The sequence below is a fragment of the Staurois parvus genome, unplaced genomic scaffold, assembly GCF_062004578.1.
Source record: "Staurois parvus isolate SC_StPar_1 unplaced genomic scaffold, SC_StPar_1.0 ptg000034l, whole genome shotgun sequence".
NCBI classification, from domain to species: Eukaryota; Metazoa; Chordata; class Amphibia; order Anura; family Ranidae; genus Staurois; species Staurois parvus.
This window is the reverse complement of record NW_028317830.1, coordinates 488,220-560,308: the sequence shown is the minus strand read 5'-3', so window position 1 is coordinate 560,308 and position 72,089 is coordinate 488,220. Positions and strand designations below refer to the sequence as shown.

At 45.8% G+C, this 72,089-nt stretch overlaps 4 protein-coding genes across 4 annotated transcripts; all 4 read right to left on the bottom strand.

Annotated features, from left to right (window-relative positions):
- Positions 1-18,882: 18,882 nt before the first annotated feature.
- LOC149470643 (taste receptor type 2 member 40-like) lies at positions 18,883-19,827 on the bottom strand. Its single transcript, XM_089661139.1, has one exon. The coding sequence runs from the start codon at positions 19,825-19,827 to the stop codon at positions 18,883-18,885; it is 945 nt and encodes a 314-aa protein (XP_089517265.1).
- Positions 19,828-25,671: 5,844 nt separating this feature from the next.
- Positions 25,672-26,583, bottom strand: LOC149470642 (taste receptor type 2 member 4-like). The gene has a single exon (XM_089661126.1). It carries the CDS (start codon positions 26,581-26,583, stop codon positions 25,672-25,674), a length of 912 nt encoding a protein of 303 aa, XP_089517252.1.
- A 24,746-nt stretch (positions 26,584-51,329) lies between these two features.
- LOC149470641 (taste receptor type 2 member 38-like) lies at positions 51,330-52,265 on the bottom strand. Its single transcript, XM_089661113.1, has one exon. The coding sequence runs from the start codon at positions 52,263-52,265 to the stop codon at positions 51,330-51,332; it is 936 nt and encodes a 311-aa protein (XP_089517239.1).
- Positions 52,266-59,184: 6,919 nt separating this feature from the next.
- Positions 59,185-60,120, bottom strand: LOC149470640 (taste receptor type 2 member 38-like). Its single transcript, XM_089661106.1, has one exon. The coding sequence runs from the start codon at positions 60,118-60,120 to the stop codon at positions 59,185-59,187; it is 936 nt and encodes a 311-aa protein (XP_089517232.1).
- Between the last annotated feature and the right edge of the window lie 11,969 nt (positions 60,121-72,089).

The window sequence follows — 72,089 nt, the reverse complement described above, 5'->3', positions numbered from 1 at the left end:
CCATGTATGCGGCTCACCTTGGCAAACAGCTGAGAAAACACCAAATTTTGGCCTGAATGATCAGCTTAAATAACAGGAATCCACCGAAAATTCAATTTCCAAGAGATCTTCAAAAACACAGCCCAACATTGGGTGTACCATGTTCCACATCAGAGTTGCTGAACATTGGGAGATCTCAAGGTGCAGAGTAAGGAGGTAAATGATGATAACAATAGATAAACAAAAGTCCCACATTTATGAAGGTTAGGTTCACATCTCTGCATGTGTGTTCCCAACCCAAAATCATGCCCGACCCACAGGGAAACATAATTCAGTGTAGCAGATGTACAGGGGTGCCTTTAATTCTCTATGTCCTCCTTACACATTGCCAACCACAGCATTCACCAAACTACACGGTGCCGTAACTCCATGCAGGTCAGTGCAGCACAAATAAAAAAAACAAGAGACTTCTTCCCCGTGCTTCTCACAAGTGTCAAGGTCCTACCTTTCCTCAAGGTTTGTGCTGCTCCATGTGCTGGCATCCATCTTGGCTGTCTGCTAAGCATTGTGGGATCCTTTATGCTCTCAGTCCTCTGCAGCTCCTCCCAGGAGGGTGCGGCTTATCACATTTAAGTCTGTCGGTTGCAGCCGTTCTTCGCATTCGTGTCCTGTATGTTGCATTGCAGCAAGCTCTTGTTCAGCTCTCGTTGCTCTCCTGGAAACCGACTCGGCTTTGAAAAAGACTCCTCTTGCTCTGACCCTTGGCCCATTCTGACCATTCTCTGCTTTAATCCATTACCTGACCTCCCGTTGCTGAACCCGACCCGTGACCTGAGTATTCTTGCCTACCGTCTTGTACTGTCTGTTCCGCTGAATTCGGCCAGGCCTGTCTGACCACACTATATGTCTTTCCATCTGGCCCCTACCCACTATATGCCATTGGCGGCAGCCGTACCACAGCTGGAGTTACTCGGGGGTCGCTACCTGGTCTCAGGCTGCGTCAAGTCCATCCCCACCATCAGAGGCCCTGGTGAACGGCAGCCTGGGGCTTAGACTACGTGCCCTGAGGGACTCCGGTCTGTGAGTCACCAGAGGCTGTCACCAGTCGGTGCGTGACCTTACCATAAGGCCTGCCTGACCATTCCACCACTCCAGCCCTGACAATACAGAGGCACCCCATTGAAATAAATGGGCTGCCCAACAAGTGATGTGAATTCATAAACTCAAACACATAGGTACAAACCAAACATAAAATCATCGAAAACTCAACGCAATTCAGAGCACGCATGGCTCCTCTACAAGAGTTGAGACATAATAAAACAACACACGTTTTGAGATTTGGTCCTGGATTTTGTGATGTTTTTGAAAATGTCATGGTAATTTGCTGGTATGTCAGTAGCAGGAATCCACAGTAAATGTTCAAGAGATCTTCATAAACAAGTCCCAAGACCTCACCCTCAACATCAGTCCTTCTGGGTATCGGAATTCCACAGCAGATAAACAAAAGTCCCACATTTATAAAAATAAAAAAACTCAACGCATTTCGGAACATGGCTTGCTGCCTCCTCAAGAATTGATGCATAATGAAACAAAACATGTCAGAGTGGTGAGATTTAGTTGTGGTTGCAGGCCTTTCCATCATCTCCAACCAGTCTGCCCATTCCATCATCTCCAACCAGCCTGCCCATTCCATCATCACCAACCAGCCTGCCCATTCTATCATCTCCAACCAGCATGCCCATTCCATCCTTTCCAACCAGTCTTCCCATTCCATCATCTCCAACCAGCCTGCCCATTCTTTCATCTGGAACCAGTCTGCCCATTCCATCATCTCCAACCAGTCTGCCCATTCCATCATCTCCAACCAGTCTGCCTATTCTATCATCTCCAACCAGTCTGCCCATTCTATCATCTCCAACCAGTCTGCCCATTCCATCATCTCCAACCAGTCTGTCCATTCTATCATCTCCAACCAGTCTGTCCATTCTATCATCTCCAACCAGTCTGCCTATTCTATCATCTCCAACCAGTCTGCCCATTCCATCATCTCCAACCAGCCTGCCCATTCTATCATCTCCAATCAGTCTGCCCATTCTATCATCTGGAACCAGTCTGCTCATTCCATCATCTCCAACCAGTCTGCCCATTCTATCATCTCCAACCAGCCTGCCCATTCTATCATCTAGAACCAGTCTGCCCATTCCATCATCTCCAACCAGTCTGCCCATTCTATCATCTCCAGCCAGTCTGCCCATTCTGTCATCTGGAACCAATCTTCCCATTCCATCATCTCCAACCAGTCTGCTCATTCCATCATCTCCAACCAGTCTGCCCATTCTATCATCTCCAACCAGTCTGCCCATTCCATCATCTCCAACCAGCCTGCCCATTCCATCATCTCCAACCAGTCTGCCCATTCTATCATCTCCAACCAGCCTGCCCATTCCATCATCTCCAACCAGCCTGTCCATTCTTTCATCTGGAACCAGTCTGCCCATTCCATCATCTCCAACCAGCCTGCCCATTCTTTCATCTGGAACCAGTCTGCCCATTCCATCATCTCCAACAAGTCTGCCCATTCTATCATCTCCAACCAGTCTGCTCATTCCATCATCTCCAACCAGTCTGCCCATTCTATCATCTCCAACCAGTCTGCCCATTCTATCATCTGGAACCAGTCTGCCCATTCTATCATCTGGAACCAGTCTGCCCATTCTATCACCTCCAACCAGTCTGCCCATTCTATCATCTGGAACCAGTCTGCCCATTCCATCATCTCCAACCAGTCTGCCCATTCCATCATCTCCAACCAGTCTGCCCATTCTATCATCTGGAACCAGTCTGCCCATTCTATCACCTCCAACCAGTCTGCCCATTCTATCATCTGGAACCAGTCTGCCCATTCCATCATCTCCAACCAGTCTGCCCATTCCATCATCTCCAACCAGTCTGCCCATTCCATCATCTCCAACCAGTCTACCCATTCTATCATCTCCAATCAGTCTGCCCATTCCATCATCTCCAATCAGTCTGCCCATTCAATCATCTCCAGCCAGCCTGCCCATTCTATCATCTCCAACCAGTCTGTCTATTCTATCATCTCCAACCAGTCTGCCCATTCCATCATCTCCAACCAGTCTGCCCATTCCATCATCTCCAACCAGTCTGCCCATTCTATCATCTCCAACCAGTCTGCCCATTCTATCATCTCCAACCAGCCTGCCCATTCTATCATCTCCAACCAGTCTGCCCATTCTATCATCTCCAACCAGCCTGCCCATTCTATCATCTCCAACCAGTCTGCCCATTTTATTATCTCCAACCAGCCTGCCCATTCCATCATCTCCAACCAGTCTGCCCATTCCATCATCTTCAACCAGTCTGCCCATTCCATCATCTCCGACCAGTCTGCCCATTCCATCATCTCCAACCAGTCTGCCCATTCTATCATCTCCAACCAGTCTGCCCATTCTATCATCTCCAACCAGCCTGCCCATTCCATCATCTCCAACCAGCCTGCCCATTCCATCATCTCCAACCAGTCTGCCCATTACATCATCTCCAACCAGTCTGCCCATTCCATCATCTCCAACCAGCCTGCCCATTCCATCATCTCCAACCAGTCTACCCATTCTCCTCTGACCTCTGACCTCAACAAGGCATTTTCCTCCACACAACTGCCGCTAACTGGATATTTTCTCTTTTTTGGACCATTCTCTGTAAACCCTAGAGATGGTTGTGCGTGAAAATCCCAGTAGATCAGCAGTTTTTGAAATACTCAGACCAGCCTCTCTGGCACCAACAACCATGCCACGTTCAAATGCACTTCAATCCCCTTTCCTCCCCATTCTGATGCTCAGTTTGAGCTTCAGCAAGTCATCTTCACCACATCTAGATGCCTAAATGTATTGAGTTGCTGCCATGTGATTGGCTGATTAGCCATTTGTGTTACCAAGCTACTGAACAGATGGACCTAATAAAGAGGCCGGTGAGTGTATATAATGGCTATAAAGTCCCAAATATAATAAAATGATTCCAAAATATCGCCATCTAATACAGAGCAGCCATTCCACGATAAGATACCTACACCCCCCGCGCTCCGCCACCGCAAGCTCTACAAACACGCTTACCGGTGGGGATTGACACAGCTATGGGCCATATTAAACCAAAAACACAGCCCCCCCAGTGTCCTGAAGGGGGTATTGTAATAATAATAATATAAAATAATAATAATAAAATGTATGTTTCCCCTTATTCATCCCCAAAAGAGGAGGGATATGTAAATTAGTCCGGCATTACACAAATCCAACAAACAGTTAAAACCAAAGATTTACATTTCTCGTTTTTCAGTTACTAGATGGAATCATTTGCATTAACCGTGCCTTGGATTATTTATTTATTTATTTATTACAGGTTCTTATACATGACGTCAATGTACGCAGCTTTACATATATATTGTCCATTCGCATCAGTCCCCGCCCCCAAGGAGCGCACAATCCACGGTCCATAACTCCCATACATACACATACTGGGGACAATTTAGACAGGATCCAATTAACTTGCCAGCATGTCTTTGGAGTGTGGGAGGAAACCAGAGGACCTGGAGGAAACCCACGCAGGCACGGGTTTTTTTTTTTTACTGATATATTTTATAACAAAAAGTCAAAATATATATATATTTTTTTTAAAATTGCCAGTCTTTTTTATAGCGCAAAAAAATAAAAACCGTGGAGGTGAACAAATACCACAGAAAGAAGGCTCTGTTTGTGGGGAAGAAAAGGATGGAATTTTAATTTGGGTGCTGCGTTGCATTACCGCGCAATTGTCAGTTAAACCAAAAACAACCTAAAAAATGGGTTGGTATGTTGTGTTTTTGTGCATTAAAATTCAAAAAAGTGAATTTAGAAAAACACACATAAAAAAATCAGGCTTCATTTAGAACCCGTTGCATTCTAAACCAGTTCCACGCCGCCCTAGATCAGAAATACTGCTACAGGGCGGCACGGGTGAGCAAAATCACATATATGTGATTGTGCAGTTCTGGGTAGAGGCCTACTTGTGCCGCCATTCCGGTCTCGACTGTCAATCACCGGGTCCCAGTATATATACAGTTGCAAGAAAAAGTATGTGAACCCCTTGGGATTACGTGGAGTTTTGCATGAATTGGGCATAAAATGTGCTCTGAACGTCATCTAAGTCACAACAATAGAAGAACACAGTCTGCTGAACATAATACTACACAAACATTAGATGTTGCCATGGTTTAATTGCACATAACATGTAAACATTCACAGTGCAGGGAGGAAAAAGTATGTGAACCTTTGGACTTAATAACTGGTTGACCCTCCTTTGGCAGCAATAACCTCAACCAAACGTTTCCTGTAGTTGCAGATCAGACCTGCACAACGATCTGGAGTCATTTTGGACCACTCCTCTTCACAAAACTGTTTCAGTGTAGCAATATTCTTGGGATGTCTGGTGTGAATCGCTCTCTTAAGGTCATGCCACATCATTTCAATGGGGTTGAGGTCAGAACTCTGACTGGGCCACTCCAGAAGGCGTATTCTGTGCTGTTACAGCCATTGTTTTGTTGAATGACTTGTATGCTTTGGGTCATTGTCCTGTTGCCTCATCCATCCTCTGCGGAGCTTCAGTTGGCGGACAGATGGTCATACGTTTTCCTGCAAAATGTCTTGATAAACTCTGGAATTCATTTTCCCATCAATGACAACAATCCGTCCAGGCCCTGAGGCAGCAAAGCAGCCCCAAACCATGATGCTCCCTCCGCCATGTTTCACAGTGGGGATGAGGTTTTGATGTTGGTGTGCTGTGCCTTTTTTTCTCCACACATAGTATTGTGTGTTCTTCCCAAACAACTCAATCTTGGTTTCATCTGTCCACAGTATATTCTGCCAGTAGTGCTGTGGAACATCCAGGTGCTCTTTTGCAAACTTCAAACGTGCTGCAATCTTCTTTTTGGACAGCAATGGCTTCCTCCGTGGTGTCCTCCCATGTACTCCATTCTTGTTTCATGTTTTCCTTATTGTAGATGTGTCAACAAAAATCTAAGCATGTGCCAGAGATTTCTGTAGGTCTTTAGCTGACACTCTGGGATTCTTCTTCACCTCATGCAGCATTCTGCGCTGTGCTCTTGCAGTCGTTTTTACAGGACGACCACGCCTAGGGAGAGTAGCAACAGTGCTAAACTTTCTCCATTTGTAGACAGTCTGTCTTACCGTGGACACAGGAACATCAAGGCTTTTGGAGATACTATTGTAAACCTTTCCAGCTTCATGCAAGTCAACAATTCTTGATCGTACGTCTTCTGAGAGCTCTTTTCTGCGAGGCATGGTTCACATCAGACAGTGCTTCTTGAAACCAGTAAACCCAAAACAAGTGTCAGCAACACATCCAATATCATCACACTGATTGGAGTCAGGGTTGGCTCACTCCTGGCTCCAATTAGCTCTAGGAGAAGTCATTAAGCTAGAGCCTCACATACTTTTTCCTCCCTGCACTGTGAATGTTTACATGTTATGTGTAATTAAACCATGGCAACATCTAATGTTTGTGTAGTATTATGTTCAGCAGACTGTGTTCTTCTATTGTTGTGACTTAGATGACGTTCAGAGCACATTTTATGCCCAATTCATGCAAAACTCCACGTAATCCCAAGGGGTTCACATACTTTTTCTTGCAACTGTATATACCAAGCAGGAGAACTTAAGCAGCAGGAAGACACAACAACAGCAAGAAACTCTACTGCACGCTGGACAGACTGCAAGCAATCACCCCGGGAAACATCTCTTACATGCCTGAGTCCCACTCCGTGTACCTTTATATAATACGCCCCTCTTCTCCTCTTCATATTACTATCCTCTGTTCCCAAATCTCATTTCTTTACCCCTCTGCTCCACCCCAAAACTTGTACATCTCCCCTATGACTATGACTGCCTACAACAACGCTCTGTCAACAGCCCTTGACTCACTAGCGCCTTTAACCACACGCAACATCAGACTATGGCGCAAAACAAAATCCCAACAAGCCTTCACCCGCTACAAATCTGCCTTCCACACCTACACCTCCTCCCTCCACGCAGCCAAACAAGCCTACTTCCTGACCCTCATCAAGACCCTCTCCTCCAATCCTCGCCGACTCTTCTCCACCTTCAACTCTCTACTCTCTCCACCCCCACCTCCACCCAGCACCTCACTCACTGCCCTTGAGATTGCCAATCACTTCAAAAACAAGATTGACACAATTCGCAAGGACATCGCAGCAACTCACACGCCCTCTCAACCCTTCCCCTCTCACACAGCTACCCCCTCACCCCCCCTCCCCCTCGACATAACCCGCAGGGACTTCGTCGCTGCTCAAACTCCCTCCAACCCCGTTCCCCCTCACTCAGCTACCCCCTCAACACCCCTCTCCCACGGCCCCACCACTGCTCTGACCTCCACTTCCACCCCACCCTACATTCCTCATACTGAAGCTCCCCAAACACTCCGCACCTTTGACCTTACTACCATCGAGGAAGTCTCCAAGATCCTCTCTGATGCCCACCTCACCACCTGCCCCCTCAACCCTATCCCCTCACAACTCCTATGACCCCCCTCCCCCTCCATCCTACGCTCCCTCACCCACATCTTTAATCTCTCCCTCTCCTCCGGCACTTTCCCCTCCCCTCTGAAACATGCACACATCACCCCCATACCTAAAAAGCCCTCCCTGGACCCCAATGACCCGAACAACCTCAGACCCATCTCCCTGCTCCCATTTAAATCTAAACTCCTCGAGCGCCTCGTCTACACCCGCCTATGCTCTCACCTCAACGACAACAACCTCCTCGATCCCCTACAGTCCGGCTTCCGTCCCCTACACTCCACCGAAACTGCCTTACTCAAACTCTCCAACGACCTGCTAACCGCCAAAGCTAATGGCCACTATTCAGTGCTCCTACTCCTTGACCTCTCTGTAGCCTTCGACACAGTCGACCACCCCCTCCTCCTCAAAAAACTACACTCCCTCAGCCTCAGAGATTCTGCTCTCTCCTGGCTCTCATCCTACCTGTCACAACGCTCCTTCAGCATTACCTATAACGCTATCACCTCCCCCTCACTCCCCCTCTCTGTTGGGGTCCCTCAAGGCTCTGTCCTCGGGCCCCTTCTCTTCTCCATCTACACCTCCTCCCTTGGCCAACTCATACACTCTCACGGCTTCAACTACCACCTCTATGGCGACGACACACAAATCTATCTCTCAACCCCCCACCTCACCCCCTCGGTCTCCACCCCCCACCTCACCCTCTCGGTCTCCACCCCCCACCTCACCCCATCGGTCTCCGCCCCAATCACACACCTACTGAGCGACATATCAGACTGGATGTCGCTCCACTTCCTTAAACTGAACCTCTCCAAGACATGTCTTCCCCCCAGCCCGGACACCACCCCCCATTGACTTCTCTATCACATCCAACAACGCCACCATTAAACCTGCCCCACAGGCCAGAGTACTTGGTGTCATTTTGGACTCCAACCTATCCTTCCAGCCCCAAGTCCAATCTTTAACAAACTCGTGCAGACTCCACCTCCTCAACATCGCCAAAATCCGCACGTTCCTAACCCCAGAAACCACTAAACAGCTCATCCACTCCCTCATCATATCACGACTCGACTACTGCAACTCCCTCCTCACTGGCCTGCCTCGCCGCTGGTTATCCCCGCTTCAGTCCATCCTGAATACGGCTGCCAGACTCATTCACCTTTCCAACCGCTCCGTTTCCGCCACCCCCCTCTGCCAATCCCTCCACTGGCCTCCACTCAGTGTCCTCCACCCCCCCTCTGCCAATCCCTCCACTGGCTTCCGATTGCGCAATGGATCAAATTCAAAATCCTAACACTGACGTACAAAGCCGTCCACCATACTGCCCCGAACTACATCACCGACCTAATATCCAAGTACCGCCCAACACGCACACTCCGCTCCTCACAAGACCTCCTTCTCTCTATTTCCCTGGTCTCCTCCTCCCATGCCCGCCTCCAGGACTTCTCCAGGGTGTCACCCATCCTCTGGAACTCCCTGCCCCAACCCATCAGATTATCACCTACTCTCCTCTCCTTTAGGCGCACCCTGAAAACCCATCTCTTCAGGGAAGCCTACCCCACCCCCTGCTAACTTGCTGACCTCCTCCACTCTTCCTACCACTCCATCCCCCACAGCTATCTCCTCCTGTGCCACCATCCCCTCCCTCCTAGATTGTAAGCTCCAAGGAGCAGGGCCCTCGATCCCCTCATGTTTTGCATTGTATTGGTATTGTTCTGTCACATGTTCTGTCCCCCTCTGTAATGTACAGCGCTGAGCGAACTATTGGTGCTTTATAAATACTGTATAATAATAATAAGTTGTAAACGCTATAACTTTCACATAAACCAATTAATTTACACATATTGGGATTTTTTAGCAAAGACACGGAGCAGAATTTATAATGAAATGTGATTTTTAAACATTTTTTTGCTGGACATGTTTAAAAGTCAAAAATATTGTTTTTGTCTCAAAATTGTCGGTCTTTTTTTTTATAGCGCAAAAAAAAGAAACACACAGGCAATCAAATACCATTTAGCTCTATTTGTGGGGAAAAAGGACGTAAATTTCATTTGGATGTAGCATTGCATGACCGCGCAATTGTCAGTTAAAGTGACTCAGTGCCGTATTGCAAAAAATGGTCGGGTCAGGAAGGGGGGGGGGAATCCTCTGGAGGACGAGGGGTAAAGAGTGACTTTTTCAGTATCTATTTACTCGGCGTGACATCATCTTTTCAATTTGACAAAAAAATTGGTTATTATGTTGTGTTTTTGTGCATTACAGTTCAAAAAAGTGTATTTTTTTAAAAAAAAGTGCTTTTGAAAAACCGTTGCGGAATTACCGTGTGACATAAAAAAAAAAATTGCAACACCCACCATTTTATTTTCTAGGGTCTCTGCTTTTTTTAAAAAAAAAATCTATATATAGAAAGATTGGGGGTTATAAGTCATTTTTTAGCAAAAAAAATATATTTTTACACAAAAAGTGTCAGAAAAGTCTGAATGTTGATATGCTGTTAGCGCTGCATTTTTTTTTTCATGTGATGTATCAATCTGTATCAGTTGATGTGTTAGCGACTTTTATCTCACCTTGAAGAACGATTTTCTTTACAATCTGACCTGTCTGTATACCTCCTGCTGGTTGGTGGGAACCTCTGTACGGCTCTAGCTGCTGGTCTGCGAGCCTCACCCCTGACCCCTGATCCCTGACCTCGGACCTCTGACCCCTGACCCCTGACCCCGGACCGGGCCAGAATTTTATATTGTAGTATTTTCTTCCCAAGGGGAGTACAGATAAAGAGATAAGTAACTCTGGTATTTAAAATGGTTGTAACCCCCCTCCCCCCCAACCCCCACCCTCCAAAAACAAACATTAAAACCTAATACATTTGTATAATTCCTCTGTGCCCATTTATTTTATTTATTTGTTTTATTTATGTATTCATTTATTTCAAAATAAATGTTTAATTAACTGCATTTAATTAAATTAAAATAAATTACAAATACATTTTAGTTAAAAAAAAAATAAAACTTTTGCCAGTCATTTTAACTTCCTCGGTGATAACAGGTGCATAGAAGGCAGAAAAAGACACGTTTCTTAGAAAAATAAATGCCAAATCTCCCTGAGAAAGTGGGGTTTGTCCTGCGAAACGCGTCGGAGATGCCTGTATAAGGTCTTCTCCAAGACCATTGTGGGAAGTGATTGTCAATTTCTGGCACAACATATGACTGTTTTTTTTTTGTTTTAAGAATATTTTAATGTTTGTCATTATGATTTTATAATGTTTTGTATATTAAAATGTAAACTTGTTTATATATGGTGTGGCACCTTTAAAATCCTATTTGTTTTCACATGGTAAGGAATTAGATATTCTGTTAAATTCATGTTGATTTTATCTCTTTCTCATTATTGGAAGTTACAGAATTAAACTCATTTTGTTTTGTTTTCTATTTCTTATTATTGGTAGTTATAGAATTAAGTTCACATTGATTTGATTTTTTTCTAATTATTGGAAGTTACAGAATTAAACTCATTTTGATTTTATTTATTTCTAATTATTAGTATTAACATAATTAAATTATTATTATTATTATTATTATTATTAATAATAATAATAATAATAATAATATACAGGATTTATATAGCTCCAACGGTTTACGCAGCGCCTTACCATATAGGGGGGACAGTAGAATTACAATACAGTTCGAATTAGAGAAATTAGAGGACCCGGCTCATTCATGCTGATTGTGTTTCTTTCCTATTATTGGACATTACAGAATAAATTCATGTTGATTTTATCTCTTTCTTATTATTGGACGTTACAGAATTAAACTCATTTTGTTTTGTTTTCTATTTCCTATTATTGGTAGTTATAGAATTAAGTTCACATTGATTTTATTTATTTTTAATTATTGGAAGTTACAGAATTAAACTCATTTTGTTTTGTTTTCTATTTCTTATTATTGGTAATTATAGAATTAATTTCACATTAATTTTATTTATTTCTTATTATTGGTAGTTATAGAATTAAATTCACTCTGATTTTATTTATTTCTAATTATTGGATGTTACAGAATTAAACTCATATTGATTTTATTTATTTCTAATTATTAAAATTAACAGAATTAAATTATTATTATTAATAATAATATACAGGATTTATATAGCGCCAACAGTTTATGCAGTGCCTTACCATGTAGGGGGGACAGTAGAATTACAATACAGTTCGAATTAGAGGAATTAGAGGACCCGGCTCATTCATGCTGATTGTGTTTCTTTCCTATTATTGGACATTACAGAATAAATTCATGTTGATTTTATCTCTTTCTTATTATTGGAAGTTACAGAATTAAACTCATTTTGTTTTGTTTTCTATTTCTTATTATTGGTAATTATAGAATTAATTCCACATTGATTTTATTTATTTCTAATTATTGGATGTTACAGAATTAAACTCATATTGATTTTATTTATTTATAATTATTAGAATTAACATAATTAAATTATTATTATTATTATTAATAATAATATACAGGATTTATATAGCGCCAACAGTTTATGCAGTGCCTTACCATATAGGGGGGACAGTAGAATTACAATAAAGTTCGAATTAGAAGAATTAGAGGACCCGGCTCATTCATGCTGATTGTGTTTCTTTCCTATTATTGGACATTTCAGAATTAAATTCATGTTGATTTTATCTCTTTCTTATTATTGGAAGTTACAGAATTAAACTCATTTTGTTTTGTTTTCTATTTCTTATTATTGGTAATTATAGAATTAATTCCACATTGATTTTTTTTTTATTATTATTGGTAGTTATAGAATTAAATTCACATTGGTTTTATTTATTTCTAATTATTGGATGTTACAGAATTAAACTCATATTGATTTTATTTATTTCTAATAATTAGAATTAACAGAATTAAATTATTATTATTAATAATAATATACAGGATTTATATAGCGCCACCGGTTTACGCAGTGCCTTACCATATAGGGGGGACAGTAGAATTACAATAAAGTTCGAATTAGAGGAATTAGAGGACTCATTCATGCTGATTGTGTTTCTTTCCTATTATTGGACATTACAGAATTAAATTCATGTTGATTTTATCTCTTTCTTATTATTGGAAGTTACAGAATTAAACTCATTTTGTTTTGTTTTCTATTTCCTATTATTGGTAGTTATAGAATTAAGTTCACATTGATTTTATTTATTTTTAATTATTGGAAGTTACAGAATTAAACTCATTTTGTTTTGTTTTCTATTTCTTATTATTGGTAATTATAGAATTAATTTCACATTAATTTTATTTATTTCTTATTATTGGTAGTTATAGAATTAAATTCACTCTGATTTTATTTATTTCTAATTATTGGATGTTACAGAATTAAACTCATATTGATTTTATTTATTTCTAATAATTAGAATTAACAGAATTAAATTATTATTATTAATAATAATATACAGGATTTATATAGCGCCACCGGTTTACGCAGTGCCTTACCATATAGGGGGGACAGTAGAATTACAATAAAGTTCGAATTAGAGGAATTAGAGGACTCATTCATGCTGATTGTGTTTCTTTCCTATTATTGGACATTACAGAATTAAATTCATGTTGATTTTATCTCTTTCTTATTATTGGAAGTTACAGAATTAAACTCATTTTGTTTTGTTTTCTATTTCTTATTATTGGTAGTTAAAGAATTAAGTTCACTTTGATTTTATTTTTTTTTTAATTATTGGAAGTTACAGAATTAAACTCATACTGGTGTTATTTATTTCTAATTATTAGAATTAACATAATTAAATTATTATTATTATTATTAATAATAATATACAGGATTTATATAGCGCCAACAGTTTATGCAGTGCCTTACCATATAGGGGGGACAGTAGAATTACAATAAAGTTCGAATTAGAAGAATTAGAGGACCCGGCTCATTCATGCTGATTGTGTTTCTTTCCTATTATTGGACATTTCAGAATTAAATTCATGTTGATTTTATCTCTTTCTTATTATTGGAAGTTACAGAATTAAACTCATTTTGTTTTGTTTTCTATTTCTTATTATTGGTAATTATAGAATTAATTCCACATTGATTTTTTTTTTATTATTATTGGTAGTTATAGAATTAAATTCACATTGGTTTTATTTATTTCTAATTATTGGATGTTACAGAATTAAACTCATATTGATTTTATTTATTTCTAATAATTAGAATTAACAGAATTAAATTATTATTATTAATAATAATATACAGGATTTATATAGCGCCACCGGTTTACGCAGTGCCTTACCATATAGGGGGGACAGTAGAATTACAATAAAGTTCGAATTAGAGGAATTAGAGGACTCATTCATGCTGATTGTGTTTCTTTCCTATTATTGGACATTACAGAATTAAATTCATGTTGATTTTATCTCTTTCTTATTATTGGAAGTTACAGAATTAAACTCATTTTGTTTTGTTTTCTATTTCTTATTATTGGTAGTTATAGAATTAAATTCACATTGATTTTATTTATTTTTAATTATTGGAAGTTACAGAATTAAACTCATTTTGTTTTGTTTTCTATTTCTTATTATTAGTAATTATAGAATTAATTCCACATTGATTTTATTTATTTATTATTATTGGTAGTTACAGAATTAAACTCACATTGATTTTATTTATTTCTAATTATTAAAATTAACAGAATTAAATTATTATTATTAATAATAATAATATACAGGATTTATATAGCGCCAACAGTTTACACAGCGCCTTACCATATAGGGGGGACAGTAGAATTACAATACAGTTCGATACAGAAGGAATTAGAGGACCCGGCTCATTCATGCTGATTGTGTTCCTTTCCTATTATTGGACATTACAGAATTAAATTCATGTTGATTTTATCTCTTTCTTATTATTGGAAGTTACAGAATTAAACTCATTTTGTTTTGTTTTCTATTTCTTATTATTGGTAGTTATACAATTAAGTTCACTTTGATTTTATTTTTTTTTTAATTATTGGAAGTTACAGAATTAAACTCATACTGGTGTTATTTATTTCTAATTATTAGAATTAACATAATGAAATTATTATTATTATTATTATTATTAATAATAATAATAATAATAATAATAATATACAGGATTTATATAGCTCCAACGGTTTACTCAGTGCCTTACCATATAGGGGGGACAGTAGAATTACAATAAAGTTCGAATTAGAGGAATTAGAGGACCCGGCTCATTCATGCTGATTGTGTTTCTTTCCTATTATCGGACATCACAGAAATAAATTCATGTTGATTTTATCTCTTTCTTATTATTGGACGTTACAGAATTAAACTCATTTTGTTTTGTTTTCTATTTCTTATTATTGGTAATTATAGAATAAATTCACATTGATTTTATTTATTTTTAATTATTGGAAGTTACAGAATTAAACTCATTTTGTTTTGTTTTCTATTTCTTGTTATTAATAGTTATAGAATTAATTATACATTTATTTTATTTATTTGTTAATATTGGATAAGTCTGATCGAGTCACAAAGAGAATTTCCCTGTTCCCAAAAACTAAAGTTCAATAAAATGGGAATATGTCATTATCACTATATTCTACCTCTCTAGAAGTCTAAAATCTGGTTTGGAAATGTAAATAATGGGCCACATTTCCTAATTAAGAAGTATTTATTCAATTCCATCCTTGTGATAATAAATGACTCTGAAGATGAATTTCCTGCGGACGATGTGTTTGCGGATGTTGTCCTGTTGCCTGGTTTGTGAAATTGTATCTATACAAATGTTCTGAGCTGAGGATGGAAATATCCGCCGCGCTTTGTGTTACATTGTGTGACAACCCAATCTCAGCTGATTTTACTGACAAATGTCTCGTGTCCACATTACTCACCTGCTCAGCCATCTTTGTTCTGCTCTAGGATTTTTTTTTTTTTTTTTTTTTTTTAGAAAATAAACTTCTTTGTTTAAAAAAAACCAGAATACAATATATTTTCTTGTAGCTTTAATTATTCTTTGCACGGACTGTACTGGGTATTTAGTAGTATATAGGAATGATTGAAATTGTCAGTCTTCACTTCCACATATTTTTCCCAAATTTTTAACATTTCATTTAAAATTTTGTGAAAGGTTAATTTGGGTGATTTAAGATTTTTTTTTCAAAAGGTTTTTCAAAGTTTTTTTTATGTACACTTTTTTGAATTTTAATGCACAAAAACACAACATAATAACCAATTTTTTTGTCACATTGAAATGATGATGTCACACCGAGTAAATAGATACCAAATAAGTCACTCTTAAACCCCTCGACCTCCAGAAGATTTATCCCCCTTCCTGATTAGGCCATTTTTTGCAATACAGCACTGCGTTACTTTAACTGACAATTGTGCAGTCATGCAACGCTGCACCCAAATGAAATTTATGTCCTTTTTAAATATATAGATATAAATAGAGCGTCCTTTAAGTGGTATTTGATCGCCTCTGTGTTTTTTATTTTTTTGCGCTCTAAAAAAAAAAGCCGATAATTTTGAGAAAAACAATATTTTTGACTTTTTGCTATTAAACATGTACAGTAAAAAAATTTAAATAATCAAACTTCGTCATAAATTTAGGCCAAAATGTATTCTGCTCCAGGTCTTTGTTAAAAAAAATCCCAATATGTGTAAATTAATTGGTTTTTGTGAAAGTTATACTGTCTACAAATGGTGGTATATATACTGGGGCGGGTGATTGACAGCCGGGAACACGAATGGTGGCACAGGTAGGCCTCCACCCAGAACTGCACAATCATGTATATGTACGGGATTTTGCGCACCCGTGCCGCCCTGTAGCAGTAATTCTGATTCTAATTCAGTTCCGCGGAACTGGTTAAGGATGCGACAGGTTCTAAATGACGCCTGATTTTTTTTGAGTGTGTTTTTCTGTATTAGGACATTATTTGACTTTTTCACAGCAGCAAAAAAAATGTTTATTTTTTTTATTTTTTTTTAACATAATAATAAAATAGACTTGGCCACACGGGGTTGGATAATTGAATTTAAAATTCTTCTCATGGCTGACCTTACACTGCTCAGACTACACCATATTTACCCCACAGCAGCACCTAATTGTTGGCGGTGCGGAGACACGCCTGCAGACGTTTTTCGCGTTTTTTTGGTCCTGTTTCCGCATATATTTTGGATCGATATCCTGCAGTTTATTGGCTCAGTAACCACGATTTCCATCCCTCAAACGGTGGTCGATTGTCTACTGGGCTTGGTCAACCATCTAGCCTTTTCTACGGCCTCTGGAACGCTTCTGGGTCTTCTATTGACTGACAAATCAATTGTCTCCCATTTGTAGTGTAGTCATGCCTCCAGGCTGACCCCCCAAAAATCTCCATCTAGTCGTGTCAGCTGGCCTAGCAATCATTTGTCTTTTTTTGCTCTTTTGTGTTCCTCATTCCCCAGCTGCTTCTCTTGGGTACAAATGGGTCATCTAACGTAACTCTAGGACTTCTATGGAGGGACTAACGTTCGTCTTCGGCAGAGCTGCTTTTATGAGGCTTAAGGTGGGGCAGCTGGGTAGTCTCAGATTGTGTGATTAAACTTTGACATACTAGACAGCAAGACAGAGGAGATAAACATATATCAACACATGAATGTTCTCGGAGCCAGGCTGTGAGCCAAAAACCATCATACATTGGACTTGACATACCATGGAGAAACCCTTATGGCGCCTCTCCAAGCTGAAAGTAAATGAGAGTTACCCCGCCGGTTTGTAGACAGAAGGTAGCAGTGGCCCAGAACGATTCCAGAGATTCCAGAGCAATGAAGGGACGGACGCCGCCCAAACCGACCCAAAGAATCAGATGTGTAGGATGGCTTCAGATGCCGCTCCAGCCACACCGGCTGATGTGTTGCAACCGACCACCGGGGCTTGGTCTCGGTGGCCATGGCAAAACATATCAGAAGAGGATGGTCGATTGTCTACTGGGCTTGGTCAACCATCTAGCCTTTTTTAGGGCCTCTGGAATGCTTCTGGGTCTTCTACATTAGAAAAGCCCGGCGTGGAAATCGGAACCCCAACTGTAGAAAGCTGGAAGAAAACTGTCAATTTAGGGGTCCCATTGTGTAAGTTGACATATCACTCCTGAGGTGGCCCCCAGGAGGGATAGTTGAATGGAATCTCCCTCTACTACCAATGCTAGAGATGATACTGTGCTTGGCCAAAGGGAATGGTGAGTGAATTCTCTGTTCCTTGAGGGGGAGAGACTACATGGAGATTGTCCTGGTGACCCCCCCCCCCCGTGTACCCACTCTTCACCTTTTAGCATCTCCCTGGGACAATACATTGCTCACACTTTATAATTTGTTGTGTTATACTCCTAAATTTCTTCTTATATTTCTGAAATTTGAGATGTTCTATGATAGCGCCTACCTTCTACCCAGGGGTGTATTTACCAAAAGGCATTTGCCTAAGGCGCATTTTTCAGGGGCCCCTTGGAAGAAGGGATGGAAGAAAGGACACAAGCGGCATGGGGACCTGGTGGGTTCCGAGAGAGGCTGCAGGTTCCATGACGGTGTATGCACAGCCCGACTCTCGTTCCCGGCGATATCCAGAGCCGTGAAGGTGAGTGTCTTTCTCTTTCTCGCTATGGGGGATGGTGGCCGGTGTATGGGGGGCAGTAGTAGTGGAAGGTTCGGATGGGGGGCAGTAGTAGTGGAAGGCTCGGGTGGGGGGCAGTAGTAGTGGAAGGCTCGGGTGGGGGGCACGGGTGTTCTTGGTCAATGCCAGGCTGTCTCTGTGGGGGGCCCCAATTTTTAGTGTTGCCTAGGGCAGCACAAAACCTAAATACACAGCTGCTTCTACCTCCTGATTGCCTACCTTGGTCATGTGACGGCTGATACCCGGAGGTGTGACTACGCTCGGGATTGTTTTGTTTTTTTTTATGTTATGCCCAAAGGCTGTTTTGCAGAATATTTTTCGAAAACCAATATAACAATTTTGAAAAAAAAACCCATAATAATAAAATACACGGAATTGAGGAAAAGGACACAACTAAATATTTTACTTTGTTATTTTTTTTATCTGTTTTTTTATACTGTGAAATAAAATTCCCTTTTTTCAGCCGAGAATATTGACTACATCATGATATCTTGGAAAATCAAACAATAAAATCATTAAAATTAGCAGGCATTTTTTTTTTACAAGTTGTGAGTGAAGGCAGCATCAACTCATTTTTCTAATGAAATCAAGTTCACCAAAATCCCCATTCGTCCCAGCAGTGAATGAATAGTGACCGACCACCGACCCAACCATTAACTCTAATGGTTGTCCTCAGTCCGCTTGTTGCTTTCGTTGTCACAGCAGAACTTCCCCCAGATCTTTTTCCTCAGCTTAGGAACGGCCTGGATAATGATGGCGGCCTCAAACGTTGGGAAGGACATGATTATAAAGGAACTCAGGGTGGATGTGACCTCTACAGAAGTGTCGGTGATCATGGCGGAGAACAGGAGCTCAAAAACGTAAAATAATATGGAAAGTAGAAGAAACAGGACCATTGTTCTTGTGGCGTGAGTGAGAGTCTGGAGGCTGGAGCGAGTATATCCCGAGATATTGTGCTTCATTTTATTCATGTGCCTGATCAGAGAGGATATGGTGATGGCAGTAGAGGTCAGTGCCAGGACAAAAGGTAGACAGCAGCCCAGGAAGATGCTCATCACTCTGTAGGCTACATTAAGGTGGAACGTTGCACCACTAATACAGGGGCTTCCTGTGCGGTTTGATGATGGCTTCACCTCAAGTAGAGTATCGACCGTCCAGATAGAGAGAACACTCAATAGAAATGGACCAAGGATTGATAGCAGTAGAACATGAGGAAGGAAAGACGAGAGAAGTCTTTTGAATCTAGCAATCAGCTGATGGCCAAGGTGGACTATGCTCACACAATAGTGAGCACACAACCAACCGGTCAGCCAGAAGCTACAGTAAGCCATACATTGGGCCAGCATGGATACACCTAAATTGAATTTCTTAAGGAAGAACAAACAGGGCCAAAGGAGATAAATGGTATTCTGGGCTGTGAGGACACACTGCAGGAAGACGTTGACCAGCCCCATGGTGAAGAAGATCATATTGGTTGGATGAAAACTGGATCCATTTTTCCGGCTCTTGAAGCTGAAGGACGCAATACAAGAGTTGAAAGCTATCCCTGTTCCAGTTTGCAGGGCAATGGTCATGGTCAGTAAGGTGGTCCCGGCAGAAGTCATGGCGGTGATCCTTTCTCAAAGGATGATTTTATGATCTGTGAAGGCTGACAGGTGAACCTCTGAGTTTGATGCAAATGGTTTGTGAGGCTCAGCTACGAATTTGCATGGATGCATCCTCGGTGGCCTTGGTTTCCAGGAGACTAATGGATGTTAGAATGACATACAAAAAGCAAGCAGAAGTCTACCATCCGATGTCTCCTTTCTATTTTTTTTTTTTTAAGAAGGGGTAATACAATTATAATTTCTGTCTTGATTTATGTGTTGTAGACGTGTATTGTACATCTCTGCAACATTGTTCACACTATGGACAGCAATCAGTTAGAGGCATCTCATTTTAACATTTCTTGAATTTGTACTGAACCCAATCACCACTACAACGGGACAGTTGACAGCTGAGCTCATTTTGGGTAGTACTGGCCCTTTGACAACATTAGCATTGACTGACAAAATCAATTGTCTCCCATTTCTAGTGTAGTCATGCCTCCAGGCTGATCCCCAAATATCTCCATCCAGTCATGTCAGCTGGCCTAGCAATCATTTGTCTTTTTTTGCTGTTTTGTGTTCCTCATTCCCTAGCTGCTTCTCCTGGGTACAAATGGGTCATCTAACCTTACTCTAGGGCTTCTATGGAGGGACTAACGTTTGTCTTCGGCAGCTCTGCTATTATGAGGCTTAAGGTGGGGCAGCTGAGTAGTCTCCGGATTGTGTGATTAAACTTTGACATACTAGACAGCAAGACAGAGGAGAGGAACATATATCAACACATGTATGTTCTCGGATCCAGGCTGTGAGCCAAAAACCATCATACATTGGACTTGACATAGCATGGAGAAACCCTTATGGCGCCTCTCCAAGCGGAAAGTAAATGAGAGTTACCCCGCCGGCTTGTAGAGAAAAGGTAGCAGCAGCCCAGAATGATTCCAGAGATTCCAGAGCAATGAAGGGATGGATGCTGTCCAAACCGACCCAAAGAATCAAATGTGTAGGATGGCTTCAGGTGCCACTCCAGCCACACCGTCTGACACGTTTCACCCCGACCACCAGGGCTTGGTCCCGGTGGCCGTGGCAAAAATTATCAGAAGACGTGGCTGGAGTGGCGGCTGAGGCCATCCTACACATCTGACTCTTTGGGTCGGTTTGAGCTGCGTCCATAGAAGGTAGTAGCAGCCCAGAATGATTCCAGTGATTCCAGAGCAATGAAGGGATGGACACCGCCCAAACCGACCCAAAGAGTCATATATGTAGGATGGCTTCAGGTGCCGCTCCAGCCACACCGTCTGACGCGTTTCACCCCGACCACCAGGGCTTGGTCCCGGTGGCCGTGGCAAAACTTATCAGAAGACGTGGCTGGAGTGGTGGCTGAGGCCATCCTACACATCTAACTCTTTGGGTCCATACATTGGACTTGGAAAAAGTTTAACAAATCCAAAATATGCTTTACTCATTACAAAAAAGGTAAATTATTATATAACTTGAGCAAAAACAAAGCTAGTCCAAACACATTCAGCATCTCCATCCATCAGCAGATTTTTTTCAGTTTCAGATTGATTTACTAAAGGGAAATAGACTGTGCACTTTGTGAGTGCAGTTACACCCTGAATGGGTATTTGCTCCAGAACTTAACATATGAGGGGAAGCTCCACCCCGCAATCGTGTGCAAGCAAAAATGCTGTTTTAATTTTCTTTGATTGGGTGTTCTCAAAGTGAAGCTTCATCTCGTTTACTAAGCTCCGGAGCAACTGCACTTACAAAGTGCACAGTCTATCTGCCTTTAGTAAATCAATCCCACTATGACCCGTCAGTGGGTGTCCAATGCTGACCTAGGAGACACAATAAAGTTAGCTCCCAGAAAACCAAATCAAGAATGCCGGAGATCAGGCCTACCATCTCAGCAGGAGACATTCACCCAGCCCATTCTGTAGGCATCTTATGACTTTGTGTTTATCAATGGGCAATCTACAAACATATTATATTTCGAGAAATTCAAAGAAATTTCATTCTTGGTTACCAGTTTTTTTTTTATATAATACTGCATGTGTTAGAACATTCCATAGCTTCATGCCTCTTTCCATAAAGAATCCCTTCCTATACCAATGGTGGCATTTCCTTTTCCCCATATACAACACATATTGACTCACATTATCTGTAGGTCTGTATACATGACGGGAAGTGTTCTGTGTGGCACCACAATCCCTATATCAACCCAAAGGGAGGAGAGCACTGACCTGGGGGGATCTGTCTACCTCCCGCCTCCTTAGGAAAGGGTGTTTCCACTTTTGCAGGCAAATGTGAAAAGAAAAATATACTGTATATATATATGTTTGTCATGTGTTCCCGTTCTAACTGCACGCACATTATCTGTAGGTCTGTATACATGACGGGAAGTGTTCTGTGTGGCACCACAATCCCTATATCAACCCAAAGGGAGGAGAGCACTGACCTGGGGGGATCTGTCTACCTCCCGCCTCCTTAGGAAAGGGTGTTTCCACTTTTGCAGGCAAATGTGAAAAGAAAAATATACTGTATATATATATGTTTGTCATGTGTTCCCGTTCTAACTGCACGCCTAAACAAAAAATTACAAATATATTATTATTGTTATTATTATTCTTCAGGATTTATATGGCGCCAACAGTTTGCACAGCACTCTACTATCTGTTACAAAATATACATTGAGCTATGTTAATAGGGCCATATAACAATTATAATGTAGGTGTTATCCTGATGTGGCTGAAAAAGTGGAAACACGTTAGAATAAAATGTAATTTAATCACATGAGTCCGAAGACGGGAAGCAAAAATGGCGAGGGGTCTGAGAGATAATACGTATCAGGAGAGACTTCAGGAACTTCGTATGTCCAGTCTGGAGGAAAGAAGGGAAAGGGAAGACAAGACTGAAACCTTTACATACATCAAAGGGGTGAATAAGGTTCAAGAGGGCTCAAAATAACGGGAGGAAAGTTCAAAGCTATTATTAAAAAGTATTATTTTACTGAAAGAGTAGTTGATGCTTGGAATATACTTCCAGCAGAGGTGGTGAGCCGGTCCACATGTTTGGGACAAACATAGATCTATACTCAGACAAAAAGGTAACAGAAAAAAAAAAGAAAACCAAGAAATTAAAAAAAAAAAATACAAAAAATGTATAAATAAAAACAATGTCAGACTCGATGGACCACTTGGTCTTTTTCTGCCTCCACTTTTCTATGTTTCTATAATAATTATGACCTGTGTATGATGTGTATCTAAATCATCCATGGACTAAAAAGAAAAAAATAAATATTTGGCATTTTTTTCACAAGGTTTGAAAAAATAATTATGCGGACACTTTTCATCTGCCATCATTTTATTTATACAGATTGTATTTTTTCTACTCTCTGTTTATTACCTCTGTCATATTTATTGGTCCACAAGCTCCCATTCAGAGGCGTCCCTAGGGCTGGTGTCACCCGTGCGGTAACACGTGGTGTCACCCATCTAGAGAGGAAGGAGCGGTGCCGGTGTAGCGGTAAAATGAGTATCCCTTGAAGATATGTATCCCCTGAATCAACTGCGTATGTGCCGGTTTCAGGCCGAAGAAGCTGATTTCTGACTTTAGCACATAGCCTACGATCTGCTTCTTCGGCCTGAAACTGGCACAAGTGCAGTTTCTTCAGGCGATACTCATTTTATCGCTACACCGGGGCGGGTCAGCTGTCACTGTGCCGGCATCCTGCATCCCCTGTGATGGTGTCTCCCGGTATGGCCCGCACCCCCCGCACCCCCCTAGGGACTCCATTGCTCCCATGCAAAGATTAAAAAAAATAACTATTTATGCAAGATACAAACCCTTTGACCAACAACAAGGATATCTTCATCAAAATGCAAGTCAGCTTGACCGAAAGCACTAATCAATATAGAAATTAGAAGGAAAAAGATAAGTGATAAGTTGCACAATTTATTATAATTCTCATTACTAGCAAGTACAAAACAAACAGCCTTTGAATGGAAAGAGAGAGAGAAATTAGACATTTTAACTAATGAAATAGCAATTAAAAAATATATGGAACCATCAAAAATTGAAGAATAGATGGGTCACCTTGATTTCGTTATGGTATGATACAATCCTCATTGTTCTGACTATAAAATGACTAATTGGAGCTAGAGACCTCGCTGGACTGATTTATGCAGTGACTGATAGTCATTAGGTGGTTTCATGGGGAAGTGATGGTGCTGGTCACCCTTTAGAGGTTTGGGCTGCTTCCTTACTGGTACAATGACACCATCGCTTCAGTAGAGATGATACTTGAGTAAGAAGGAAGGAGCGCCTGGTGTCTGGAATAATGCAACTTCTTTTGCCTCTGTATCACACTAGCCAGTGATGAGTGGTGGTGCTGATCGCCCTTTAAAAGTTTGGGCTGCTACCTTACTGGTATGATGGTGCCAATGCTTCAGTAGAGATGCTACTTGAGTAAGAAGGAAGGAGCTCCTGGTGCCTGGAATAAAGCACATTCTTTTGTCTCTGTATCATACTAACCAGTGATCAGTAGTGGTGCTGGTCACCCCTTGGAGGTTTGGGCTGCTTCCTTACTGGTACAATGATGCCATCGCTTCAGTAGAGATGCCACTTGAGTAAGATGGAAGGAACGCCTGGTGTCTGGAATAATATAACTTCTTTTGCCTCTGTATCACACTAGCCGGTGATGAGTGGTGGTGCTGATCAGCCTTTGGAAGTTCGGGCTGCTACCTCACCGGTATGATGGCTCCATCTCTTCAGTAGAGATGATAATTGAGTAAGAAGGAAAGGCTGCCCGGTGTCTGGATAATGCAACTTCTTTTTGTCTCTGCATCACGCTAGTTGGTGATGAGTGGTTGTGCTGATCACCCTTTGGAGGTTCGGGCTTCTACCTTACCAGTATGATGGAGCTGTTGCTTCAGTAGAGATGATACTTGAGTAAGACGGAAAGGCTGCCCGGTGTCTGGATATTGAAACTTCTTTTTGCCTCTGTATCACACTAGCCGGTGATGAGTGGTGGTACTGATCACATTTTGGAGGTTCAGGCTGCTACCTCACCGGTATGATGGAGCTGTTGCTTCAGTAAAGAAGAAGGAAGGATCACCCAGTGTCCTGATAATGCAACTTCTTTTGCCTCTGTATCACACTAGCCGGTGATGAGTGGTGCTGCTGATCAGCCTTTGGAGGTTTGGGCTGCTACCTCACCGGTATGATGGAGCTGTTGCTTCAGTAGAGATGATACTTGAGCAAGAAGGAAGGAGCTCCTGGTTTTCAGATAATGCAACTTCTTTTGCCTCTGCATCACACTAGTCGGTGATGAGTGGTGGTGCTGATCACCCTTTGTTGGTTTGGGCTGCTACCTTACTGGGACAATGGAGCTGTTGCTTTAGTAGAGAAGAAGGAAGGATCGCCCAGTGTCCAGATAATGCAACTCCATTTGCTTCTGCATCATGCAAGCCAGCATTTGCCATCACAAAAGTTTCTGGTACGACCATGGAGTCCACTCCAGTAGCACATACCAACAGCCCTGGGGGAAGCAAATGCATTTGCTCTATCTGTATGTTTTTACACTTTCAATAAACAATTGTATTCTTCCACCAAGAGTTGCATTGCTCTGGACACCAGCACTCCTTCATTCTTACTCAACTATATAATGTAACACCCAATAATTAATTAATATACACAACAAATGTTGAATTTTTTTAACTAGATATTACCATGGAATGCTTATGATCCCTATTTGCCTCTCACGTGTGTTGTTTTAAGTTAAATTTTACATGGGCCGTGGCCATGAGGTGCCAAAAGAATCGCTGATAGCTCTTATTAATAATATCCAACATAACCCAAGCTCTAAGTATCATTTTCCCCAGATCTCACTCTGCAGAATCTTTCCAAAATGATTTTCCGGAGCTGAGGGTTGGCCTGGATAATGATGGCGGCCTCGGCCGTCGGAAAAATTGTGACTATCAACAACTTAATGTAAATCATGGGATCGCCAACTGAATGTTCTACGTAGAGAAGGGTCTCCGAGACATAAAACACAACAGACAGTATAAGGAAGAGAAGCATGGTCCTTATAGCATTGGTGTGAGCATGGAGTTTAGGACCAGCAAATCCAGGCTGGTTGTATTTTATTCTCTGGACATGTCTTACGAGTGAGAAAACCGTGGTGATCATTGAGAGAAAAATAAAGAAAAAAGGCAGAAAGCAGCCAAACATACTTGTTATCACTAGCCAATAGACATCGTAGGACACCACATGTACTACAGAGGTGCTGTTTCCTGAATATAGCTTTTGAGGCTTGACTTGAAATTGGAAGACCAATGGAAAAGTTAGAAAAAGTGACCCCAATCCTAAAATGAGGAGCATAGTAGGCAGGTGGAATGAGAGGGTCCTCTTTATCCATAGGAAGAGGCGGTGGTTGGAGTTGGTGATGGTGGTGCAGTAATAGGCACAGAGGCAGGCGGTGAGCCAAAAGCTGAAGCACATGTGGAACTGCTGTAGGAAGGCGAGCGTTGAGCAAAGTCCTTCAATGGAAGAACAGGAGGAGGGCCAATATACACTGAATATGATCTGAGATGCTGTACAACAACGCATAGTGATGTTCACCATTCCCATGACCAGCTGGGTGAGCTCAGACAGGTTCCACCTCAACCCACTCTTCACTCTTTTACTATTGATTGCGACAATAATCGCGTTTAGAATAATTGCCAGTGCCCCTTCTGTGAAGGTGAGGATCAGCATAACTTCCAGTGATGACATTTCCCCGGCTGTATCTTCCTGTCTCTCTACGGCGAATATTCCTCTACAAGATGTTTTATGCATGGACTGACTAATGCAAATACTGTCTCCTGGCTACCTGTATACACAGGATTTACATAGTCAATCAAAGAGAAGAAAGATACATTGCCATGGAGTTCAGCCTAAATAAATAGAAAACCATCAGCTAATCTAGAGAGAACAACAAAAAATCCTTCCTATTGGATACCCCTGGGAGGGATCAACACTCTGTAGTGGCATTTCAAAGTAAATATCCACAGGCAATACGAGTGAGGTCCAGATTTGCTACTACCAGGGGTTTGCAACAAACCCTTCAGATTTGAAATTTGCAGCCCTGACAAAGAGAAGTTTCCTTCTAGTTTCCTTTTGTCATTAGATGGCTGGTTTGTATGATGTGGAATATCCTTGTTTGAAACTATTAAGTTGTAACTTGTTATATACACTCACCGGCCATGTTATGAGGTCCACCTGGTCAATGGTTCAGTAACACAAATTGCTAACCAGCCAATCACATAGCACCAACTCAATGCATTTAGGCATCTAGACGTGGTGAAGACGACTTGCTAAAGTTCAAACCGAGCATCAGCATAAGGAAGAAAGGGGATTTAAGTGACTTTGAATGTGGCATGGTGGTTGGTGCCAGACGGGCTGGTCTGAGCATTTCAAAAACTGCTGATCTACTGGAATTTTCACACTCAACCATCTCTAGTTTACAGAGAATGGTACGAAAAGGAGAAAATATCCAGTGAGCATCAGTTGTGTGGAGGAAAATGCCTTGTTGGTGTAGAGTTCAAAGGAGAATGGGCAGACTGGTTCCAGATGATAGAAAGGCAACACTAACTTCAATAGCCACTTGTTACAACCAAGGTATACAGAATACCATCTCTGAACGCACAACACGTCCAACCTCTACAGCAGCAGAAGACCACACCGGGTGCCACTCCTGTCAGCTAAGAGCAGGAAACGGCGGCTACAATTTGCACAGGTCACCAAAATTGGACAACAGAAGATTGGAAAACCGTTGCCTAGTCTGATGAGTCTGGATTTCAGCTGAGACATTCAGATGGTAGGGACAGAATTTGATGTAAACAACATGAAAGCATGGATCCATCCTGCCTTGTATCAATGGTTCAGGCTGGTGGAGGTGTCATGGTGTGGTGGATCCATCCTGCCTTGTATCAATGGTTCAGGCTGGTGGTGGTGGTGATGTCATGGTGTGGGGGATCCATCCTGCCTTGTATCAATGGTTCAGGCTGGTGGAGGTGTCATGGTGTGGTGGATCCATCCTGCCTTGTATCAATGGTTCAAGCTGCTGGTGGTGGTGTCATGGTGTGGGGGATCCATCCTGCCTTCTATCAATGGTTCAGGCTGCTGGTGGTGGTGTCATGATGTGGGGATCCATCCTGCCTTGTATCAACGGTTCAGGCTGGTGGTGGTGGTGGTGTCATGGTGTGGTGGATCCATCCTGCCTTGTATCAATGGTTCAGGCTGGTGGTGGTGGTGTCATGGTGTGGGGGATCCATCCTGCCTTTTATCGATGGTTCAGGCTGGTGGTGGTGTCATGGTGTGGGGGATCCATCCTGTCTTGTATCAATGGTTCAGGCTGGTGGTGGTGGTGTCATGGTGTGGGGGATCCATCCTGCCTTTTATCGATGGTTCAGGCTGGTGGTGGTGTCATGGTGTGGGGGATCCATCCTGTCTTGTATCAATGGTTCAGGCTGGTGGTGTTGTCATGGTATGGCGGATCCATCCTGCTTTGTATCAATGGTTCAGGCTGGTGGTGGTGGTGTCATGATGAGGTGGATCCATCCTGCCTTGTATCAATGGTTCAGACTGGTGGTGGTGGTTTCATGATGAGGTGGATCCATCCTGCCTTGTATCAATGTTTCAGGCTGGTGGTGGTGGTGTCATGGTGTGGGGGATCCATCCTGCCTTGTATCAATGGTTCAGGCTGGTGGTGGTGGTGTCATGGTGTGGGGGATCCATCTTGCCTTGTATCAATGTTCAGGCTGGTGGTGGTGGTGTCATGGTGTGGTGGATCCATCCTGCCTTGTATCAATGGTTCAGGCTGGTGGTGGTGGTGTCATGATGAGGTGGATCCATCCTGCCTTGTATCAATGTTTCAGGCTGGTGGTGGTGGTGTCATGGTGTGGGGGATCCCATCCTGCCTTGTATCAATGGTTCAGGCTGGTGGTGGTGGTGTCATGGTGTATTGGATCCATCCTGCCTTGTATCAATGGTTCAGGCTGGTGATAGTGGTGTCATGATGAGGTGGATCCATCCTGCCTTGTATCAATGTTTCAGGCTGGTGGTGGTGGTGTCATGGTGTGGGGGATCCATCCTGCCTTGTATCAATGGTTCAGGCTGGTGATAGTGGTGTCATGATGAGGTGGATCCATCCTGCCTTGTATCAATGTTTCAGGCTGGTGATGGTGTCATGGTGTTGGGGGTGTTTTCTTGGCACTAGCAAGGTGGACCTAATAAAGTGGCCAGTGAGTGTATATCCACTTCCCCTGGATTATTGTGATTAGAGATGAGCGAATCGAAGTAGGCGAAGTGGAATTCGTTTCGAATATTGGGAAATATTCGATTCGCGCCGAATCCGAAAATTAGCCAGCTTCGGATGCACGAATCAAATTTTCCCAAAAATGGCGGCGACATGTGTGGCGACGGAGCGGGGATCTCTGGGAAGGCGCGCAGACAAGGCGCGCTGACCCATAATGCATTCATTCATGACATGTGATCGCATTAGCCAATCAGCAGCCTGCCAGACAGCACTGTGTAATGGTGGAGCTATAAATTGCGGCCATCTTACAATTCTCCATTAGCCTCCGGTCATTCAAGAGAGACAGACCTGTCTGTATTAAGGACAGAGAGACTTTAGGGTCACAGAATCGTTACTTAGGGACACAGAATCGTTACTCAGGGACACAGAATTGTTAATCAGGGACACAGAATTGTTACTCAGGGACACAGAATTGTTACTGAGGGACACAGAATTGTTACTGAGGGACACAGAATTGTTACTGAGGGACACAGAATTGTTACTCAGGGACACAGAATTGTTACTCAGGGACACAGAATTGTTACTGAGGGACACAGAATTGTTACTGAGGGACACAGAATTGTTACTGAGGGACACAGAATTGTTACTCAGGGACACAGAATTGTTACTCAGGGATACAGAATTGTTACTCATTTACAGACACAGAATTGTTACTGAGGGACACAGAATTGTTACTGAGGGACACAGAATTGTTACTGAGGGACACAGAATTGTTACTCAGGGACACAGAATTGTTACTCAGGGACAGACACAGAATTGTTACTGAGGGACACAGAATCGTTACTGAGGGACACAGAATTGTTACTGAGGGACACAGAATTGTTACTCAGGGACACAGAATTGTTACTCAGGGACACAGAATTGTTACTCAGGGACAGACACAGAATTGTTACTGAGGGACAGACACAGAATTGTTACTCACGGACACAGAATTGTTACTGAGGGACACAGAATTGTTACTGAGGGACACAGAATCGTTACTGAGGGACACAGAATTGTTACTGAGGGACACAGAATTGTTACTCAGAGACACAGAATTGTTACTCAGGGACACATAATTGTTACTCAGGGACAGACACAGAATTGTTACTGAGGGACACAGAATTGTTACTGAGGGACACAGAATTGTTACTCAGGGACACAGAATTGTTACTCAGGGACACAGAATTGTTACTCAGGGACAGACACAGAATTGTTACTGAGGGACACAGAATTGTTACTCAGGGACACAGAATTGTTGCTCAGGGACAGACACAGAATTGTTACTGAGGGACACAGAATTGTTACTGAGGGACACAGAATTGTTACTGAGGGACACAGAATTGTTACTCAGGAACACAGAATTGTTACTCAGGGACACGGAATTGTTACTCAGGGACACAGAATTGTTACTCAGGGACACAGAATTGTTACTGAGGGACACAGAATTGTTACTGAGGGACAGAGAATTGTTACTCAGGGATACAGAATTGTTACTGAGGGACACAGAATTGTTACTCAGGGACACAGAATTGTTACTCAGGGACAGACACAGAATTGTTACTCAGGGACACAGAATTGTTACTCAGGGACACAGAATTGTTACTGAGGGACACAGAATCGTTACTGAGGGACACAGAATTGTTACTCAGGGACACAGAATTGTTACTGAGGAACACAGAATCGTTACTGAGGGACACAGAATTGTTACTCAGGGACACAGAATTGTTACTCAGGGACACAGAATCGTTGAAATAAAGAGTATGTCAGACAACACGCAGAGGAGTGGCAGAGGAGGCAATGTTTCAGGAGTGAGCAGACGTGGCAGCAGAGGAAGGGGTCGAGGCAGCACTAGTCGCAGCCAGAGGCCAGTGCTCCCGGTGTCATCCAGCGGTCGTGTCTCCACCGACAACCCTGCCGTCATCGATTGGTTGGCTCGGTCATCTTCCTCTTCCCAGGTCACCTCTGACACCTACAGCCAACGATCGGTGGGTACGTCAGACACAACCGTTAGTTGGCATGGCACGGGAGCAAGCCCACTGAAATCACGTGTCCTCTACCTGCCCCTGTCCTTTGGTGTTCCCTCACCAAGCGAAGTATCGCATGCTGTGGGCTCAGCCCCACTGTACAGTGAGGAAGAGCTAACAGAGGGCGGTCAGGAACGGGGGGAGACATCCGCCTCTTCAGCAGCCAGGCGAAGAAGTACTGGCGAGGAGAGTGGCTCGGTAGCCGGTCTAGAGACAGGTCTGTCTCCTGACCCACACGCAGCCGAGGGGGCTAGTAGTGAGGCGGAGACCCTAATTGATGATGATGAGGCTGATCGCACTTGGCAGCCTCGTCGTCATCAGGCTATTGCTTCCGCATCATCAGGAGAAGAGGGTGGCAGCTTGGCAGCGAGCAAAACAGTCGGTGGGTTGCCCAGGAGGCAGCAGGGTCGCCGCAGTGTCAGTGGAGCCAAACAGCCACGGAGTAGAGCACCAGCTCCACTGCAGCCTACCACCACGGCCAGTAGTGGTGCCGGTGTGCACGGAGGAAGTAGCAGTCAGCCAGTGAGGAGTAGCGGGGGCAAAGTTTCCTACTCGGCGGTGTGGCAATTTTTCGTCAAGCCGCCCGAGGAAGTAAACGTAGCCGTATGTCGACTATGTGGCCAGAAAGTCAAGCGTGGCCAGGGGGCCCATGTTGGGACTACAGCGTTGCGTCAGCATATGCAGCGTCGCCATTCGGTGGCCTGGGAAAACCGTGATAAAGATACGGCGGTTCTGCCTGCCCCAGCCCCCGCTCCATCACCCGCTCCGTTACTTGCTCCGTCACCCGACGTCAATCGCCCTCTATCAGCCAGTCAAGGCTCCAACACCTCTGCTGAGGGGAGTTGTCGCTCGTTGGCATCTTCCGCTCGTTCAGATGCTCCTTCTCCTGCTACTCCTCTTCACGGATTCCGTCAGCAGTCTTTCTTGGAATCCGTTTCCAAGAGACAACAGTTTGCGAGCACGCACCCGACGGTGCAAAAGCTGAACGTCCTCCTGTCCAAGTTGCTGGTGCTGCAGTCCCTCCCTTTCCAAGTGGTGGACTCAGCACCTTTCCGAGAAATGATGGCTTGTGCCGAGCCGCGGTGGAGAGTGCCATGCCGGCATTTCTTCGCCAAAAAGGCAGTGCCAGCCCTGAATTCACATGTAGAAGAGATGGTGGGCCAGTCTTTGAGCATGTCGGTCTCTGCCAAAGTGCACGGCAGCGCCGACGTGTGGAGCTGTAACTACGGTCAGGGACAGTACATGTCATTTACGGCCCACTGGGTGAACGTGGTGCCGGCACAGCCGCACCAGCAACTTGGACAGGTCACGACGCTTTTGCCTCCACGTTTGCACGTCCTTGGTCCAGCAAAGATGTCCGCCTCTACCACCTCTTCTTCCGCCGTGTCCTCAGCCGCCACCCCCGTGCCAAGTCCCATTACCCGACCGGCATATCACATGTGCAGGGCGCAACGGTGTCACGCTGTTCTGCACCTGGTATGCCTTGGCGAACGTAGTCACACAGGGGAGGAACTTCTGAGTGTAATGAACAGAGAAATCGACAGATGGCTGTCTCCGCGCAAACTGAAAATCGGAACCATGTTGACCGACAACGGAAAGAACATGGTGTCTGCTCTGCGTCAAGGAAGGTTGTGCCATGCGCCATGCATGGCTCACGTGTTCAATCTGGTTGTCAAGCGGTTCCTAAAATCCACCATCCCACTGCAAGACATCCTTAAAATGTCACGTAAACTGTGCATGCATTTCAGCCATTCCTACACCGCAAAGCACACCCTCCTTGAGCTGCAGCGGCAGAACGGAATTCCACAGCATCGCCTGATCTGCGACGTTGCAACAAGGTGGAATTCAACCCTACACATGTTAGACCGCCTTTACGAGCAGCGAAAGGCCATCACCGATTTCCTGATGTTACAAGCGGATAAAGGTACTCCCCTGTGTAACTTCGATGTCAGCCATTGGCAGCTCATGCGTGACACCTGCCGCTTGCTCAGGCCCTTTGAGGAGGCCACGCTATTCGTGAGTCGGCAGGACTATGGGATGAACGACGTCATTCCTCTGTTGCACGTCCTAGAACAAATGCTGTTAACAATGGCTGGTCAGGGTGCGGTAGACGTGGCGCACAGATCTCAACGCCACATGACCCCTGTGGGGGCAGGACAGGAAGAAGAGGAGGAGGTAGAGGAGGACATTGGTGCTCAGGAATTATTGAGTGAAATGGGTGGTTTTTCCACTCAGCGGACAGGAGTGGAGGAGCAGGAGCATCTGGTAGAGGAGAACGAGGAGGAGACAGAGGACCCAGACGCACCGTGGCAGTATGCTGTGGAGATGGAGGCAGGGAGTCCCTCGCATTCCTTGGCACAAATGGCCCATAGCATGCTCGGTTGCTTGCGTAGCGACAGCCGAATAATAACCATCAGACAGAGGGATGACTTTTGGCTGTCCACCTTGTTGGACCCTCGCTACCGTTCAAAAATGGTGGCCTTTTTCACACCTGCTGAGAGGGAGGCCAAAATAACGTACTATAAAAACCACCTATGTAGTCAGTTGGTCTCTGCCTTTCTGCGCCAACGTCCATCCTCAGACACTGTGGGCCCTGTGCGCTCGCGTTCCGCTACCATGGCAGCAGGGGAGGAGTGGGGTGGTAGGAGCAGTGGCAGCTCCACCAGCAGCGGCTGCCACAGTCTGCAGTCGATGATGAGTAGCTTTCTTCACCAGCGCAGTGAGGAAACTACTAACCAGCCGCAGCAGCAGCAGCATCAGGTGGACCTGGAGCAGGAGCTCAAACAACAGGCTTGGGCCTACTTGGACAGCACCCTGCCAACCGAGGTAGACAATCCCCTTGACTACTGGGCAACGAAACTTGACCTTTGGCCCCAACTAGCTGAATTTGCCCTTGAAAGGCTGTCATGCCCGGCCAGTAGCGTGGCATCGGAGCGCGTGTTTAGTGCGGCAGGAGGTATTGTAACTCCGCGGAGGACACGACTGTCCACCCAAAGTGTGGAGAGACTCACGTTTGTGAAAATGAATCAGGCGTGGATTAGTCTGGATTTCAAACCACCAGTTCCTGACACAACTGACTAAATCCGCCATGAATCATGCCCCAAACATGTTATTATTTTTAACATCGGCCTCTGTATGGCCTTCAATTTAAGCTGCTTACGCTTCGCCACTCTGCCATGGGCCCCTGTACCGCCTCCTCTTGCTGCTGCGAGGTCCAGAGTGTCTCATGGGTCCCTGTACGGCCTCCCATTGCTGCTGTCTCCATCGCCACACTCTGCCATGTGCCACTTTCAGGTCTCCTCACACTGCTGGTGGGTTCCATTTTGTCATAGGGTGCTGGCAGATTACGGGCCTCCCATTGCTGCTGACAGGCCCGTAATCTGCCATGGGCCCCCGTACCGACTCCTCATGCTGCTGCCAGGCCCGTAATCTGTCATGGGCCCCGTACCGCCTCCTCATGCTGCTGCCAGGTCCAGAGTGTGTCATGGGTCCCTGTACGGCCTCCTATTGCTGCTGCCAGGCCCGTAATCTGCCATGGGCCCCCGTACCGACTCCTCATGCTGCTGCCAGGCCTGTAATCTGTCATGGGCCCCTGTACCGCCTCCTCACAGAATCGTTACTGAGGGACACAGAATTGTTACTGAGGGACACAGAATTGTTACTCAGAGACACAGAATTGTTACTCAGGGACACATAATTGTTACTCAGGGACATACACAGAATTGTTACTGAGGGACACAGAATTGTTACTGAGGGACACAGAATTGTTACTCAGGGACACAGAATTGTTACTCAGGGACAGACACAGAATTGTTACTGAGGGACACAGAATTGTTACTCAGGGACACAGAATTGTTGCTCAGGGACAGACACAGAATTGTTACTCAGGGACACAGAATTGTTACTGAGGGACACAGAATTGTTACTGAGGGACACAGAATTGTTACTCAGGAACACAGAATTGTTACTCAGGGACACAGAATTGTTACTCAGGGACACATAATTGTTACTCAGGGACACAGAATTGTTACTGAGGGACACAGAATTGTTACTGAGGGACAGAGAATTGTTTCTCAGGGATACAGAATTGTTACTGAGGGACACAGAATTGTTACTCAGGGACACAGAATTGTTACTCAGGGACAGACACAGAATTGTTACTCAGGGACACAGAATTGTTACTCAGGGACACAGAATTGTTACTGAGGGACACAGAATCGTTACTGAGGGACACAGAATTGTTACTCAGGGACACAGAATTGTTACTCAGGGACACAGAATTGTTACTGAGGAACACAGAATCGTTACTGAGGGACACAGAATTGTTACTCAGGGACACAGAATTGTTACTCAGGGACACAGAATCGTTGAAATAAAGAGTATGTCAGACAACACGCAGAGGAGTGGCAGAGGAGGCAATGTTTCAGGAGTGAGCAGACGTGGCAGCAGAGGAAGGGGTCGAGGCAGCACTAGTCGCAGCCAGAGGCCAGTGCTCCCGGTGTCATCCAGCGGTCGTGTCTCCACCGACAACCCTGCCGTCATCGATTGGTTGGCTCGGTCATCTTCCTCTTCCCAGGTCACCTCTGACACCTACAGCCAACGGTCGGTGGGTACGTCAGACACAACCGTTGGTTGGCATGGCACGGGAGCAAGCCCACTGAAATCACGTGTCCTCTACCTGCCCCTGTCCTTTGGTGTTCCCTCACCAAGCGAAGTATCGCATGCTGTGGGCTCAGCCCCACTGTACAGTGAGGAAGAGCTAACAGAGGGCGGTCAGGAACGGGGGGAGACATCCGCCTCTTCAGCAGCCAGGCGAAGAAGTACTGGCGAGGAGAGTGGCTCGGTAGCCGGTCTAGAGACAGGTCTGTCTCCTGACCCACATGCAGCCGAGGGGGCTAGTAGTGAGGCGGAGACCCTAATTGATGGTGATGAGGCTGATCGCACTTGGCAGCCTCGTCGTCATCAGGCTATTGCTTCCGCATCATCAGGAGAAGAGGGTGGCAGCTTGGCAGCGAGCAAAACAGTCGGTGGGTTGCCCAGGAGGCAGCAGGGTCGCCGCAGTGTCAGTGGAGCCAAACAGCCACGGAGTAGAGCACCAGCTCCACTGCAGCCTACCACCACGGCCATTAGTGGTGCCGGTGTGCACGGAGGAAGTAGCAGTCAGCCAGTGAGGAGTAGCGGGGGCAAAGTTTCCTACTCGGCGGTGTGGCAATTTTTCGTCAAGCCGCCCGAGGAAGTAAACGTAGCCGTATGTCGACTATGTGGCCAGAAAGTCAAGCGTGGCCAGGGGGCCCATGTTGGGACTACAGCGTTGCGTCAGCATATGCAGCGTCGCCATTCGGTGGCCTGGGAAAACCGTGATAAAGATACGGCGGTTCTGCCTGCCCCAGCCCCCGCTCCATCACCCGCTCCGTTACTTGCTCCATCACCCGACGTCAATCGCCCTCTATCAGCCAGTCAAGGCTCCAACACCTCTGCTGAGGGGAGTTGTCGCTCGTTGGCATCTTCCGCTCGTTCAGATGCTCCTTCTCCTGCTACTCCTCTTCACGGATTCCGTCAGCAGTCTTTCTTGGAATCCGTTTCCAAGAGACAACAGTTTGCGATCACGCACCCGACGGTGCAAAAGCTGAACGTCCTCCTGTCCAAGTTGCTGGTGCTGCAGTCCCTCCCTTTCCAAGTGGTGGACTCAGCACCTTTCCGAGAAATGATGGCTTGTGCCGAGCCGCGGTGGAGAGTGCCATGCCGGCATTTCTTCGCCAAAAAGGCAGTGCCAGCCCTGAATTCACATGTAGAAGAGATGGTGGGCCAGTCTTTGAGCATGTCGGTCTCTGCCAAAGTGCACGGCAGCGCCGACGTGTGGAGCTGTAACTACGGTCAGGGACAGCACATGTCATTTACGGCCCACTGGGTGAACGTGGTGCCGGCACAGCCGCACCAGCAACTTGGACAGGTCACGCCGCTTTTGCCTCCACGTTTGCACGTCCTTGGTCCAGCAAAGATGTCCGCCTCTACCACCTCTTCTTCCGCCGTGTCCTCAGCCGCCACCCCCGTGCCAAGTCCCATTACCCGACCGGCATATCACATGTGCAGGGCGCAACGGTGTCACGCTGTTCTGCACCTGGTATGCCTTGGCGAACGTAGTCACACAGGGGAGGAACTTCTGAGTGTAATGAACAGAGAAATCAACAGATGGCTGTCTCCGCGCAAACTGAAAATCGGAACCATGTTGACCGACAACGGAAAGAACATGGTGTCTGCTCTGCGTCAAGGAAGGTTGTGCCATGCGCCATGCATGGCTCACGTGTTCAATCTGGTTGTCAAGCGGTTCCTAAAATCCACCATCCCACTGCAAGACATCCTTAAAATGTCACGTAAACTGTGCATGCATTTCAGCCATTCCTACACCGCAAAGCACACCCTCCTTGAGCTGCAGCGGCAGAACGGAATTCCACAGCATCGCCTGATCTGCGACGTTGCAACAAGGTGGAATTCAACCCTACATATGTTAGACCGCCTTTACGAACAGCGAAAGGCCATCACCGATTTCCTGATGTTACAAGCAGATAAAGGTACTCCCCTGTGTAACTTCGATGTCAGCCATTGGCAGCTCATGCGTGACACCTGCCGCTTGCTCAGGCCCTTTGAGGAGGCCACGCTATTCGTGAGTCGGCAGGGCTATGGGATGAACGACGTCATTCCTCTGTTGCACGTCCTAGAACAAATGCTGTTAACAATGGCTGGTCAGGGTGCGGTAGACGTGGCGCACAGATCTCAACGCCACATGACCCCTGTGGGGGCAGGACAGGAAGAAGAGGAGGAGGTAGAGGAGGACATTGGTGCTCAGGAATTATTGAGTGAAATGGGTGGTTTTTCCACTCAGCGGACAGGAGTGGAGGAGCAGGAGCATCTGGTAGAGGAGGACGAGGAGGAGACAGAGGACCCAGACGCACCGTGGCAGTATGCTGTGGAGATGGAGGCAGGGAGTCCCTCGCATTCCTTGGCACAAATGGCCCATAGCATGCTCGGTTGCTTGCGTAGCGACAGCCGAATAATAACCATCAGACAGAGGGATGACTTTTGGCTGTCCACCTTGTTGGACCCTCGCTACCGTTCAAAAATGGTGGCCTTTTTCACACCTGCTGAGAGGGAGGCCAAAATAACGTACTATAAAAACCACCTATGTAGTCAGTTGGTCTCTGCCTTTCTGCGCCAACGTCCATCCTCAGACACTGTGGGCCCTGTGCGCTCGCGTTCCGCTACCATGGCAGCAGGGGAGGGGTGGGGTGGTAGGAGCAGTGGCAGCTCCACCAGCAGCGGCTGCCACAGTCTGCAGTCGATGATGAGTAGCTTTCTTCACCAGCGCAGTGAGGAAACTACTAACCAGCCGCAGCAGCAGCAGCATCAGGTGGACCTGGAGCAGGACCTCAAACAACAGGCTTGGGCCTACTTGGACAGCACCCTGCCAACCGAGGTAGACAATCCCCTTGACTACTGGGCAACGAAACTTGACCTTTGGCCCCAACTAGCTGAATTTGCCCTTGAAAGGCTGTCATGCCCGGCCAGTAGCGTGGCATCGGAGCGCGTGTTTAGTGCGGCAGGAGGTATTGTAACTCCGCGGAGGACACGACTGTCCACCCAAAGTGTGGAGAGACTGACGTTTGTGAAAATGAATCAGGCGTGGATTAGTCTGGATTTCAAACCACCAGTTCCTGACACAACTGACTAAATCCGCCATGAATCATGCCCCAAACATGTTATTATTTTTAACATCGGCCTCTGTATGGCCTTCAATTTAAGCTGCTTACGCTTCGCCACTCTGCCATGGGCCCCTGTACCGCCTCCTCTTGCTGCTGCGAGGTCCAGAGTGTCTCATGGGTCCCTGTACGGCCTCCCATTGCTGCTGTCTCCATCGCCACACTCTGCCATGTGCCACTTTCAGGTCTCCTCACACTGCTGGTGGGTTCCATTTTGTCATAGGGTGCTGGCAGATTACGGGCCTCCCATTGCTGCTGACAGGCCCGTAATCTGCCATGGGCCCCCGTACCGACTCCTCATGCTGCTGCCAGGCCCGTAATCTGTCATGGGCCCCTGTACCGCCTCCTCATGCTGCTGCCAGGTCCAGAGTGTGTCATGGGTCCCTGTACGGCCTCCTATTGCTGCTGCCAGGCCCGTAATCTGCCATGGGCCCCCGTACCGACTCCTCATGCTGCTGCCAGGCCCGTAATCTGTCATGGGCCCCTGTACCGCCTCCTCATGCTGCTGCCAGGTCCAGAGTCTCTCATGGGTCCCTGTACGGCTTTCCATTGCTGCTGTCTCCATCGCCACACTCTGCCATGTGCCACTTTCAGGTCTCCTCACACTGCTGGTGGGTTCCATTTTGTCATAGGGTGCTGGCAGATTACGGGCCTCCCATTGCTGCTGCCAGGCCCGTAATCTGCCATGGGCCCCCGTACCGACTCCTCATGCTGCTGCCAGGCCTGTAATCTGTCATGGGCCCCTGTACCGCCTCCTCATGCTGCTGCCAGGTCCAGAGTCTCTCATGGGTCCCTGTACGGCCTCCCATTGCTGCTGTCTCCATCGCCACACTCTGCCATGTGCCACTTTCAGGTCTCCTCACACTGCTGGTGGGTTCCATTTTGTCATAGGGTGCTGGCAGATTACGGGCCTCCCATTGCTGCTGCCAGGCCCGAAATCTGCCATGGGCCCCCGTACCGCCTCCTCATGCTGCTGCCAGGTCCAGAGTGTGTCATGGGTCCCTGTACGGCCTCCTATTGCTGCTGCCAGGCCCGTAATCTGCCATGGGCCCCCGTACCGACTCCTCATGCTGCTGCCAGGCGCATAATCTGTCATGGGCCCCTGTACCGCCTCCTCATGCTGCTGCCAGGTCCAGAGTCTCTCATGGGTCCCTGTACGGCCTCCCATTGCTGCTGTCTCCATCGCCACACTCTGCCATGTGCCACTTTCAGGTCTCCTCACACTGCTGGTGGGTTCCATTTTGTCATAGGGTGCTGGCAGATTACGGGCCTCCCATTGCTGCTGCCAGGCCCGTAATCTGCCATGGGCCCCCGTACTGACTCCTCATGCTGCTGCCAGGCCCGTAATCTGTCATGGGCCCCTGTACCGCCTCCTCATGCTGCTGCCAGGTCCAGAGTGTGTCATGGGTCCCTATACGGCCTCCCATTGCTGCTGTCTCCATCGCCACACTCTGCCATGTGCCACTTTCAGGTCTCCTCACACTGCTGGTGGGTTCCATTTTGTCATAGGGTGCTGGCAGATTACGGGCCTCCCATTGCTGCTGCCAGGCCCGTAATCTGCCATGGGCCCCCGTACCGACTCCTCATACTGCTGCCAGGCCCGTAATCTGTCATGGGCCCCTGTACCGCCTCCTCATGCTGCTGCCAAGTCCAGAGTGTCTCATCGGTCCCTGTACGGCCTCCCATTGCTGCTGTCTCCATCGCCACACTCTGCCATGTGCCACTTTCAGGTCTCCTCACACTGCTGGTGTTTTCCATTTTGTCATAGGGTGCTGGCAGATTACGGGCCTCCCATTGCTGCTGCCAGGCCCGTAATCTGCCATAGGCCCCCGTACCGACTCCTCATGCTGCTGCCAGGCCCGTAATCTGTCATGGGCCCCTGTACCGCCTCCTCATGCTGCTGCCAGGTCCAGAGTGTGTCATGGGTCCCTGTACGGCCTCCCATTGCTGCTGCCAGGCCTGTAATCTGCCATGGGCCCCCGTACCGACTCCTCATGCTGCTTCCAGGCCCATAATCTGTCATGGGCCCCTGTACGGCCTCCCATTGCTGCTGTCTCCATCGCCACACTCTGCCATGTGCCACTTTCAGGTCTCCTCACACTGCTGGTGGATTCCATTTTGTCATAGGGTGCTGGCAGATTACGGGCCTCCCATTGCTGCTGCCAGGCCCGTAATCTGCCATGGGCCCCCGTACCGACTCCTCATGCTGCTGCCAGGCCCGTAATCTGTCATGGGCCCCTGTACCGCCTCCTCATGCTGCTGCCAGGTCCAGAGTCTCTCATGGGTCCCTGTACGGCCTCCCATTGCTGCTTTCTCCATCGCCACACTCTGCCATGTGCCACTTTCAGGTCTCCTCACACTGCTGGTGGGTTCCATTTTGTCATAGGGTGCTGGCAGATTACGGGCCTCCCATTGCTGCTGCCAGGCCCGTAATCTGCCATGGGCCCCCGTACCGACTCCTCATGCTGCTGCCAGGCCCGTAATCTGTCATGGGCCCCTGTACCGGCTCCTCATGCTGCTGCCAGGTCCAGAGTCTCTCATGGGTCCCTGTACGGCCTCCCATTGCTGCTTTCTCCATCGCCACACTCTGCCATGTGCCACTTTCAGGTCTCCTCACACTGCTGATGGGTTCCATTTTGTCATAGGGTGCTGGCAGATTACGGGCCTCCCATAGCTGCTGCCAGGCCCGTAATCTGACATGGGCCCCCGTACCGACTCCTCATGCTGCTGACGGGCCCGTAATCTGTCATGGGCCCCTGTACCGCCTCCTCATGCTGCTGCCAGGTCCAGAGTCTCTCATGGGTCCCCGTACGGCCTCCCATTGCTGCTGTCTCCATCGCCACACTCTGCCATGTGCCACTTTCAGGTCTCCTCACCCTGCTGGTGGGTTCCATTTTGTCATAGGGTGCTGGCAGATTACGGGCCTCCCGTTGCTGCTGCCAGGCCCGTAATCTGCCATGGGCCCCCGTACCGCCTCCTCATGCTGCTGCCAGGTCCAGAGTGTCTCATGGGTCCCTGTACGGCCTCCCATTGCTGCTGTCTCCATCGCCACACTCTGCCATGTGCCACTTTCAGGTCTCCTCACACTGCTGGTGGTTTCCATTTTTGTCATAGGGTGCTGTATGGCCTCCCATTGCTGCTGCCTCCACCGCCACACTGTGGCTCCACACTCTGGTTTTGGCCCCGTGACTGCCCAAATGAGTGAAGTGTGCGGTGATTCTAAGATGGACGGCACTCATCTGCATGTCATACTGACTGACAGTATTATTTCTCTTCCCCAGCAGACTCCAAGGGCATTTAAATTAAAGGTACAGTGTTCTGCACTAATATAAAGGCTCTCTGAAGCCTAGAAACACCCTTTTATAAGTTAAATTCGCAGCGAATATATTCGACTCAAATCAAATTTATTCCGCGAATCCGCCGAATCAGCCGAATCAGCCGAATCAAATTTTTGAATACTTCGCTCATCTCTAATTGTGATATGATGTCCTGAGGTTTAAGTGGTTTTTATAGGAAAATGCCTACAGCTACAGGCATCATCCTGGTATCAAACTTTTCAGCCGACGGGGAGCCTGGGACTACACTGACTGGCAGCATCTCCATCACTGAATTGATGGTGTACCTCCTTACCTGTGAGGTCAGAAAAAGGAAGCAACGAGGACTTAGTCACTTCCGCTTCCACCTCTCTGTGTACCTGGCCGTTACCAGCCAGTGAAGCAGTCAATTAGACCAATCTGTGTCTGACCAGCTTCATTGTAGGCCAGAGTAGAGATTTGGGGGTCTAATCGACCCCAGATCTCTCCATAAAGAGGACCTGTCATGGCCCATGCTATCACAAGTAATTTAGTTGCTAAAAAAAATTAAAGGGACAGCAATAATTCTGGCAGCAACTCTAAACTTGTAACCTGTAAAGGCTTTTAAAGAGTCTCCTATGGAGATTTTTATGTACTGTAGTTTGGCGCCGTTTCCCTGGCATACACATTTTTAAACTGTGACGTTAGATATCTATCATCATTAACATATTTTTTTTTATTTTACCAAAAAAGTAGGTATTATATAGTGTTTGTGTTCGTTAAAATTCAATAAAGTTTTTTTTTGCGTTTGAAAAATCGCTGTGCAAATACGGTGTGACATAAAAAATTGCAACACCCACCATTTTTTTCTCTGGGACCTCTGCTTACAAAGGTAATATTGGGGGTTCTAAGTAATTTTCTAGCAAAAAAAAAAAAGGTTTTTACATGTATGCGAAATGGCCGGATAGGCAAGGAGATATTTTGCATATCTATCTGCCTATGTGTAGCTGCAATGTTGATAGGTTTCTGTTTATGTTCAATCTACATTTATTAAGGGTTTAAAAAGAAGACAAAGAAAGATAAAAGCATCCAGTAAAGACAATAAAAAATACAATACAGAGAATAAAATACAAGCTTAGGTCAGGTGAAGAGGGCAAAAAATAATACAAAGGGGGACACAATAAGAGCCGAGATAAACAGTCATAAAGGAAAACAAAAATAATAATTAAAAAAAAGTCCAGTTTAGAGTATAGAGCCCATGATCATATACAAAGTAGCATGCACTGATTGTGTTCAGTCTGCCTCTATGCCTGCTGATGGGGTCCAGTCTGCCTCTATGCCTGCTAATGGGGTCAAGTCTGCCTCTATGCCTGCTAATGGGGTCCAGTCTGCCTCTATGCCTGCTAATGGGGTCCAGTCTGCCTCTATGCCTGCTAATGGGGTCAAATCTGCCTCTATGCCTGCTGATGGGGTTCAGTCTGCCTCTATGCCTGCTGATGGGGTTCAGTCTGCCTCTATGCCTGCTGATGGGGTTCAGTCTGCCTCTATGCCTGCTGATGGGGTTCAGTCTGCCTCTATGCCTGCTAATGGGGTCCAGTCTGCCTCTATGCCTGCTGATGGGGTTCAGTCCTCCTAAATGCCTGCTGATGGGGTCCAGTCTGTCTCTATGCCTGCTGATGGGGTTCAGTCCTCCTAAATGCCTGCTGATGGGGTTCAGTCTGTCTCAGTGCCTGCTGATGGGGTTCAGTCCTCCTAAATGCCTGCTGATGGGGTTTAGTCTGCCTCTATGCCTGCTGATGGGGTTCAGTCTGCCTCCATGCCTGCTAATGGGGTTCAGTCTGCCTCAGTGCTTGCTGATGGGCTCAGTCCTCCTCAATGCCTGCTAATGGGGTCTAGTCTCCCTCCACGCCTGCTGATGGGGTTCAGTCTGCCTCAATGCCTGATGATGGGGTTCAATCTGCCTCAGTGCTTGCTGATGGGGTTAAGTCCGCCTCAACGCCTGCTGATGGGGTCCAGTCTGCCTCTATGCCTGCTGATGGGGTTCAGTCTCCTTCAATAGCTGCTGATGGGGTTCATTCGCCCTCTATGCCTGCTAATGGGATCAAGTCTGCCTCTATGCCTGCTGATGGGGTCCAGTCTGCCTCTATGCCTGCTGATGGGGTCAAGTCTGCCTCAATGCCTGCTGATGGGGTTCAGTCTGCCTCAATGCATGCTGATGGGGTTCAGTCTCCTTCAATGGCTGCTGATGGAGTTCATTTGACCTCAATGCCTGCTGATGGGGTCCAGTCTGCCTCTATGCTGCTGATGGGGTTCAGACCTCCTCAATGCCTGCTGATAGGGTCCAGTCTGCCTCAATGACTGCTAATGGGGTCCAGTCTGCCTCAATGCCTACTGATGGGGTCCAGTCTGCCTCAATGCCTGCTGATGGGGTCCAGTCTGCCTCAATGCCTGCTGATGGGGTGCAGCCTGCCTCAACACTTGCCAATGGCATTCTGTCTGCTGCCAACTATCTGGACAGCTGGGAGGTAAAGGTAACAGCTAATTGAGCAGAGGGTGATAGCAAGTCAACCTTGAGATGGCTGTAGCAGGCTAACCGAGATACAATGGCTGGTCCAGATGCAATGGTAGGAAGCTATTGCTGTGGTAATTGCAGCAGGGTCCATAGCAATACCATTACTGCAGAAATTCTGGACTTTGAAGTGCACCATTTAGGTAGATGCTAAGCAGTCCCACACAGGAGCCAAGATCAAACATCCATAGGAACCATGAGGCGTAGGCTATGTTAAACAAGGCATGAAAAAGACTGCAGAGCTCCCAGAACTCACAACCTCGTGCTGCCATTACAAGACCACACCCTCTATGTATGAAACAGTTTGGGAACATTTTATACTTCATATGCTTTCCACTCCATCTATTAATTATGTTGTCATCACATTTTATGAAGAGGTAGTAGTGGAGGGGAGCTGGGCATGGATTTTCACAGGTCAACAAAATGCTGACAGAGTCATGGTTTGTATTTGCTGTATTCGGTAGCGTATCCAAGTATGATAGGTCAAAAAGATCACCAAATGAAAAAGCCTTAAGAGTCCAAAGTCTTTATTATTCAACAGCATACAAGTTGGGCAAAAGCCATGGGTGAGGGACCTTTGCCACCTCCACTGAACGCCAACACTGACTGTTGTTTAAACCATCCTCTGCCTGCAGATCAGTCTTCCTAGGAGTACTTTTTAGTCCAGTTTACATTCTGCCATTTCATTTAGACCTGATGAAGGGGAATTTTGTGGCTCTCAAAAGACATTGGCTGTGTTTTGCCCTTTTTGTTTTATCCAGTTGAACAATGTAGACTTTGGACTCCTAAGTGTTTTTCATTTGATGCTCTGTTTGACCTATTACACTTTTTTTGAGATCAGCATTTTTTTGTCCAGTTAAAAATATTATATTAGACTTAGATTTGATGCAAAGTTGTCATCATGGTATCCCACCAGCCCCTCCACATTTTAATCTGTTTGCCTAGAGGTGCCCCTAATCTATTAGTATCCTAGACATGCCATGGCTATGGATGAAAGCAAACAATTCTAGACAACAGGGGTCTCCAAACTGTCTAAACAAAGGGCCAATTTATTGTGCTTCAGACTTTAGGGGGGGCCAGACAGTGGCCATTGGGAGTAGAAAATGTCCTGGCATCAGTGGGAATGTGCTATGTCCCATCATTGGTATTTGGGGGATTATTAGTGCCCCATCGTTGGTGTCAGTGGGAGGAACAGTGCCCTATTTTTGATGTCAGTGAGAGGAATAGTGTCTTATCATTGGTGTCAGTGGAAGGAATTGTGCCCCAAGGGCTGGATAAAAGCAAGTGAAGGGCCACATTCGGCCCCCGGGCTGCAGTTTAGAGACCACTGATCTAGACAAACCAGATTGGCAATGCTGCATGATGGTAAACATTGAAACAAAGCCACATCAACAAAAATTCAATAAATCAAACCAAATATAAAAATAGACTCAGTAAGAAAGAAAAAAGACTTTATTAAAAAATCCAAATTGTAGGCGATCATTTTGTGTGGCTTACTGGATATAATGTATTTTGAGGTGAAAACATCAAGAAACACTTATCTTCCATTCTCAAGCATGATTTCTCCTGTTCTTGATTGTAAATAAACAATTTTTCTCTCCGCCAGAAAATTCGACAAATAATATGGACAATGTCCAGTTACATGAGTGGGACAGGCCTCGTGGATTGTGACTCGGTTTCCAATGTTTTAAGTTGACATAATACCTTTGAATTTATTTAGGATATTTAGTTTTGATGATACCCCCTATTGGTATGTGAAATGTACGTATCGGCATTTGGAAGTGTGCTCTTATTTATTGATCGATAAAAAATGTATTAAGCTGTTATGCCTTTTGCTAAAGAAATAAAGGATCAGAATAAAAACATGTCAGTACTATCTAACAATCACTGCAAATCTGCCCCCCCCCCCTTTTCCTCAGCCTTCTCTTCCTCCCACCCTCTCCCCATACCTTCTCTTCCCTTCTCTTCTTTTTCCTTACCTCCCTTCCACCCTCTCGCACTCGGCTCTCCCCATTCGTCATACAGTATATCCCCCCATGTCCAAGCCCTACTCATCACCAGGGGCGGACTGACCATTTAGAAACTCGGCACTGCCCGAGGGCCCGGGGTCAGTAGGGGGCCCCATGAGATGCCCATGGTACCTTTTTCATAGGCTTTTTTGAGTTTGGGCAAGGACACAGGGGCCCCATGATCCCCTGTTGTCCGGGGGCCCCATGAATTGTCAGTCCGCCCCTGCTCATCACCCCACTTCTATGCCAATATATAGAACTATTTACCCCTGAATGTTTTCCCTTCCTTTCCCTTCTTTTTTTTCTCTTTCCTTCCCTTCTATTCCCTTTCCTCCCTTCCACCCTCTCCCACTCAGCTCTCCCCATACCTTATATATCTCCCCATATCCAAGCCCTACTCATCACCCCACATCTACGCCATCACCCCTTCCCTTCCTTTCCCTTCATTCTTTTCCACCCTGTGCCACTCAGCTCTCCGCATATCTTATACAGTATATCCTTCCATATCCAAGCCCTACTCATCACCCCACTTCTACGCCAATATATAGAACTATTTACCCCTGAATTCCTTTCCTTCCTTTCCCTTCCCTTCTCTTCCTTTCCCTTCTATTCCCTTCCCTCCCTTCCATGCTCTCTGACTCAGCTCTCCCCATACCTTCCATATCCCCCGTATACAAGCCCTACTCATCACCCCACTTCTACACCAATATATAGAACTATTTACCCCTGAATTCTTCCCCTTCCTTTCCCTTCCCTTCTCTTCCTTTCCCTTCCATGCTCTCTGACTCAGCTCTCCCCATACCTCATATATCCCCCGTATGCAAGCCCTACTCATCACCCCACTTCTACACCAATATATAGGACTATTTACCCCTTCCCTTCCTTTCCCTGTCTTCTGCCCTCTTCCACTTAGCTATCCTCAAACCTCATATACCTCCCAGGAGCGGACTGACAACTCATGGGGCCCCCGGGCAATAGGGGATCATGGGGCCCCTGTGTCCTTGCCCAAACTCAAAAAAGCAAAGGTACCAGGGGCATCTCATGGGGCCCCCTACTGACCCCGGGCCCAAGATTCCAAATGGTCAGTCCGCCCCTGATAACTCCCCATATCCGAGCGCTACCTCACTTCTGTGCCAACATAAAGAACTATTTACCCCTGAACCCCTTCCTTCCCTTCTCTTCCTACCACCCTCTTCCACTCAACTATCCCCATACCCCTTTTATCCCCCATATTCAAGCCCTATTCATTACTTCCCTTCTGCAACAATATACAGAACTATTTACCTCTGAACCCCTTCCCTTCTATTTTCTTCTCTCTCTCTTCCACCCTCTCCCACTCAGCTCTCCCCATACCCCTTATATCCTCCATATCTAAGCCCTACTCATTACCCCACTTCTACTGCAATATATAAGACTATTTACCCTTGAACCCCTTTCCTTCCCTTCTTTTCCCTTCTTTTCTATTCCATTCCCTTCCTTCCACCTTTTCCCACTCAGCTCTCTCCATACATCATATATCCCCCCCATATCCAAGCCCTACTCATTACCTCACTTGTATGTCAATATAGAGAACTAATTACCCTTTTCCTTCCTTTTCACCCTGTGCTACTCACCTCTCTCTGTACCTCATATATTCCCCACAGATCCAAGCCCTACTCATCACCCCACTTCTGCTCCAATATATAGAACAATTTACCCCTTCCCTTCCTTCTGCCCTCTCCCACTTACTTACCTCTTCCCTTTCCTCCCCTCCATGGCAATGAAACCCAGTGAGACCTGGCAGCATAACGTCACTTACCCAACCTAGTGAAGTGAAAGGTGGGGTGGAGTGGCTGGAGGGGGGCATGGCTTCCTACAGACTACGGAAGATGCTGGCACACAGTGCCTGTATTAACAGATTGATGACACAAGACGGAAACCGACCACACTACCACAGTGCCATGCTAGGTGGTCAGTTTATTCTCAGAAGGTGGGGCAGAGGCAGGATCAACCCAGTATTATACAACACAGGCAGGACTGAAGAAAGCAACATTGCAAAGGATATTACATTGCTTTTAGGAGACAGTAACATCATTTTTTTCAGGTTTCTAAACACTTTAATTCTAAAAACTCTGCCCACCTCATGATATGATTGTTGGGGTTGTCTCTGCCTTCAATGATCTTTGAGTTAAGGAATCACACAAGTGTACAACATATGACTTCAGAATGGACTTGCTTTGTGTTTGTGACCTAGAATGCATTTAGGTCCTTGAATACACATAGCAGCCGGAGAAAGCAGATTTTTCCCAAAGGGATGAGTCTGGAGGGTTAATTTGCTATGATTTGGATCCTACGTTTTATAGTTAGTACATGATTGGCATGCAGGGAGCTCGGCACTCTGCATTCAACTCCAACGTAGAGTATCTGAAACACTACAGATCCCACACCATCGGTCATGCCCCTCCGACATGTTTTACCCACATTGGGCTTTATTGTAGTGCTTTGTGATTGGTTACTTGTGGAAGAATACAGTATCCCCAGCTAGGCAGCTGCTATATATACAGAAATCTCCTAAGGAACACCCCAAATGTACAGAGCCCAAAAAGCAGTTTACTTCTTCATATAGGCCAAGAAAAGGTGAGCCATTTTTTGGGGGGTTCCAAGGGATCCCCTTCATCAGGGCTTAATACACTTGTTTATACATAAAGATGCTGAAACAACTGAAACAACTGCAAAAGCTGTTAAGCAATTGTAACAAACATCATTAGTGCTCGAGTCCATCAAATGAACATGTAAGGAAGTGTTTTAATCCCTGGTGTTTGGGCCCCTTGGAACCCTGAAATATGTTTTTTGACCTACAGGGGTTCGACAAAAATATGGAAACACTCCATGATTTGCAGGTGTGAAAGTGATGCCATGTTTGGTGGTGAAGGCGGAGGTGATGTAACATTGTTTTGCTTCCGCTGTGTGATGAGACACCTAGGTAACAGGCAGGAAGCTTCATCTTCCTCATTCACTGTCATTCAGAGTCATTGGCAGAGAAAGGGACGGGGTAATCAAACTGTGCAAAGCCCAATCCAAGAGCGACCCTGTGTCATCTGTTGTACGGAGGACCTCTCCACCAACAGGAGAGGACACAGCGCAACCCGCACCTCTACCTGGTTTCCTGCTTGCAAGTTCAAACTGTACATGATGAAGGGGGGGGGAAGGTGTAACAATCATTTGTGCTGAGATGAGAGGCTTGTGCAGGAAAGGGGGCTATTTGTGTTGGAAGGGGTAATGGAGATAATTGGGGGGGGGGGGGATTTGTGCTCGGAGAGGGAATGGGGGATAGGTGCTAGGAGTAGGAGGAAGGTTTTGGGGGAGGGAGGTTGTGGAGTTTTGTGCTATGGGGGAGGGGGGGGTTTGAATAAGGTGGGAGGATATGAAGAGTAATTTGGAGGGGTATTAGCTAGAAGAAGGACTTGGGGGAATTTGTCCTAGTTGGGAGTATTGAATGATGAGGATTGGTGCTGGGAGGGGGGATTTGTGTTAGGAGGGGGGGAGTTTGGGGGGGATTTGTACTAGGGAGAGGTTGTGCTAGCAGGGGGGGGGGGGGGGGTTGATGCTAGGGGGAGGTGGACTTGGGTGGGGAGGAAACATTAAGGTGTAAATGGTCAGTTGGAGGGGGTTGTGCTAGGAGGAGGGATTGGGGGAATTTGTGCTATTAGAGTGGGATTGGAGGGTGGGCTCTGTTGGTAGGGGGAATTAGGGGGGGGGGTTGTGCTAGGAGGGGGGATTGGGAGGTGTTGTGATAGGAGGGGGAATTGGCGCTAGGGGGAGGAGGATCTGGGAAGGAAGGAAGGATTTATGCTGGAAAGGGTTATTTGGAGGGGGTTGTAATAGGAGGAGGGATTGGGGAAATTTATTCTAGGAGGGGGGATTTGGGATTTGGGAGAGAAGATTTTTTCTAGGGTGGAAAATATGAGGTGAAAGAGGATGTTTACTAGAAAGGGTGAAGCAGAACTATAGGTGATGGTCATTTTTTTTGGGGGGGGGAGAGGGTGCAAGTAGCTGGTCTTTTCTAGGGAACAAAATATTCTAGCACTGGTCCTGGGTGGTTGGTCATATTGATAAAGGGGCCCTGTCTAGGCGTAGGTGTCCGTTATAGTCCTGCCAGAACCATGAAGCACATTTTTTTTTCTATATGAGAAAACAAATGCCTTTTGGGCTCCATACAGTCGATTTTGTGCTCCTTCTATTCTAAATGTACTTTTAGATAGAGAAGTCAGCAATTGCAGCCCATATGAACAATTATCCAGGAGAAAAAAATAACATTTCAGAAAAATTAATTGCAGAAACACACATATTGGGGGGTATTTACTTAAACTGTATGGTGCAAAATCTGCTGCAGCTCTGAAAAGAAACCAATCAGCTTCCAGGTTATATTGCAAACGCTTAACTGAACAAGCTGAAGTTAGACGCTGATTGGCCCCCCCGCAGAGCTGCACCAGATGAGGAGTGCACCAGTTTTAGTAAATCTCCCCTATTGAAATAAATGTTTTTTTCTCCACTAGGCGCAGTTTTCAGTCTCTTTGCTCCATTGTCTCCCAACGCAGACCTTTTCCACAATCATCTTCCTCAGTTTAGGAATGGCCTGGACGATGATAGCAGCTTCAATGAATGGAAAAATCATGATTGAGAGAAGGCTGATGGCCATCGTGTTGTATGAGGAGGTACTTGAGAGAAAGAGGAGTCCAGTAATATAGGAGATTACACAGAGAGTTAGAAACAGGGTCATTGTCCTTGTTGCTCTGATGAGGACATGAAGGTTGGGACCATTATTTCCAGAGAAATTTTGTTTCATTTTCTTCATATGTCTCACAAGGGATGATGTTGTGACTCCAGTGGAGATCAGAGCAAGAGTGAAGGGCAGGCAGCAGCCCAGAAGCGTGGCCATCAATCTGCATGATTTGGGCATAAGGTAGACGACACAGATGGATGGGGCATACTGGGTGTTGTTTGTTGAAGGAGGCTCCTGAGATAGGCTGTGAAGTTCCCAGACAGACAGGACACTCATGACAAGTGAGACCATCATTGATACTAGAAGAACCCGAGGCAGGGAAGAAGAGAGGAATCTTTTAAACCCAACCAAAAGCTTATGAGTGAAGTTGGAGATGCTGACACAATAATGAGCACACAGCCAGCCAGTGAGCCAATAGCTGAAATAAACCGGGCTCAGCATGAGGAAGGTCATCATTAAATGTAATTCCCTGATAAACAACACATTGGGCCAAAGTACAGAAGTTACTACATCTACTGTCAGGACCAACTGCAAGAAGACGTTCACCAGTCCCTTGACAGAGTAGATCAGATTGGTTGGATTGACACTGAGACCATTCTTCAGGTTCTTAAAGCTAAATAGAAGAAGGCAAGTGTTGAAGGAGATTCCCATCCCGAGTTGTAGGATGCTGACAGTGATCAGGAGGATCAACACTGCAGAAGACATTCTGTTGACTCGTTCACCTAGGCAGCGTTTATGGCTTTATGTTCTGTGAACACCAAGGGATTCATTATTGGAGGATGACCGATGCAAATTGTCTACCAGCTTTGGTTGCCTATTTCCATAATCACTCAGAGATGTCAGATGGATGTTCTGGCTTGTTGCGTGACAGACGTATTCAAAGCAAGGGCACTCTTTCAAACCCTTCTTCAGAGAAAAATTGTTTTGGGATATCTAGTGTTGTCCACAGACCAGGGAATGTTAGCAGCCTCATTGGCCCCTGAGCAAAGTAATGAGCTGGGGCCCCTACCAGCCTGGAACCCACCTACTCTCAAGAATAGGTATAAATAGTTGATAGAATTAAACATGTATTTATTAGGACTTTCGATAAAATGGATTTGAAATAATAAGAAAGCCATAAATCAAAGACCAATCAACAAAAGGGCACATTACGGGGGATGGAGGAGGCAGAAGGGCACATTACGGGGGATAGAGGAGGCAGAAGGGCACATTACGGGGGATGGAGGAGGCAGAAGGGCACATTACGGGGGATGGAGGAGGCAGAAGGGCACAGTACGGGGAGGGGGGGTTCAGGAGGGCACAATATATGGATCAGGAGTACACAGTACAGGTTCCAGGATGCTTCCCGGGACACGGCCATCCCGGGACAGCTTAATAAAAAGCATGACTGTCCCAGAAAACCTGAGATAGTTGGCAAGTATGATGTCATGCAAGATTATCATGGGGCCCCCATGCGTCTGGGGCAGTGACCAGGGGTGCCCATGCATTAAGACAGCCCTGCCCCAGACTCAGGCAACTGTGGCACATGCCAGAGATGGCATTGAGCTCAGGACAGGTTTCTCAGCCCTGTGATATCCCTTGTTTGTGACATAGTATTTATGATGTCACTGATTTACAGAGCACAATTCAGATCCATTATCAAGACCCTTAGGGCTGTTTACACTTACAGTTGGGGAGGCATAAAATGCCAGGGTTGAGCTGCAGTTTTACCATCCCTCAACTGCTCCTCCTTTGGCTGCAGAGGCAGCGGCCACTTGGCTGGCACTACCACCCACTGAGCTTGACCCATTCAAGAGAATGTGGCAGCGCTGCAACAGTCCCGTTGTGCTCTGTTATGGGGTGTTAGTTCAGCATTTAGGGGGATTAAAACAGGGGGTGGGGAGGCGATAGAATTCCTCCTCACTGCTCTCTGAAGAGAGTTCTGAATGTAGATCTCTCTTCAGAGAGTATTGCAAGTCTAAGGCTGGCCATACATTATAGGATTATCTGGAGATTTTTGGTTTAGATTTACCAAAAACCATATAATAGGAGGACAAACCTAAACAACACTTTCAGTTGTATCCAATTAGGCGGGCCCTTGCACTACATAGTTGAAGGTAAATCTAAAGGAAATTGGGCAGAAAATCTGCAGATAATTGTATAATGTATGGCCAGCCTAAGTTTCATATCAAACTTATCAAGCCTTCACACCAAACTGAATTTTCTCCAGTAAGACTTAGACACAGGGTTAGCGGCTGTGTCTGTCCCAAGACTCTCTGAAGCCTCCGAGAGAAAACAGAAAAACTATTACTATTTGGAATTTTCTCCACTCAGAACTGATATTCTGGAGCCCCCAAACCTGCATCCACAAGAACCCTGTGTGGTCTTTCATCCAACTAACACAGTGGCAGGGTACAGCACTGTCACACATCCAAAACCTGGAGTAATCCTTTATCTCAAATAAGAGGAAGAAGAAGTTACTTTCATGTAAAGTGACTTTTTTTTCTTTTTTAATTTCTAATTTACAGAAAAAAAAATGATGAAAGAAAATTTGTTGTATATATATATATATATATACACAGTATATACTGTATTGCCAAAAGTATTGGGTTCAGGTGCCCCAATCCCCTCCATATCATGTGATTCAGATGCCCCAATCCCCTCCATATCATGTGATTCAGGTGTTCCAATCCCCTCCATATCATGTGATTCAGGTGTTCCAATCCCCTCCATATCTTGTGATTCAGGTGCTCCAATCACCTCCATGGACACAGGTGTATACAATCAAGCCCCTAGGCATGCAAACTGCTTCTACAAACATTGGTGAAAGAATGGGTGATAGGTGGCCACCTGGTCAATAAGTCCAAAGACCTCTAAACTTGGTGTGGCCTTCAGATGAGCCCAACAACAGTGCATAGAGAGCTTCATGGAATGGGTTTCCATGGCCAAGCAGCTGCATCCAAGCCTTCCATCACCAAGTGCAATGCAAAGCGTCGGGTACCGTGGTGTAAAGCACACCGCCACTGGACTCTAGAGCAGTGGAGGCATGTTCTCTGGAGTGACCAATCACGCTTCTCTGTCTGGCAAACCGATAGATGTGTCTGGGTTTGGCGGTTGCCAGGAGAACGGTACTTGCCTGACTGCATTGTGCCAGGTGTAAAGTTTGGTGGAGGGGGATTATGGTGCGGGGTTGTTTTTCAGGGGTTTGGGCTTGGCCCCCTAGCTCCAGCAAAGGGAACACTTAAGGCGATATTTTGGACAATTTCATGCTCCCAACTTTGTGGGAAGAGTTTGGGGATGGCCCCTTTCTGTTCCAACATGACTGCACACCAGTGCACAAAGCAAGGTCCATAAAGACATGGAGTAGCCAGTTTGGGGTGGAGGAACTTGACTGTCCTGCACAGAGTCCTGACCTCAACCCCATAGAACACCTTTGGGATGAATTAGAGAGGAGACTGCGAGCCAGGCCTCCTCCCCCGACATCAGTGCCTGACCTGACAAATGTGCTTCTGGAAGAATGGTCCAACCTTCCCATAGACACCCTCCTAAACCTTGTGGACGGCCTTCCCAGAAGAGTTGAAGCTGTTATAGCTGCAAAGGGCGGGGCCAACTCTATATTGAACCCTTCGAACTAAGAATGGGATTACATTAAAGTTCATGTGCGTGGAAAGGCCGGCCGACCAATACTTTTGGCAATATAGTGTATACTGTATATACTATATATATATATATACACACACTATATTGCCCAATGTATTGGGACAACTGCCTTTATCAAAGAATTATTTACAGCATGTGGCTTCCCACCCTTGCTTTACACATATCCTATGGCAAGCACATATACTGTTACATGGTATCTATTTGTATTTTGGGTTCCCAAGAATGAGAATTATGGAATGAAGGGTGCTGAATAAACATATCACAGCTGCACCTCGGAGCTTTAGGAAATAGGATTGATGTGAAGCAACTCTTTAAGAACTGATGTTACAAAAAGTAGAACATAGACAGCCAGAAGATACCCCATTGTCCATACAGCTCTTTGAGGTTTCCCATTGGCATTGCCAGAGGAGCCGAGAGTTTTATGTATATTATAAATGTGCAGCTTGAGGGACATCAAGGTACCACCGGTGATCAGTATTACCATCCCGATTGACCCAATGATACTTAGAAACATAGACTCATATGAGTAAACCTCTTGTAAATGCATTCCTGTTGCATTCGATAAAGTAAGATCTAAAGTGCTTGAAGATTTCTGGGGGAGCAACATTTACCATAATATTAAGGAGGCCATCACCAAGAGACATGAACTCCACCAGTAGGATCCTCCATGGAATCAGGAGATCGATCTTCTCCTTCAGCCACGAAAGGAATCTCCATCTGAACTGGACTATTTTAATGAAATAGAAGAAGCAGAGACAGGAAGTCAGCCAGGCAGCAGAGTTTGCTCCATATGTAAGCAATTCATGGTTGGTCACATTTATCACGTCATTCTGCTAAAATGGGAAAAGGATGGTAAAGACGCTGAGTATTTCAGAAACGCAATAACAGATGTGAGAGAAGCTTAAAGAAAATGTGATTTTGTTGATTGTGTCCATGTTTTCCCCTTCAGAACTTTTTCTAAACTTGGGAACATGCCAACAAAATTGGTGGGTATGCCAAACAATTACTCAAACATTAGAATGAAACCCAGAAGTATCAGAGAAGCATCTGGATCCATGGTTAGATGATGACTGTTCTCCAGAATTCAGACACGCTGTGCAGAAAGCTCCTTTCAAAGAGTTCCTCTTGTCCTGTTCAGTGTTGTATGGGGAGGTGACTTTTAAGTACCATTTAGTGGTGTCAGAGGACCCTTATATATACATATATTCATAGGAGTCTGTAGATATACATGTCTGAATATCTTCAAAGCATGGATACAGAGATTTTCTTTATTAGCTACACCTAGCTGTCACTCTTGACTCCCTCCACCTGCCAGGTTGTGCATTCTGTAAACAGTGTGAAGGGTTTGTCACCCATCCACGTGTTTGACTTATTGCAGTTCTGACCAAGAACAAAGCCCCAACATTCTGTGTCTGCTGTGGAATCTGCTGAGTTCACCGGATCAGCTAACAATCCTCTACATGTATCAGTATACCCCCCTGGGGCTTTAACACCCACAGGCCACAAATATGCATCCATGGACAGCAGAGCTTTGTGGTCTGAGAGCTCACTCACTGCATGGTCCAACCACAGTGACCAAACTGTGAAAAGACAACTCTACGGGTCTGTACTAATGATCCTGAGTCAATGGGACCAGCTCCCTATCATGTGATCACTGTGACAGCCAATAGTAGAAGTCATGTGATCAGCCAATCTTTCCCTCTCCCCAGTTGTACAAAACCTATTAAAAGGAAGTCAGGGCTGGGTGGGAAGGGGATAATTGCTGATATGGTCCAAACTTTTATTTTCACTTTGAATATAGTAGGAGAATGTTAAATTCCCTGTCAGTTTATTATTTGCTCTTTATGTCTTGTTGGGGAGTTTTCCCTTCATTTCCTGTCCCAAAGACATGACAGGAAGTGAGAGGAAAGCTCTACAGGGACAAGACTTCCTCTAGATGGTTGGCACTGAAATCGATGTCCTCGGTGGAAGATTTACCCTCATATCTAACCTTAACTGAATGACATTTAGGTTTCTCTGCATACTGCAGGCTTGCCAACTGTCCAGATTTGCCGGGACACTCATGCTTTTCATTCAGTTGTCCCATGTTACCTATGTCCTGAGGTGTGTCCTATGATCACAGAGTGAGGCTCATTGTCTGAAGGAGGCATCCAGAGGGCAATAGCTACCGTTCAATCCCTCTCCTGCTGCTATAGGCCGTGAGTGAAAGAGCAGTACCACCATTGGCTGCAAGTTTCAATTGGGTGGGTTCTATTGCCCCGAGCATTTCCTACTTCACATGTGGGAAGAGGAGAGAGTAGATCATTTTAGGCTCATTTTCCTCCTGAGGAAGTAGTCTTGAAATATGTAGAGGGTCAGCCTTAGTCTTTTCCCTGTACCTACCTCTGTTTGGAAGCCATCTTTCATCATTGGACAGGTAACAAAATAATTTGGGAAATAGAAGACTTGTCACTTAATGTGCAATTTTATATTTTTTATTATGCTATTGACAAGGCTTTTTTTCTCAGAAAATAGGTGCCGGAACTCAGCCATGACCCCCAACCCCCCATCCCCACCCGCACACATATAAACCCTGCAAACCGCATCAAATAATGGGTGTGGTGAAATGTCATTATCAGTGGGTCTTAGGGGGCATTAAATACCAGAGTGCATTGGGTGGAGAGTGCAGAGTTCAACCTTCTTCTACAGCGGCTTGTTTCTACATCCCCCGTCCATATCTCACATTCACCGCTCTTCAGCTCTGGACTCTGCAAGGAACCCCCCCCCCCCCTCCACTGCCTCTATCTTCTCCCACAACCTCCTTAATGGCTCCACCATCTTCCATATATCTTAATTTTGTTGATGTATTAAGCTGAAGCGCTCTACTACCTCCATGTACACTGTAGGCGTCTCCGTCGCTCTCACTTTCAGGTGGGAGATCATCCAGTGGGGACGTCGGCATCCGCACTGCACCTCAGGAACCTGCATCCCTCTTGTCCCCATCCTGCACTCAGTGGGAGCTGCTCAGGAGATCAAATCTATGGGAGCCATTGGGAGACAAGCTGTCACATGTAAACACAGAAGCCGGACTTCTGTCTTTACAAGAGATAGTGGTGAGCGAGGAGCAGGGGCCTGAGCCAGGGGTGGAGGAACTGAGTCCCCCTGGTTCCAGCTGAAAAAAAGCCATGTTTAAAAATATGTATGTAATAAAAGAACCAAGTTTGGTGTATATATTTTTTAAATGTGTTAATCGTTGTCTTTTTGGCACCAAGAAAGTCCATACATTGAGGCTTGTTCCTTTCTTTGGTTTTGTAATGAAGGTATTGGATGTAGGTGGCCCCTACCCTGCATACTGATTATAGGCACCAGGGGCGGACTGACCATTTGGAAACTCGGGCACTGCCCGAGGGCCTGTGGTCAGTAGGGGCCCCATGAGTTGTCAGTCCGCCCCTGATAGGCACTAACATTATTGGAACAGTAGATAGACGGATATCGTAGATAGTAATTTGAAAGCTGCCGCTATCAATCTGGGGAAATGCTAGCTGCTTGACTGTCACTGATGTAAATACGCAAGCAACATGTGAACCGAGAATTAATGCCGCTTCCCGACCGCCCTATAACAGCAATACTGCTATGGGGAGGCATGGGTGCGCAAAATCATGTATATATATGTGGTTTCGCATCTCCAGGTAGGGGGGCACGTGAGTCCTGACCGGTAAGTACTCTCCGGCGCCCGGTGATTTCTGACGATCTCCAGTGGGGAGGAGGACTGCTTTGTTTACCAGAAACAGAAACACACATATTGGGGGATATTTACTTAAACTATATGGTGCAAAATCTGCTGCAGCTCTGAAAAGAAACCAATCAGCTTCCAGGTTATATTGCTAAAGCTTAACTGAACAAGCTGAAGTTAGACGCTGATTGGCTCCCATGCAGAGCTGCACCAGATGAGGAGTGCACCAGTTTTAGTAAATCTCCCCTATTGCAATAAATGTTTTTTTCTCCACTAGGCGCAGTTTTCAGTCTCTTTGCTCCATTGTCTCCCAACGCAGACCTTTTCCACAAGCATCTTCCTCAGTTTAGGAATGGCCTGGACGATGATAGCAGCTTCAATGAATGGAAAAATCATGATTGAGAGAAGGCTGATGGCCATCGTGTCGTATGAGGAGGTACTTGAGAGAAAGAGGAGTCCAGTAATATAGGAGATTACACAGAGAGTTAGAAACAGGGTCATTGTCCTTGTTGCTCTGATGAGGACATGAAGGTTGGGACCATTATTTCCAGAGAAATTTTGTTTCATTTTCTTCATATGTCTCACAAGGGATGATGTTGTGACTCCAGTGGAGATCAGAGCAAGAGTGAAGGGCAGGCAGCAGCCCAGAAGCGTGGCCATCAATCTGTATGATTTGGGCATAAGGTAGACGACACAGATGGATGGGGCATACTGGGTGCTGTTTGTTGAAGGAGGCTCCTGAGATAGGCTGTGAAGTTCCCAGACAGATAGGACACTCATGACAAGTGAGACCATCATTGATACCAGAAGAACCCGAAGCAGGGAAGAAGAGAGGAATCTTTTAAACCCAACCAAAAGCTTATGAGTGAAGTTGGAGATGCTGACACAATAATGAGCACACAGCCAGCCAGTGAGCCAATAGCTGAAATAAACCGGGCTCAGCATGAGGAAGGTCATCAATAAATGTAATTCCCTGATGAACAACACATTGGGCCAAAGTATAGAAGTTACTACATCTACTGTCAGGATCAACTGCAAGAAGACGTTCACCAGTCCCTTGACAGAGTAGATCAGATTGGTTGGATTGACACTGAGACCATTCTTCAGGTTCTTAAAGCTAAATAGAAGAAGGCAAGTGTTGAAGGAGATTCCCATCCCGAGTTGTAGGATGCTGACAGTGATCAGGAGGATCAACACTGTAGAAGACATTCTGTAGACTCATTCACCTAGGCAGCGTTTATGGCTTTATGTTCTGTGAACACCAAGGGATTCATTATTGGAGGATGACCGATGCAAATTGTCTACCAGCTTTGGTTGCCTATTTCCATAATCACTCAGAGATGTCAGGTGGATGTTCTGGCTTGTTGCGTGACAGACGTATTCAAAGCAAGGGCACTCTTTCAAACCCTTCTTCAGAGAAAAATTGTTTTGGGATACCTAGTGTTGTCCACAGACCAGGGAATGTTAACAGCCTCATTGGCCCCTGAGCAAAGTAATGAGCTGGGGCCCCTACCAGCCTGGAACCCACCTACTCTCAAGAATAGTATAAATAGTTGATAGAATTAAACATGTATTTATTAGGACTTTCGATAAAATGGATTTGAAATAATAAGAAAGCCATAAATCAAAGACCAATCAACAAAAGGGCACATTACGGGGGATGGAGGAGGCAGAAGGGCACAGTACGGGGGATGGAGGAGGTAGAAGGGCACATTACGGGGGATGGAGGAGGCAGAAGGGAACAGTACGGGGGATAGAGGAGGCAGAAGGGCACATTACGGGGGATGGAGGAGGCAGAAGGGCACATTACGGGGGATGGAGGAGGCAGAAGGGAACAGTACGGGGGATGGAGGAGGCAGAAGGGCACATTACGGGGGATGGAGGAGGCAGAAGGGCACAGTACGGGGGATGGAGGAGGCAGAAGGGCACATTACGGGGGCTGGAGGAGGCAGAAGGGCACAGTACGGGGAGGGGGGTTTCAGAAGGGCACAATATATGGATCAGGAGTACACAGTACAGGTTCCAGGACGCTTCCCGGGACACGGCCATCCTGGGACAGCTTAATAAAAAGCACGACTGTCCCAGAAAACCTGAGATAGTTGGCAAGTATGATGTCATGCAAGATTATCATGGGGCCCCCATGCGTCTGGGGCAGTGACCAGGGGTGCCCATGCATTAAGCCAGCCCTGCCCCAGACTCAGGCAACTGTGGCACATGCCAGAGATGGCATTGAGCTCAGGACAGGTTTCTCAGCCCTGTGATATCCCTTGTTTGTGACATAGTATTTATGATGTCACTGATTTACAGAGCACAATTCAGATCCATTATCAAGACCCTTAGGGCTGTTTACACTTACAGTTGGGGAGGCATAAAATGCCAGGGTTGAGCTGCAGTTTTACCATCCCTCAACTGCTCCTCCTTTGGCTGCAGAGGCAGCGGCCACTTGGCTGGCACGACCACCCGCTGAGCTTGACCCATTCAAGAGAATGTGGCAGCGCTGCAACAGTCCCGTTGTGCTCTGTTATGGGGTGTTAGTTCAGCATTTAGGGGGATTAAAACAGGGGGTGGGGAGGCGATAGAATTCCTCCTCACTGCTCTCTGAAGAGAGTTCTGAATGTGGATCTCTCTTCAGAGAGCATTGCAAGTCTAAGTTTCATATCAAACTTATCAAGCCTTCACACCAAACTGAATTTTCTCCAGTAAGACTTAGACACAGGGTTAGCGGCTGTGTCTGTCCCAAGACTCTCTGAAGCCTCCGAGAGAAAACAGAAAAACTATTACTATTTGGAATTTTCTCCACTCAGAACTGATATTCTGGAGCCCCCAAACCTGCATCCACAAGAACCCTGTGTGGTCTTTCATCCAACGAACACAGTGGCAGGGTACAGCACCGTCACACATCCAAAACCTGGAGTAATCCTTTATCTCAAATAAGAGGAAGAAGAAGTTACTTTCATGTAAAATGACTTTTTTTTCTTTTTTAATTTCTAATTTAAAGAAGAAAAAAATAATGAAAGAAAATTTGTTGTATATATATATATATACACACACACACAGTATATACTGTATTGCCAAACGTATTGGGTTCAGGTGTTCCAATCCCCTCCATATCATGTGATTCAGGTGTTCCAATCCCCTCCATATCATGTGATTCAGGTGTTCCAATCCCCTCCATATCATGTGATTCAGGTGCTCCAATCCCCTCCATGGACACAGGTGTATACAATCAGGCCCCTAGGCATGCAGACGGCTTCTACAAACATTGGTGAAAGAATGGGTCGCTCTCAGGAGCTCAGTGACTCCAAGCGTGGTCCCGTGATAGGTGGCCACCTGGGCAATAAGTCCATCCGTGACATTTCCTGGCTACTAAATATTCCACGCTCAACTGTTAGTGGGATTATAACAAAGTGGAAGCCACTGGGAACAACAGCCACTCAGCCACCAAGTGGTAGGCCACGTCACATGACAGGGCGGGGTCAGCGCATGCTGAAGCGCACAGTGCGCAGAAGTCACCAACTGTCTGCAGAGTCAATAGCTAAAGACCTCCAAACTTGGTGTAGCCTCCAGATGAGCCCAACAACAGTGCGTAGAGAGCTTCATGGAATGGGTTTCCATGGCCGAGCAGCTGCATCCAAGCCTTCCATCACCAAGTGCAATGCAAAGCATTGGATGCAGTGGTGTAAAGCACGCCGCCACTGGACTCTAGAGCAGTGGAGGCATGTTCTCTGGAGTGACCAATCACGCTTCTCTGTCCGGAAATCTGATGGCCATGTCTGGGTTTGGTGGTTGCCAGGAGAACGGTACTTGCCTGACTGCATTGTGCCAAGTGTAAAGTTTGGTGGAGGGGGATTATGGTGTGGGGTTGTTTTTCAGGGGTTTGGGCTTGGCCCCCTAGTTCCAGCAAAGGGAACTCTTAAGGCGATATTTTGGACAATTTCATGCTCCCAACTTTGTGGGAAGAGTTTGGGGATGGCCCCTTCCTGTTCCAACATGACTGCACACCAGGGCACAAAGCAAGGTCCATAAAGACATGGAGGAGCCAGTTTGGGGTGGAGGAACTTGACTGTCCTGCACAGAGTCCTGACCTCAACCCCATAGAACACCTTTGGGATGAATTACAGCGGAGATTGCGAGCCAGGCCTCCTCCCCCGACATCAGTGCCTGACCTGACAAATGTGCTTCTGGAAGAATGGTCCAACCTTCCCATAGACACCCTCCTAAACCTTATGGACAGCCTACCCAGAAGAGTTGAAGCTGTTATAGCTGCAAAGGGCGGGGCCAACTCTATATTGAACCCTTCGAACTAAGAATGGGATTACATTAAAGTTCATGTGCGTGGAAAGGCCGGCCGACCAATACTTTTGGCAATATAGTGTATACTGTATATACTATATATATATATATACACACACTATATTGCCCAATGTATTGGGACAACTGCCTTTATCAAAGAATTATTTACAGCCTGTGGCTTCCCACCCTTGCTTTACACATATCCTATGGCAAGCACATATACTGTTACATGGTATCTATTTGTATTTTGGGTTTCCAAGAATGAGAATTATGGAATGAAGGGTGCTGAATAAACATATCACAGCTGCACCTCGGAGCTTTAGGAAATAGGATTGATGTGAAGCAACTCTTTAAGAACTGATGTTACAAAAAAGTAGAACATAGACAGCCAGAAGGTACCCCATTGTCCATACAGCTCTTTGAGGTTTCCCATTAGCATTGCCAGAGGAGCCGAGAGTTTTATGTATATTATAAATGTGCAGCTTGAGGGACATCAAGGTACCACCGGTGATCAGTATTACCATCCAAATTGACCCAATGATACTTAGAAACATAGACTCATATGAGTTAACCTCTTGTACATGCATTCCTGTTGCATTCGATAAATGAAGATCTAAAGTGCTTGAAGATTTCTGGGGGAGCAACATTTACCATAATATTAAGGAAGCCATCACAGGAAGTCAGCCAGGCAGCAGAGTTTGCTCCATATGTAAGCAATTCCTGGTTGGTCACATTTATCACGTTATTCTGGTAAAATGGGAAAAGGATGGTAAAGACGCTGAGTATTTCAGAAACGCAATAACAGATGTGAGAGAAGCTTAAAGAAAATGTGATTTTGTTGATTGTGTCCATGTTTTCCCCTTCAGAACTTTTTCTAAACTTGGGAAAATGCCAACAAAATTGGTGAGTATGCCAAACAATTACTCAAACATTAGGATGAAACCCAGAAGTATCAGAGAAGCATCTGGATCCATGGTTAGATGATGACTGTTCTCCAGAATTCAGACACGCTGTGCAGAAAGCTCCTTTCAAAGAGTTCCTCTTGTCCTGTTCAGTGTTGTTTGGGGAGGTGACTTTTAAGTACCATTTAGTGGTGTCAGAGGACCCTTATATATACATATATTCATAGGAGTCTGTAGATATACATGTCTGAATATCTTCAAAGCATGGATACAGAGATTTTCATTATTAGCTACACCTAGCTGTCACTCTTGACTCCCTCCACTTGCCAGGTTGGACATTCTGTAAACAGTGTGAAGGGTTTGTCACCCATCCACATGTTTGACTTATTGCAGTTCTGACCAAGAACAAAGCCCCAACATTCTGTGTCTACTGTGGAATCTGCTGAGTTCACCGGATCAGCTAACAATCCACTACATGTATCAGTATACCCCCCTGGGGCTTTAACACCCACATGCCACAAGTATGCATCCATGGACAGCAGAGCTTTGTGGTCTGAGAGCTCACTCACTGCATGGTCCAACCACAGTGACCAAACTGTGAAAAGACAACTCTACGGGTCTGTACTAATGATCCTGAGTCAATGGGACCAGCTCCCTATCATGTGATCACTGTGACAGCCAATAGTAGAAGTCATGTGATCAGCCAATCTTTCCCTCTCCCCAGTTGTACAAAACCTATTAAAAGGAAGTCAGGGCTGGGTGGGAAGGGGATGATATGGTCCAAACTTTTATTTTCACTTTGAATATAGTAGGAGAATGTTAAATTCCCTGTCAGTTTATTATTTGCCCTTTATATCTTGTTGGGGAGTTTTCCCTTCATTTCCTGTCCCAAAGACATGACAGGAAGTGAGAGGAAAGCTCTACAGGGACAAGACTTCCTCTAGATGGTTGGCACTGAAATCGATGTCCTCGGTGGAAGATTTACCCTCATATCTAACCTTAACTGAATGACATTTAGGTTTCTCTGCATACTGCAGGCTGTCAACTGTCCTGATTTGCTGGGACACTCATGCTTTTCATTCAGTTGTCCCATGTTACCTATGTCCTGAGGTGTGTCCTATGATCACAGAGTGAGGCTCATTGTCTGAAGGAGGCATCCAGAGGGCAATAGCTACCGTTCAATCCCTCTCCTGCTGCTATAGGCCGTGAGTGAAAGAGCAGTACCACCATTGGCTGCAAGTTTCAATTGGGTGGGTTCCATTGCCCCGAGCATTTCCTACTTCACATGTGGGAAGAGGAGAGAGTAGATCATTTTAGGCTCATTTTCCTCCTGAGGAAGTAGTCTTGAAATATGTAGAGGGTCAGCCTTAGTCTTTTCCCTGTACCTACCTCTGTTTGGAAGCCATCTTTCATCATTGGACAGGTAACAAAATCATTTGGGAAATAGGAGACTTGTCACTTAATGTGCAATTTTATATTTTTTATTATGCTATTGACAAGGCTTTTTTTCTCAGAAAATAGGTGCCGGAACTCAGCCATGACCCCCAACCCCCCATCCCCACCCGCACACATATAAACCCTGCAAACTGCATCAAATAATGGGTGTGGTGAAATGTCATTATCAGTAGGTCTTAGGGGGCATTCAATACCAGAGTGCATTGGGTAGAGAGTGCAGAGTTCAACCTTCTTCTACGTTGGCTTGTCTCTACACCCCCCATCCATATCTCACATTCACCCCTCTTCAGCTCTGGACTCTGCAAGCAACCCCCCCCCCCCCCTCCACTGCCTCTATCTTCTCCCACAACCTCCTTAATGGCTCCACCATCTTCCATATATCTTACTTTTGTTGATGTATTAAGCTGAAGCGCTCTACTACCTCCATGTACACTGTAGGCGTCTCCGTCGCTCTCACTTTCAGGTGGGAGATCATCCAGTGGGGACGTCGGCATCCGCACTGCACCTCAGGAACCTACAGCCCTCTTGTCCCCATCCTGCACTCAGTGGGAGCTGCTCAGGAGATCAAATCTATGGGAGCCATTGGGAGACAAGCTGTCACATGTAAACACAGAAGCCGGGCTTCTGTCTTTACAAGAGATAGTGGTGAGCGAGGAGCAGGGGCCTGAGCCAGGGGTGGAGGAACTGAGGTCCCCCAGGTTCCAGCTGAAAAAAAGCCATGTTTAAAAATATGTATGTAATAAAAGAACCAAGTTTGGTGTATATATTTTTTAAATGTGTTAATCGTTGTCTTTTTGGCACCAAGAAAGTCCATACATTGAGGCTTGTTCCTTTCTTTGGTTTTGTAATGAAGGTATTGGATGTAGGTGGCCCCTACCCTGCATACTGATTATAGGCACCAGGGGCGGACTGACCATTTGGAAACTCGGGCACTGCCCAAGGGCCCGGGGTCAGTAGGGGGCCCCATGAGTTGTCAGTCCGCCCCTGATAGGCACTAACATTATTGGAACAGTAGATAGACGGATATTGTAGATAGTAATTTGAAAGCTGCCGCTATCAATCTGGGGAAATGCAAGCTGCTTGACTGTCACTGATGTAAATACGCAAGCAACATGTGAACCGAGAATTAATGCCGCTTCCCGACCGCCCTATAACAGCAATACTGCTATGGGGAGGCACGGGTGCGCAAAATCATGTATATATATGTGGTTTCGCATCTCCAGGTAGGGAGGCACATAAGTCCTGACTGGTAAGTACTCTCCGGCGCCCGGTGATTTCTGACGATCTCCAGTGGGGAGGAGGACTGCTTTGTTTACCAGAAACAGAAACACACATATTGGGGGATATTTACTTAAACTGTATGGTGCAAAATCTGCTGCAGCTCTAAAAAGAAACCAATCAGCTTCCAGGTTATATTGCTAACGCTTAACTGAACAAGCTGAAGTTAGATGCTGATTGGCTCCCATGCAGAGCTGCACCAGATGAGGAGTGCACCAGTTTTAGTAAATCTCCCCTATTGTAATAAATGTTTTTTTCTCCACTAGGCGCAGTTTTCAGTCTCTTTGCTCCATTGTCTCCCAACGCAGACCTTTTCCACAATCATCTTCCTCAGTTTAGGAATGGCCTGGACGATGATAGCAGCTTCAATGAATGGAAAAATCATGATTGAGAGAAGGCTGATGGCCCTCGTGTCGTATGAGGAGGTACTTGAGAGAAAGAGGAGTCCAGTAATATAGGAGATTACACAGAGAGTTAGAAACAGGGTCATTGTCCTTGTTGCTCTGATGAGGACATGAAGGTTGGGACCATTATTTCCAGAGAAATTTTGTTTCATTTTCTTCATATGTCTCACAAGGGATGATGTTGTGACTCCAGTGGAGATCAGAGCAAGAGTGAAGGGCAGGCAGCAGCCCAGAAGCGTGGCCATCAATCTGCATGATTTGGGCATAAGGTAGACAACACAGATGGATGGGGCATACTGGGTGTTGTTTGTTGAAGGAGGCTCCTGAGATAGGCTGTGAAGTTCCCAGACAGACAGGACACTCATGACAAGTGAGACCATCATTGATACTAGAAGAACCCGAAGCAGGGAAGAAGAGAGGAATCTTTTAAACCCAACCAAAAGCTTATGAGTGAAGTTGGAGATGCTGACACAATAATGAGCACACAGCCAGCCAGTGAGCCAATAGCTGAAATAAACCGGGCTCAGCATCAGGAAGGTCATCATTAAATGTAATTCCCTGATAAACAACACATTGGGCCAAAGTACAGAAGTTACTACATCTACTGTCAGGACCAACTGCAAGAAGACGTTCACCAGTCCCTTGACAGAGTAGATCAGATTGGTTGGATTGACACTGAGACCGTTCTTCAGGTTCTTAAAGCTAAATACAAGAAGGCAAGTGTTGAAGGAGATTCCCATCCCGAGTTGTAGGATGCTGACAGTGATCAGGAGGATCAACACTGCAGAAGACATTCTGTTGACTCGTTCACCTAGGCAGCGTTTATGGCTTTATGTTCTGTGAACACCAAGGGATTCATTATTGGAGGATGACCGATGCAAATTGTCTACCAGCTTTGGTTGCCTATTTCCATAATCACTCAGAGATGTCAGGTGGATGTTCTGGCTTGTTGCGTGACAGACGTATTCAAAGCAAGGGCACTCTTTCAAACCCTTCTTCAGAGAAAAATTGTTTTGGGATATCTAGTATTGTCCACAGACCAGGGAATGTTAACAGCATCATTGGCCCCTGAGCAAAGTAATGAGCTGGGGCCCCTACCAGCCTGGAACCCACCTACTCTCAAGAATAAGTATCAATAGTTGATAGAATTAAACATGTATTTATTAGGACTTTCAATAAAATGGATTTGAAATAATAAGAAAGCCATAAATCAAAGACCAGTCAACAAAAGGGCACATTACGGGGGATGGAGGAGGCAGAAGGGCACATTACGGGGGATAGAGGAGGCAGAAGGGCACATTACGGGGGATGGAGGAGGCAGAAGGGCACATTACGGGGGATAGAGGAGGCAGAAGGGCACATTACGGGGGATGGAGGAGGCAGAAGGGCACATTATGGGGGATGGAGGAGGCAGAAGGGCACAGTACGGGGAGGGGGGGTTCAGGAGGGCACAATATATGGATCAGGAGTACACAGTACAGGTTCCAGGACGCTTCCCAGGACACGGCCATCCTGGGACAGCTTAATAAAAAGCATGACTGTCCCAGAAAACCTGAGATAGTTGGCAAGTATGATGTCATGCAAGATTATCATGGGGCCCCCATGCGTCTGGGGCAGTGACCAGGGGTGCCCACGCATTAAGCCAGCCCTGCCCCAGACTCAGGCAACTGTGGCACATGCCAGAGATGGCATTGAGCTCAGGACAGGTTTCTCAGCCCTGTGATATCCCTTGTTTGTGACATAGTATTTATGATGTCACTGATTTACAGAGCACAATTCAGAGCCATTATCAAGACCCTTAGGGCTGTTTACACTTACAGTTGGGGAGGCATGAAATGCCAGGGTTGAGCTGCAGTTTTACCATCCCTCAACTGCTCCTCCTTTGGCTGCAGAGGCAGCGGCCACTTGGCTGGCACTACCACCCACTGAGCTTGACCCATTCAAGAGAATGTGGCAGCGCTGCAACAGTCCCGTTGTGCTCTGTTATGGGGTGTTAGCTCAGCATTTAGGGGGATTAAAACAGGGGGTGGGGAGGCGATAGAATTCCTCCTCACTGCTCTCTGAAGAGAGTTCTGAATGTAGATCTCTCTTCAGAGAGCATTGCAAGTCTAAGTTTCATATCAAACTTATCAAGCCTTCACACCAAACTGAATTTTCTCCAGTAAGACTTAGACACAGGGTTAGCGGCTGTGTCTGTCCCAAGACTCTCTGAAGCCTCCGAGAGAAAACAGAAAAACTATTACTATTTGGAATTTTCTCCACTCAGAACTGATATTCTGGAGCCCCCAAACCTGCATCCACAAGAACCCTGTGTGGTCTTTCATCCAACGAACACAGTGGCAGGGTACAGCACTGTCACACATCCAAAACCTGGAGTAATCCTTTATTTCAAATAAGAGGAAGAAGAAGTTACTTTCATGTAAAATGACTTTTTTTTCTTTTTTAATTTCTAATTTACAGAAAAAAAAAAATGATGAAAGAAAATTTGTTGTATATATATATATATATACACAGTATATACTGTATTGCCAAAAGTATTGGGTTCAGGTGCCCCAATCCCCTCCATATCATGTGATTCAGATGCCCCAATCCCCTCCATATCATGTGATTCAGGTGTTCCAATCCCCTCCATATCATGTGATTCAGGTGTTCCAATCCCCTCCATATCATGTGATTCAGGTGCTCCAATCACCTCCATGGACACAGGTGTATACAATCAAGCCCCTAGGCATGCAAACTGCTTCTACAAACATTGGTGAAAGAATGGGTGATAGGTGGCCACCTGGTCAATAAGTCCAAAGACCTCTAAACTTGGTGTGGCCTTCAGATGAGCCCAACAACAGTGCATAGAGAGCTTCATGGAATGGGTTTCCATGGCCAAGCAGCTGCATCCAAGCCTTCCATCACCAAGTGCAATGCAAAGCGTCGGGTACCGTGGTGTAAAGCACACCGCCACTGGACTCTAGAGCAGTGGAGGCATGTTCTCTGGAGTGACCAATCACGCTTCTCTGTCTGGCAAACCGATAGATGTGTCTGGGTTTGGCGGTTGCCAGGAGAACGGTACTTGCCTGACTGCATTGTGCCAAGTGTAAAGTTTGGTGGAGGGGGATTATGGTGCGGGGTTGTTTTTCAGGGGTTTGGGCTTGGCCCCCTAGCTCCAGCAAAGGGAACACTTAAGGCGATATTTTGGACAATTTCATGCTCCCAACTTTGTGGGAAGAGTTTGGGGATGGCCCCTTTCTGTTCCAACATGACTGCACACCAGGGCACAAAGCAAGGTCCATAAAGACATGGAGTAGCCAGTTTGGGGTGGAGGAACTTGACTGTCCTGCACAGAGTCCTGACCTCAACCCCATAGAACACCTTTGGGATGAATTACAGCGGAGACTGCGAGCCAGGCCTCCTCCCCCGACATCAGTGCCTGACCTGACAAATGTGCTTCTGGAAGAATGGTCCAACCTTCCCATAGACACCCTCCTAAAGCTTGTGGACGGCCTTCCCAGAAGAGTTGAAGCTGTTATAGCTGCAAAGGGCGGGGCCAACTCTATATTGAACCCTTCGAACTAAGAATGGGATTACATTAAAGTTCATGTGCGTGGAAAGGCCGGCCGACCAATACTTTTGGCAATATAGTGTATACTGTATATACTATATATATATATATATACACACTATATTGCCCAATGTATTGGGACAACTGCCTTTATCAAAGAATTATTTACAGCATGTGGCTTCCCACCCTTGCTTTACACATATCCTATGGCAAGCACATATACTGTTACATGGTATCTATTTGTATTTTGGGTTTCCAAGAATGAGAATTATGGAATGAAGGGTGCTGAATAAACATATCACAGCTGCACCTCGGAGCTTTAGGAAATAGGATTGATGTGAAGCAACTCTTTAAGAACTGATGTTACAAAAAGTAGAACATAGACAGCCAGAAGGTACCCCATTGTCCATACAGCTCTTTGAGGTTTCCCATTGGCATTGCCAGAGGAGCCGAGAGTTTTATGTATATTATAAATGTGCAGCTTGAGGGACATCAAGGTACCACCGGTGATCAGTATTACCATCCCAATTGACCCAATGATACTTAGAAACATAGACTCATATGACTAAACCTCTTGTAAATGCATTCCTGTTGCATTCGATAAAGGAAGATCTAAAGTGCTTGAAGATTTCTGGGGGAGCAACATTTACCATAATATTAAGGAGGCCATCACCAAGAGACATGAACTCCACCAGTAGGATCCTCCATGGAATCAGGACATCGATCTTCTCCTTCAGCCACGAAAGGAATCTCCATCTGAACTGGACTATTTTAATGAAATAGAAGAAGCAGAGACAGGAAGTCAGCCAGGCAGCAGAGTTTGCTCCATATGTAAGCAATTCATGGTTGGTCACATTTATCACGTCATTCTGGTTATTATGGGAATAAGATGGTAAAGACGCTGAGTATTTCAGAAACGCAATAACAGATGTGAGAGAAGCTTAAAGAAAATGTGATTTTGTTGATTGTGCCCATGTTTTCCCCTTCAGAACTTTTTCTAAACTTGGGAACATGCCAACAAAATTGGTGAGTATGCCAAACATTACTCAAACATTAGGATGAAACCCAGAAGTATCAGAGAAGCATCTGGATCCATGGTTAGATGATGACTGTTCTCCAGAATTCAGACACGCTGTGTAGAAAGCTCCTTTCAAAGAGTTCCTCTTGTCCTGTTCAGTGTTGTATGGGGAGGTGACTTTTAAGTACCATTTAGTGGTGTCAGAGGAACCTTATATACATATATTCATAGGAGTCTGTAGATATACATGTCTGAATATCTTCAAAGCATGGATA

What these genes read in the sequence shown, in the direction of transcription:
- LOC149470643 (XM_089661139.1), bottom strand. Translation starts at nt 19,827, where the DNA reads ATGACTTCTGCCGGGACCACCTTACTGACCATGACCATTGCCCTGCAA.
- LOC149470642 (XM_089661126.1), bottom strand. Translation starts at nt 26,583, where the DNA reads ATGTCATCACTGGAAGTTATGCTGATCCTCACCTTCACAGAAGGGGCA.
- LOC149470641 (XM_089661113.1), bottom strand. Translation starts at nt 52,265, where the DNA reads ATGTCTTCTGCAGTGTTGATCCTCCTGATCACTGTCAGCATCCTACAA.
- LOC149470640 (XM_089661106.1), bottom strand. Translation starts at nt 60,120, where the DNA reads ATGTCTTCTACAGTGTTGATCCTCCTGATCACTGTCAGCATCCTACAA.